Source organism: Pelmatolapia mariae, linkage group LG5, assembly GCF_036321145.2.
Source record: "Pelmatolapia mariae isolate MD_Pm_ZW linkage group LG5, Pm_UMD_F_2, whole genome shotgun sequence".
In the NCBI taxonomy this organism is placed as follows: domain Eukaryota; kingdom Metazoa; phylum Chordata; class Actinopteri; order Cichliformes; family Cichlidae; genus Pelmatolapia; species Pelmatolapia mariae.
Window position 1 is genome coordinate 28,054,957 of NC_086231.1, and position 72,089 is coordinate 28,127,045.

General features: G+C 41.1%; 2 protein-coding genes and 1 non-coding gene across 3 annotated transcripts; 2 read left to right on the forward strand and 1 right to left on the reverse strand.

The window, feature by feature from the left end:
• Positions 1-10,338: 10,338 nt before the first annotated feature.
• On the reverse strand, positions 10,339-10,411 carry trnar-acg (transfer RNA arginine (anticodon ACG)). Its single transcript has one exon. It is a non-coding gene; the product is annotated as a tRNA-Arg (tRNA).
• A 16,338-nt stretch (positions 10,412-26,749) lies between these two features.
• On the forward strand, positions 26,750-36,593 carry kbtbd8 (kelch repeat and BTB (POZ) domain containing 8). The gene is made up of 5 exons (XM_063474595.1): positions 26,750-26,791; positions 31,245-31,452; positions 31,665-31,971; positions 32,460-33,279; positions 33,451-36,593. The coding sequence occupies exons 1-5, from the start codon at positions 26,776-26,778 to the stop codon at positions 33,912-33,914; spliced, it is 1,815 nt and encodes a 604-aa protein (XP_063330665.1). The 5' UTR covers positions 26,750-26,775; the 3' UTR covers positions 33,915-36,593.
• A 1,670-nt stretch (positions 36,594-38,263) lies between these two features.
• Positions 38,264-51,608, forward strand: LOC134627218 (monocarboxylate transporter 2-like). Its single transcript, XM_063473167.1, has 5 exons — positions 38,264-38,336; positions 38,837-39,057; positions 42,655-42,798; positions 46,113-46,916; positions 50,721-51,608. The coding sequence occupies exons 2-5, from the start codon at positions 38,841-38,843 to the stop codon at positions 50,993-50,995; spliced, it is 1,440 nt and encodes a 479-aa protein (XP_063329237.1). The 5' UTR covers positions 38,264-38,336; positions 38,837-38,840; the 3' UTR covers positions 50,996-51,608.
• Positions 51,609-72,089: the final 20,481 nt, after the last annotated feature.

Here is a 72,089-nt window from a genome sequence, read left to right on the forward strand (position 1 = left end):
TAATATTGTAAGCACACACACACACACACACATGCTAACATTCTGTTCACGGATGCATGAAAGCAGGTTTAACTATGAACTAAAAACATTCACTGCTTGTGTCACAGTGTTCATTTTGATCTGATAGGCTGAGAGCACGGGGAGAAAGAGAGAGGGAGAGAGATTGTATATGAGCTTTGTGTCATGTCATCCCTGCAGTGTTCATGTCTAATGCGATCGGGACACACAAGTGGTAAAGGGAGGCAATAAAAGGCATTTGGTTGCCATCTGCCTATGTGGCCTCAGTGTCAAACAGTTGGCTGTCAGGCTCATGCCATAGACACACAACCAGGATAACCATTAGTCCATAAACAGGCGCCCCTTCTAAAGACAAATGGTTTGGGATTTCTATGGTCATGTCGGTGGCGGGCTAATGGCTGTGAAGCTTTGACATGTGAAATACAGGCTAAATTTAACCAGAAAAGAACGAAGATCTTTACAGAGAGGGGTTTGTTTATGTGTGGAGGAATAACTGGGTTACTTACAGAGGATCATGTGGGATAATGTGATGCGGTTTTTAGCATGACGACAAGTCATGTGGAGTCTTGTGTTTGAGGTGTATTTTTCAGGGCTTTTTTTTTTTTTTTTACCAACTACCCAGTCGCTAATGCGTGTATGAATTATCCAGTTATTGGTTCAAAAATATTTTCTTTTAGATTAAGTCTCTCTTATCTCTCAGATCTTTTGCAATAGCAAAAGCTAGCTTAAACCATAAATTGCGCTGCTATCCCATTTGGGCCCCACAAGGCGCAGCTTGCAGCCATTCCAGTCATAACTGAAGTCAGCATTTGGATACATTTCACCTTTGATCTGATATTCATGCTGTTTGTTTTGGGAGCTGCGCGCTTTAAACCCTGTACTGTTTACAGGTTTTGGTATAGTGCTAGTGATTTACCAGAAGTGTATTGCGTGTCCTTTACCTCTATTTGACCGTCTATTATTTGCTTCTGGACAAGGCATCGGCTTCTCTCAATTACTGGCTAACAGTAAGTACTTTATTGGAGCTTGATAATCTGCAAAATTAATCTTTTTCTTATGAGGAAAACAGAGTGGGCGATAGGAGAGGCACTGACAGACATGCTGAGGACACAGACACTGCCAGCTCCCACAACCAGCCTTCTCTAAGGCAGACTTCCCAATCGTCTCCGGCTTCACATAAGCCAGTCGTGGGGATTTAGAGGTTATTACTTTGTGTTCCCTTCTTTGTCTGAGGGGTCGTCTTTCCGAGTTGAGTTGAAATCAGGGCGGGAGCACAAGAGAAATGCATTGTAACTGTAATGCAGTACTGATGCTAAACACACAATCCTGAATGCTCATCAGTGCCGATGGGTGTAATCTTTGATGACACATACGGGAGTGTTTGTGTGTGTGTTTGTGCAGGTTTGCCTTATATTTGTCAGTATAAAAGGCGAAGGATGAGAGGGAGAATGGTGAAGGAGCTTATGGAGCACTCCCGGTTGTGAGGCCCATAGTGTCTGAGCACCGAAGGTCATGGGTGACACCTGTTTCCCGTCTCATCTCCCAACATCAAGTTGGGACTCTGGGAGTGATGGTGGGGAGTCTCAACCTCCACCACAGCGAAGCACAAAACCTCCTGTGTTTCTTTCCTGTCTTGTGAAAGAAGAAGAAGTATATTTAAAAAAAGCTAAAGCAGACATTCAATGTGGGAATATTAATTCTGAGGTGAAAGTCAGATGTAAGAAACCAAAAGAAAAAAGGAATCAATCTGCTTTAAAGCCATGTTTGAATGTCTTGCTTTGAAAGCTGTGCACAAACTTGAACCCTTGAGCTAAAGAGTTATGATAAATGGACTGGTTCTGGTTCACTGCAGGTACTTTATACAGTATGTCTCTTTGAAGCATTTACACACATGCAAGCAATTCTTTGTATGTTGAACCTAACAGAGTAATAATGAGAAGTCAGTTTTCTGTAACTTTGTGTTGAACCCCGAAGCAACTCGGGGTTCAGTGTGTTGCTCAAGGACACTTTGACACACGGACAGGAGCAGCCAGGGATCAAGCCACCAATCTTCTGCTCAGTAGACCTGCTCTACCTCCTGAGCCACAGCCATCCCAGTTACTCCTAAATTATATCATACTTCTAAGACAAGTGTGTTGTACTGAGTAGTAAGCCTATTGTGTTCATGGTTCCACATGCAAATATTACAGAGAGAGTTTGCCCTCTTGTGGAGAAAGATAGCACTTCATTCTGCATCTGATAAGTGAAGGTGGTATGTATGCTGAACCTAACAGAGTAATAATGAAAAGTCAGTTTTCTGTAACTTTATAGTTCACATACAGTGAACAGAGAACACAGTCAAAGAGTTCTATAGATTCATACAGTGCAGATCGAGCCAAAACCCTTTAAACAGGCCTGTGTATGGGAAGAACTTTCCAAAATCACAAAATCACCCGATTCGAGTCTCTTCATTTGCCGTCTGTTTCCCAGTTGACTTCACTGCAGCTGAAGCATGAAACCGCTCCATGTTTAGGCCCAGTCTGGCCTAAGCACTCAACTGTGCAGTTGTATCCTGATTGAGAAGGTTCAAACGCAGCTGGTTCTCCTTCGCTCCACCTCCTCTTCCACCATTTCTCTCCTGTACCCCCGCCTCCCCGCATCCGCATGACAAAGCACTTAGAACTCAGGCTTTCTTGCACTGGACTGCCCAACTGTCAAACAATGGATTCTGCAGCCAGATGTATGCAGTGCTTGCTGAAAAGAATAGCTGAATTAACGCTTTCATGACTTACAAAACACTGCAATTTTAAGTATGGTGTGGTGGTTAGCACTGTTGCCTCAAAGCAAGTAGGCCATGAGTTTGATTCCACTGGATGTCTTGGGCCTTTCATTGTGGAGTTTGCATGTTCCCACTGGTCACGCTGGCTTGCTCTTGCAGTCCAAAGACAGTAATGTTAGGTTTATTGCTGTTTCTCAATTGGTTGATGTGTAAATGTCAGCTTGAATAGTTGTCTGTCTCTCGGTGCTAGCCCTGGGATAGGCTCCAGCCAACTGTGACCCTGAATTGGACATGTGGAAATACACTGGAAAAATATCTAATTCTTAGTCCCTGACTGATTGTTTACGGACAGGAAATACTGTTATGTATGGAACTACAATTTGACCTTCTGGTCATAACATCCAGCTTTCTAACAGACAGCAGATGGCATCCATGTGCCAGCTCAGTGTGTTTTCATCTGCGCTCCGATCTGCCCAGGTTGCTCTTAAAAGGGCATTATAGGGACTGAATGTATATCTGATTGTGACCCTTGTCTGCCCTTTGTTTGTGGATGTCAGTAAAAAAGGAACATTTTGGAGGTGACGCTGGACTTTTAACTCATTCTAGGGGACTATATCCTGGAGCGTACTCAGCAAAAGCAAACACTGTTATAAAATTGATAAAATGGAATCACGCACACACAGTTAATATTTTCAAACCTACAGCAATAATTTTTTTTCTAAACTTGAGGCGGTAATGACTGTAACGACAGTCTCTTCACTTCGCCACTTATTGGATCCAGGTGTTGTCATGGGAGCACGGGGTAGATAAGAACTGACAGCTGTCTGGGTCTGCAGGAATTATTCAGCCAATCTGGCGACCCCGCCTCCTGGACAGATGGAGAGGTTGGCAAGGTAGTGATCACATTTAGCAACATCACACATCACTCTGGATTTGTCATCAGCCAAACTAATCCTCATCATTTTATTTCCTCCGTCCGTGCAGGTGGATTGGCAGCATTTCTAGACAATAGGATCCAAGAGAAATGAAGACTTAGACACAGGATTCAACTGAAGGCCATCTGGTTAGTGTAAAGATCAGCAACTGATGCATTGCACTGCAAAAAAAACTGCTCATAATATAACGTCTTAGGCATTAGAATTAGCTAGTGGTCCAAGTGAGTTTTCTCTCACTTTGATGATCCAAAAACACTGCACAGGAAGTTCTCTGGAAAAGCCTTACCCCGGACTGTTTGGAGGATTACTTCAAAGCAGAAGCGGCACTCACTAAATTTGGCTCATCAGAGGAACTTATCGATTTGGCCACCAAAGGCCTCATTTGTCTCCCACGTGGTGAAGTCTCAGATGACAGAGTGCTTGCATTTTACCCCTTGCGAGTGGCAGCCAACCTTAGACAGAGAGACAGAGGATTAATCAGGCCTTGCTCTCTCTGCCACCACCACTAGCTCGCCCTCGCCTCCCTGGACGCTCCAGCAGAATGGGCATCTGTTGCCAGCACTGGAAATGAGCCTTGAAAGTGTAATTAATGAGTGCAACGGTGAGATAATTATAGAGAACAAAATTATTGATCAGGCCAGCAAACTCCTGAGTCTTAAAAATGTCTGACCTGGAAAGTCTTACCTCATACTGGTGTCAGAAAATATGGTGACTGAGGTAATGTTATACAGTAGATTCTATGTGGTCTTTTTTTATCCCCCCTGTTGGATTATTAAAATGTACAAATGTCATTTTGAGAAAATGTCTTGAACTCTGACTGATTTAAGTTCATTGGGGATGGATATCTATCCTAAGCACAATGATTGCTCTTTCATTAAAGGGGGAAGTACCCCTATCACATCAAGAAAAGAGGAAAACCGATGCTGAGCACAGAACAGAAAAAAAAAAAAACAGACATGAAAACAGCACGAACAGGAGGAGCTAAATGGAAGGGGGGCTGCAAAGCAGCGTGCACAGGCAGCAGCAGCAATTTAAGCACAGTTTAAGTAGTGTGCCTTATATCAGATTGGACCAATATGTGCTGTTATTTTGGTCAGCTGTTATCAGCTCACATTATGGGCAGGTTTCATCAAAATGCAGTGATTATGGGATAGACAATGAAAAAGACGATGCACTGATCAGGGCTTGCACCTAAACATAGATTCAACACAAGCAGGTAACTGTAAGACAACATTAAATAAGTTACTGTGTCATTTTTGAGCATCGGTCTAAGCTGATGTTAATGCTAATGTTAGTTCTTAAGGTTCTTAATTTTGCTTTAATGGGGAAAAGACATTAATCCACCAGGAATAATAATTTAAAGTTAATGAGAGATTATTAAATATTCAAAAAGTAGAATTTTACTGTATTAACCTGTATTGCGTATGTGAATATTAGTTAGATAGACTTTAGGTAACATTTTCAAGATTTTCATACTTCTTCTATTCACATTGAACCACTGCTTTTATATTTAAATGATATTTCTTTCTACATTGTGTAATATAGACTTTCCTTCCTGCTTCATTTAGTGTATATTTCATATAGGTTACTTTTTATTGCTGCATCTGTTTGTTTTGTTCCTTTTCATTTTTGCTGCTGTGATAATGTGAATTTCTCAACTGTGGGACTAATAAAAGCTATATCATCTTACACACTATGTCAGTGTATGTGACGACAAACAGAAAGTCTCCTTCTGTGGAAAAAATCCATGTTTAATTTCAGTCAAAGCCAAAGTAAAATAGATTTTCTCAAGTCAAGCTTACATATTTAAAAGTAATATAAGCATATCCCTCTCTGTTTTTTCTGGACAGCGCTTCATTGCAGAGGTGCAGGGGTGGAGTAATATGAGGAAAAACCTGTAAGAGAGTAAATCAAATGCATTTTTCAGGATGTTCCCTTAAAAAGTCAAAGTTGATATGAGTAACTGTCATAAATTAACCAAACAAAACACTGTCTTCAGCGCATTATAAAAGTCTTTGGCATGCATCACGACTGCGCTTTAAAGTGAGAGCAAAAATGTAACTGAAATATTGATTATAGGACCGAGAGGAAAGATGATGATATTGCCTGAAATGAGATCAAATGATTGTCTGACATAGTGCAGCAGACCTGTTAAACAGCGTGTGCTGAACAAGGGATGAGGAATGTATGTCAACTTCTCTTCTCTTTCCTTTCCTTTCCTTTCCTTTCCTTTCCTTTCCTTTCCTTTCCTTTCCTTTCCTTTCCTCCTTCAACTGTGCTGTGCAGCTAATGAGGCTGCAAGCCGATGGCCAGATGAAAGATGGAAAGTGGGAGTGACAGATTTATTTTTGGTCTTGTGGAATAACAGCGAGCATGAAAAATGACGTGCCAGCTTGAATAATTAAAGAGCTTCAGAGCTCCACTGATCAACCTGTCCACAGATCAATAGACAACATTCAGACGGAGCGTGCCATATGCTCTAAAGTAGTCCGCACCGCCACACACCTGAGAGAGGACGCCAGTGTTATTTCCGGCGAGGATCTGTGTAGTATGAAATGCTTTAAAGACACACAGGTTATTGCTTTCAACAAGGCGAGAGCGACTGCCTTGCAGAGCATAATCTTGTTTGACCAGCTGAGGTTATGAATTTTTTTGATCTAAACACAACATCAAGTATAATAAGAACAATTCTATAATGCCCTGCCTATCCTGTTCACTCAGCGGCTGATGCGAAATAACCTCTTAATGTCTTTGGTCTTTTCTCAGGGCTCAATTTTTCATTCTATTTCTGTGCATTGAACATCAAATGCTTTGCAGGGCCCTTGTGTGGGATTAGAGGGCTTGTTCCTTCCTAATAGGCCCTTGACCTTCGCGGCTCCCTGACAGGGCTCTGGCATTACCCCTTTTTGCGGTAACGTCCGCTGCCAGGGCTCCCATGATGCAAATTTTATGTCACAACATCAAACAGCACGCTGATCAAAGGTCAGCCCTCCTTTGTGTAGGTGTTTGATATCAAAATTTCTATTTCATCTCCAGCTGTCAGGGGCTGTTAGAGCTGAAGAGCAAAGGATGGAGGGAGGGGAAAGTAGACCAGAAGGTAGCCAAAGCTGAAAAAAAAAGCTCCCCCAAAGAAAACCTGGCAAACTAAGCTTGAAAAATAGGCGACCGAGACCTGCTGGAACTTCTGATTGGCAGATGTGCATTTACAGACACGCACTTGAACTCCTCCTGCATAGTTTTAGCATTTTCGAATTCTTCTCTGCAGATTTTTAAGCACAGGCGGGGTAATCAAATGCTACATCTGATAAAGTCGTATCCTTTTTTTCTCTGGGTAGTTCCACTGCTTTGATTGTGTTTCCATTTCCTCACGCGCTCCTCACAAGCCCTTTAAAATTGTCGGAAGAGGGAAGTTGGAATCGATGCATCATTCCGATTAATTAAGGGCACGATTTGCAGAGGCGTCTCAGAAATAAAGCGATCTGAATGTGGAATTAGGATTCACGGGAGAGCGGTTGGGCGGCGCGGCATCCAGATCTGTGACATTATGCATGAAATTATGGTTAGGAAAGAAACTATCTCTGCCAGTGGTGATGACAGTTCCTTTGTACATGCATGTGCTTTATACATTTGCATGCTAAAAGAAAGAAGAAAGAAAAAAAGTCGCACATCACACAATGATGCCACCACTGCAAACACAGCACCAAATAAAAGCACTCTGGCCATCTTCATTTGTGATCTCTCACACTGGCAGGCCACTAAATAACCCGAACCCTTCAGTGAATTGGATAAATGAAATCACATCCACACAAGCCGTTGGTGGGACTTTTAGGACAGGACCAATGTGCAGCATCACCTCATCCCATGAAAATAAAACTCCTGGAAGTAAATGGGATGAATAAATCTCACACTGAAGGTGGAGTATTCCCATCTGAGGCCACAGTAGCAGAACTGCACACAGAGGGATAGGAGATTTGTGTAGATGAACCCCTTTGTTGTTGTTGTCTGTTCATTATTTTTGACTTATCTAGCTTCCTCGTGCTGTTGTAACAGTGATGTTTAAGGTTTTTGCGCAATAGAATACAGACAGGTGAGATAAAAACAGTGTCGTTTGTGCAGGAGAAATATTAAAAGGTTAGTTGGATGCTTTGAGGTTTTCATAGACATCAGATTTTAACAGCTTACATGCAACTCTTTTTTTTCTGTGTGTGTGCTGCATTACTGTTTCTCAGTGATAGATGGCAATGTTGCTCTTCCACAAAAAATAGGCAGCATTTGGACTTTGGATATTATCTTGGAAACTGTTGTACTCAGTAGTTGTTCAATTTAAACCTTCTAAAAAGCATTTTTTGGGGAACAATGTTATACAGACACACAAATTCAGGAGGCACTCGATGTTGTGAAGATAGGAATCGCGTGATAGGAGGGGAAAAAAGAGATGCACCGACATATAATAATGTGTTTTAATTTTACACTTGAGCAGCGTGTGTGAAGCATTGCACTGTTGTTCAGTTCTTTTTGTGCGGATTTACCTTTTTCTGTAAAATTTCAAAAGTTTTCCGACTTAAAAAAGTTTCACCCCTCATTTCTTCTCACGGCTGCTTTTATCTATAATCTGCTTCAATGTTAATTTGTGTTTTATGATTAATATTTATACCTTGTTGCATTAATGCATGAATCACTGCGCATGGATTATTACCAAGTGGTTGAGGTACGGTAAGGATTAAAGCCCGGGCTTCAGCTAAACTCTTAGAGCGGCTGAAATTCATGTTGGAAATCAAAGATTTTGCAATCAGTGATTTTAAAAAAACTGAATAAAAAGTGACTTTTGAAAAAAAAAAAAAAGATTAAATATGCGGGACCACCTCAAACAGATTGAGAAGATGCAGAAGATGAATCAGTAGCTGCAGAAATAGATTAGCTGCACGGGGGGTAATTACTCTAACCCGGAGTGTGTGTGTGTGTGTGTGTGTGTGTGTGGGGGGGGGGGGTTATCCTCCAATCCATGAATGAATTGGCTTTGTTTTTAATGGAGAGGCTCCTTGTAGCCATGTGCAGGTACATTAATTGCCTGACAAGTCTAACCCTCGCCTTGTTCGTGGAAAGGCATGAGGGGCATAAAAGAAACATAGCTGCCTTTCTTTCGTTTTTTCTTTCAGGTTTTTTTTTTCCTTCCAAGCCTCCCCACCTGCGGAGAGGCAGGGCGATAGAGAGAGAGGGAAGAGGGTGGAACAGAATTAAAATGAAGCTGGAAAAGTTGGGAGATGATGGGCAGAGAAAATGGGAGAAATGGGCTGACAGAAACATGGTTAGTTCCAAAATGAAACAAACAAAAACATAACAAGAGAAAAGAGGGCAGGTGAACAATGGGATGATTGAAACCGGTGTGAAGAAGTAAAAAAAAAAAAAACAACAACCAAAAAACCCAGACACACTGCTTCCAGAGGCTGTTCAGGTGCTCCTTCTTTGCCAATCCACTAAACAGAGCTTCTTCTGGAGTCCAACACTAACTACAGCATGCCTTTCAGACATGTTTCCAACAGGGGAGAAAGAATGCAAAACATTTTCCACGTCTGCACTGACTGCCGAGATTCCCCCCGTCATCATCCACCCTTAATCCATACAGCAGGATGAATAGGGAATGAGTGGAGTTCGCTATCAGCCACAACCTGTGGAGTGCAATCCACACCAGAGGTAATAAACTATGACATTTCCAGTCTTATTATGGCTGAGCTTCAGCTCCACCACTCCTTGCTCTGTGCTCTATCTCGGCACCTCAGGTCAGTAACTTTGACTCGCTAACCACTCTCATTAGTATTCTAGAAAGCTCCATGGCAGACATCCAGTTTCTGTGCAGGGAAAACAAAAGCTGGCGGTGTAGTTGTACTACAGGATCCAGCTTCTTCCAAACTGCTGAAATATGACCATGGCAGGGCTGCATGGAGTTATTGGGATTTTTTTTTAGCAAGACAGGAAGTAGTTTGTTGAACAGTACATTGATTATTTTTTTATACAGTAGCTATATTAGCTCTAAGGTAATGTAAGGTAAAGTTAAGGTAGGTCTACAGTGCAGATGCTTATAAAATAACTTGTGGTATGTCACTAATCACATCTTGCAAGTTGTAATGTGAACATTTAAAATGCCACTTACAAACTGATGTACTGATGACAACAGTCTCGCTCTGTCCCTCCCTGTCCTGCACCCACCTCCTGCTTCTATGCAGTACCACAGTTCCTCTTCTGCCTCCTTATCATATCCTTTTTCTAGAAACACGAAGAAACAGTGAAGCTCTTTCTGACCTTCTTCATCAGCACAAAACAAGTGTGCTCTCTTTTTTTTTTGCATGATGCCTTAATGATGCTCACTCTTTTCCATATCTGCATGGTATGGTTCCTCAACTGTATCCTCTGTAGTTTCTACAGTTCTGGAAATAACCCTTGTTATTGAAATTTTCACTCTTCATAGCCGTCTTCATCTATCTTTTCTCCATCACTGTTGTCAGCTTGAAGTAGTGCTCTCCACTTGTTAGCTCATTTTAATCTCTATCCCTAACCTAAACTCACCTCTTTCTTTCTTCATATCCTGATTATTCCACCTCCTCCTTCAAATCAAGTGTTAAAAGCACACTTCGAGCCAGCCAGGAGTCGAACCTAGAATCTTCTGATCCGTAGTCAGATGCGTTATCCATTGCGCCACTGGCCCTGTCAATAAGCAGGTCATGCATTTAAATCAGAAACAACCTAGATTGAGACTGGTTAAAGCAAGAGTTTGTACAAGAGTTCGCTTTTAGCCTTTGACTAGCTTCTTTTCCTTCCTTAGATGGAGATTGAAATGTTACAGTATCCCTTGCAAAATGCTATCCTTTGACTAAACAACTTCTTTTTTGCATCTGAGGCCTTTATTTGTTTGTGCAAGCATCTTTTCTATGAAGTTAAGCAAAGAATAATCTTATTCTGTAAGTAAAAGGATCTGAATGTGTATTAAGCTCCTGATATGAACATAAAATCAAATTGGTTCAAATAAATTATGTGCGGAGGGAAAAGAAACAAAACTCTCAGAGGCAAGAAGCTGCTAAAAGCGCTATAAGCCTGGACTAATGCTCACAAAGTATCATGCTTGACACATGTTCATAAGGCACTGAGAGGGATTTGGCTAAATTCAAAAACAACACAGGCATAAAACAGTCACTACAGAGGCTCCGTTGTAAGTTCTATTAGCAGAAAAGGAAAATGGGTTCGAACTTGGCCAGAGATTTGGAGTTGTTGTACGTTCTCCCGTTTGAGTGCAGAATCCCTCTGGGAGCTCCGGTTCCTCCCACCATCAATAACACCGTAGGTTAATATTCCTCTTCCGATCAAGGCACTCACTTATATATAGACTTATATATACTCACTCTAAGTAAATACATGGAGAGAGTTTCCTTAATGGATCAATAAAGCTTTCATTCTCTTCCTTATTATTTGTACATTTAACAGACCCCCAAACATCATGTTCTTATATACAGACATAAGAGTGTGAGGTTTTTTTAATTATCTTTTTATAGCCCAAAATAAAAGAAACTCGTCACTGTGAGTTCTATGAGATGACACGAGTTAGTCATTAAAATATTGCCATACGGTTGCTGGTGTTGGCAATAGTTTAATAAAAATAACCACGTGCTGGCAGATATGTGTATTCTTTGGTTTTATGTTGTACATAAAACACAGAGGGGAAGGGAAATAAATGAGCACACAGATGGTAAACAAACTGCTACAGGTAATATACAGTGCACGGGCATAACTGTGATTTATTCCAAAGCATAAAAACACGTGTTCTTTTTAAACACTGTACGTCCTAAAAAGAACACTAGCTAATGCCGCCAGACGTATTCATCAAAAAAGAGCTTTTGGAAATAGCTCCTAGTTAAACAACCTTGCCCCTGCAGTTTAAATGGCACTGTTATGCCTTGCCCACTAATTCAGTGACTTGGCCTGCAGTCATGGGATTAAAAGAGATAAGCACTGGTGTGAATATTCCATAGCTTAGAATGGAGGCCTCCCATTTATCACCCAGTGAGACCAGTGAATAATACATGGGCTTGTCCAGCTCGTGCACAGCAAAACAAGGGCACTTGTGGTAAAAAAGTATTGCCCTTGTCTAACCAGTTAGGCCTCCCCGAGGCTCATTCCGACAGGTCTATTTGGAACAGTCTTGTTTGACCTCTCCCTATGTCTTCCCTTGGAGCCATGCGTGTAGCCGATCAATCACTTGATAATACACACACTGCTCTGTTCATTTCTATGCATGTACACACATACGCTTTTTTCCCCTTCCTGTCATTGGCCTTCCCAACCAGTGTGACCAGCACATTAAGGCAGTATCGCATCCACTTCCTACCAAATGTGATACGTGCAGCTCTAAAACACCAATGTGTGGTATGCATGCAAGGCAATATCAATAAAGCCTCACATCACTGCTTCAGCATGCATGGTCTTCCTCAGCGGTGTGGCATTGATCACACTAGAATGACTCTGATTGCAGTGCGCTCCTCAGTGAGGAGACGGGAGTCATGAATCCAAATGTTTCAGCAGGTGTCTGCATGTAACACTGGCGCCCAGCTGTGGTGTTTTTCCGCGTGGTTTGGACTGACATAAGCATAGGTCTGAGTATTCACTGATATTCAACTATGTGTGTGTGTGTGTGTGTGTGGGGGGGGGGGGGGGGGGTGTGTGTGTCAATGGAGAAGCCCCTTAACCATTGGGGACTACGCAACAACACAGCTACTATCAACGATCTGCTTTCATATTGTGTGGAAAACCTTCTCATAGACTGGTGCACCAGGTACTGGTGAGATGATTAAGTGCTAAAGCTGCATTTTCTCCTCTGAGCAGGCAGCCTCGAGGCCAGAGAGGCTGCATGATTGCCTCTGTGTGCTACATTACATTGACATGATGGAGAATACTCTCCTGGGGCCTGAAATAATGTAAAAGGAAAGTGGGAGAGAGGAGGGGAAAAAAGCCCATCCCAGCCTTTTCTGCCAGGACCTAAGAATTTTCTCCATGCAAGTCGGATTTGCTGATAGATCCACCCATGCCACTGCCTTACTGCTGATGACAGACAGAGTATTCACACATGGGCGCATGGCAGTACACACCAGGGAGCCCCGCCTAATCTGTTACCGCTCATAGACCCTCCTACTGGGTGACTAGAGCCTCCAGGCCACTCAGGCTCTGCCTAATTCATAGACCGAGTGCAACCATGCTGTGGATGCACAGTCTGTGAAGATGATCACAGGAGGGCGATTTAGAAGGAGGAAAAAAAAGAGGCTAGTCAAATTGGACGAAATGTGTGGAGTGCGTGTTTTTTCCCTTAACTAATTAGCAGGAGGCTAAAAAAAGCCAAATTTTATAAAACCAAATCCATCAGCCGGACAAGTGGAACAAATGAGTCGACCTCACAGCGGGAGGCAGCATAGCCTTATTTGTTTGCTTTTCCAACTTGAAGGGCAGACAATGCACGGTCACCCAGGAGCAGCCTATTGAAACCGTCCCCAAAGTTGGAGCAGCGCAAACCTCGGCTGCCTACTAGGCCCCGTGGCTTTTGGCAACTAGATCAGAATGCTTTTGATCCGGCGTTATTAGCTCCGTTACATTTCCGCCACAGCAGCAACACACGCACACAAAAAAAGACCTATCCTTCTAGGGCTCGTCTCTGCTAAACTGAGGATTTTCTTTCCATCTTATAGCTATGAAAGCATGAATGGTTAATATCACCACAGGATAAGGCCGCCCACTGTGTTTGCAACAGACTGGATAATATTCAGGCAGCTTCCAAAAGACTTTGATATTTGTACAATCTGATCTCTCCTCAAATGAACTCAATTTTGAGGAATTCAGTGTCTATGTTGTTTTGAATTATATAAAATACTTCTCTTGGACCTTTAAACTCTGTGCTGCAAATAAAGTAGACCAAACAATCTTGAGCCAAACAAGAGAAAAGTCTGACATTTTGGGGAATAAGCATATTTGCTTTATTGTTGACAGTTAGATGAAAAAGACTGATACCAGACTGATTTCTGTCTGCAAAACAAGGTATTAGAAGAAAGTACAGAGTCTGGGAACAAAATGAAACAAGTTATCTCTCATAGCTATATACTGTACAGAAGCTTAAGTGTAAAAAAATCTAATAACACTAAGAATAATAACAACAATAATACTTTCTTAGTCCAGGACCAAGTGGACACACAGCCTCATTCAACTTGAGGATTCACAGATTTTAATGCTTAAGGGAAATACATTGTCTGATGCTTTACCTGCTTGAAACTGGTATATGACGCTTGAGTTGATTTGACCAAGGACTGCATATAGTAAATAGATCCACCAGCCAGTTTAATACATTACTTGTTCAAATGCTCATTAGAATAACTATCTAATCAGGAAATCATATGGTAGAAACTCAGTGCATTTAGGCATGTAGACATGATCTAAACGACTTGCTGAAGTTCAAACTAAAGTGAGTTTAAACATAGCAGTGGTTGATGGTGCCAGATGGGGCGGTCTTAGTATTTCATAAAATTGCTGATCTGGTGGGATGTGGGATTTCCCCACACAACCATCTCTGGTGTTTACAGAAAATGTTCCAACAAAGAGAAACTATCCAGCAGCAGTTCTCTGGGTGAAAGTGCCTACTTGATGCCAGAGGTCAGAGGAGAATGACCAAAATGACTGCTTTGAGCTGATAGTAAAACAACAATAACTTAAATAACCACTCATTACAAGCAACAAGCAACATGAAAGCATGGATCCATCCATCCATCAACAGTTCAGGCCAGTGGTGGTGTACATTTTTGGCACATTTTGAGCCCCTTGGTACCATCATTTAAACACCACAGCCTACCCAAGTATTGTTGCTGTCTATCTCCACCACTTTATGATCACAATGTACCCATCTTCTGATGGCTGCTTCCAGCGGGCACCATGCCATCAACCTCAGATCATCTCAAAATAGTTTCTTAAAGATGATGCACTCAAATAGCCTCCAGAGTCACCAGATCTTAATCCAATAGAAAACCTTTTTGGGAGATTTACAGCATGGATGTGCAGCCAAATCTACAATAACTGTGTGCCGTTATCATTTAACTATGGACCAAAGTCTGAGGATTATTTCCAGCACCTTGTTGAATCCATGCAATGAAGAATTAAGGAAGTTCTGAATGCAAAACTGGGTCCAATCCAGTACTAGCTACATGTAATTAACAAAGTGGTTGGTGAGTGTAAAGACACAGTGATTGCTTGAGCTGAGCATTTTGTATTTTCTAACTGTTATGAAGGTGGTATAGACTCAACTGAACAAACGAGGTTCATGCTACCATGCTAGCAACTTCTCAATCGCACGGTAGTCCTACTGCACACCCTGCTGGGCACCATAATTAAGAAAATGTAGTGAAAAACATTTAAAATTAGCGTCTGATTAGGGCATTAGGAAAATATTTAAGATAAGATAAGATAAGATGACCTTTATTAGTCCCACACGTGGGAAATTTGTTTTGTCACAGCAGGAAGTGGACAGTGCAAAAGTTATGAAGGACAATTAGAATAAAATAAAATAAGAATAAATACAGTACACAACTGTACAGAATAGAATAAAAATAGAATACTATATACAGTAGAATAAAATAGAATAAAATATACAATAGGATAAAAATAGAATACAAATGCTATATACAACAGAGTGAAAAATACAACGGTGCCAGAAAGATTATTGCACATTTGTGTTATTGCACATTTGTGGATGTGTGTGTATGATCAGTTAAAGTCTTTGTTGTGGAGTCTGACAGCAGTGGGGAGGAAAGACCTGCGAAATCTCTCCGTCCCACACCGCGGGTGCCGCAGTCTCCCACTGAAGGAGCTGCTCAGTGCTGTCACAGTCTCATGCATGGGGTGGGAGATGTTGTCCAGCAGGGATGACAGCTTAGCCACCATTCTCCTGTCACTCACCACCTCCACTGGGTCCAGAGGGCATCCTAGAACAGAGCTGGCCCTTCGGATCAGCCTGTTCAGTCTCTTCCTGTCCCCAGCAGAGATGCTGCCACCCCAGCAGACCACACCATAAAAGATGGCTGAGGCCACCACAGAGTCATAGAAGGTCTTCAGGAGTGGGCCCTCCACTCCAAACGACCTGAGTCTCCGCAGCAGGTACAGCCTGCTCTGCCCTTTCCTGTAGAGGGCGTCTGAGTTATGAGTCCAGTCCAGTTTGTTGTTCAGATGAACACCAAGGTACCTGTAGCTGTCCACAGTCTCAATGTCCATACCTTGGATGTTCAGTGGTTGCAGTGGAGGATGCTTGTGCCTGCGGAAGTCTACCACCAGCTCCTTGGTTTTACTGGCATTGATCTGGAGGTAGTTCAGCTGGCACCAGTCCACAAAGTCCTGAGTCAGTCCTCTGTACTCCTTGTCGTCCCCATCAGTGATGAGGCCGACTATAGCAGAGTCATCAGAGAACTTCTGCAGGAAGCACTGGGTGGAGTTGTGGGAGAAGTCTGCAGTGTAGATGGTGAAGAGGAACGGAGCCAGAACCGTTCCCTGTGGGGCCCCCGTACTGCAGACGACCCTGTCCGACACACAGCCCTGAGTCCTCACATACTGTGGTCGGTCGGTGAGGTAGTCCAAAATCCAGGTAGTGAGGTGATGGTCCACTCCAGAGTTCTCCAGCTTGTCCTTCAGAACCGAGGGAAGAATAGTGTTGAAGGCACTGGAGAAATCAAAGAACATGATTCTCACAGTGCTCCCAGCGGTCTCCAGGTGAGCGAGGGAGCGATGTAGGAGGTGAATGACAGGATCATCCGCTCCAATGCCAGGCTGGTAGGCAAACTGAAGTGGGTCCAGTGATGAGCTCACAAGGCGCCGAAGCTGAGCCAGGACCAGCCGCTCCAGGGTCTTCATCAGGTGGGATGTCAGAGCCACCAACCTGTAGCTGTTGAGGTCCTTGGGGCGTGAAGTCTTTGGCACTGGTACAACACAGGAGGTTTTCCAGAGCTGTGGGACTCTTCCCAGCCTCAGGCTCAGGTTGAAGAGGTGCTCCATCACACCACACAGTTGGTCCGCGCAGGACCTGACGACCCTCGAGCTGATGCCATCTGGACCCGCTGCCTTCTTGCCATTAATCCTCCTCAGTTCCCTCCTAACCTGGGTGGTTGAGAGAGACAGGCTGGAGCCTTGTGTTGAGTGTGTATTGGATGCTGTTGTTGGGGGTGGGGAGGAGTGAGCAGGGTGAATAGAGGAGGTGTGAAGTGTCTGAGGTGTCAGAGGTGGAACAGCAGCAGTGGGGGTGGGTGAGTCTGCAGCCGATGTTGGAGACTGAATCAAATCTGTTGAAGAAATGATTCAGTTCATTTGCCCACCTCACATCCCTCCCAGGCAGAGAGTTCTGATGTTTGTGGCCCGAGATGGTTCTGAGGCCTCTCCAGACTTCACCAACGTTATTTTGCTGAAGCTGGTTCTCCATCTTCTGCCTGTAGCTATCCTTCCCATTCCTTATCAGTCCCCTCAACTCTCTCTGCACCCTTTTCAACTCCTCTTTGTCTTTGGATTTGAAGGCCCTCCTCTTCTGCTTGAGGACAGCTTTAATTTCCGGGGTAATCCAAGGTTTGTTGTTGGAGAAACACCGTACAGTCCTGGTAGGTACGGTGTTATCCACACAGAAATTAATATAGTCCGTAATGCATGTAGTAAGGCTGTCGATGTCCTCTCCGTGGTCGTCACAGATCACCTCCCACATAGTCGACTCAAAACAATCCTTAAGAGCCTCCTCGCTCTCCTGCGACCATCTCTGTACTGTGCGGGTGGCTGGTGGCTCCCTGCGCACTAAGGGCTCATACACAGGGACAAGGTGCACCAGGTTGTGATCAGATCTGCCCAGGGGAGGGAGAGGTGATGAACTGTATGCCTCTTCAGCATTGGCATACAGTAAGTCCAGTGTTTTATTGTCTCTGGTTGGGCAGGTCACATACTGGGTGAAGGTGGGCAGTGTGGAGTCCAGTGAGGCATGATTGAAGTCCCCTGATATTATGAGGAGGGCTCTCGGAGATTGTGTTTGCAGTCTGCTGACCACTGAGTGGAGAGTGTCACAGGCTGCATCCGCGTTGGCCGAGGGGGGGACATACGCTGTTATCGCGATAACATGCGAGAATTCCCGGGGCAGGTAGTACGGACGCATGCTAACGGCTAACAGCTCAATGTCTCTGCTGCAGAGTTGTTCTTTTACAGTGATGTGCCCAGGGTTACACCATCTGTCATTCACAAACACTGCCAGTCCCCCTCCTTTCCTCTTACCGCTGTCTCTTGTCCTGTCCGCTCGAAGCAGCTGGAATCCTGGTAGTGTCACACTCGTGTCCGGAGTTAGCGGTGTTAGCCACGACTCCGTTAGTTTACTGCTGACCATTAAATTGAATGCTGAATTGGCTTCATTTTGTCAGATAAAGAGGCTACGTATATCGTTTATATACAGTTTATGTTTGGGACGCTAAAGTGTTACTAACAGTCATCTTCTACTGCATTACTGTGCTATAATAAAAGGTCTGAAAAACATCTAAGCTAGAAGTTACACCGCTAAACAACAACCATTAACAAAGATCTCTGTCAGCACTTTGAGTTGCTATAGTGGGATTGTTTGGAAATTAAGGTGCTTTTGGGGAAACTCAGACCATCTGCTCATCAGCTACTCAGGTGGGGATTGCTGAGAAAGAAAGTCTGAGAAAAAGAGGAAGAAAGGGACTTTATAAAGATGGAAACGGACCTCCAACTCAGTATTTACAGCAGCCTCCCATTGTGCTCCTATTTGTCTCCTCCTGAGTGGCATGGTGGGGGAGCCCATGGCCCTTCACAACATCTGCAGGCATTTTTCCACTGCAGGCCTCCAGAGGGATATAATAACCCATTACCTCCATTTCTGACAAAAACACACATTTAAACTGCAATTACACCCCCTGCCTCATCTTCCTCATGCATTCCATCTTGTCTCCTTTTTGTTTGTTCTGCAATTTAATCCTCCCCAAATTGTTGACAAATTCTATAGACACTTGCTAACATGATTAACTGCTGATATAATGTAGATAAACTCAGATATGTGCATTTACCTCACTTAGAACCAGCAGATGGTTGATAAACATGAGAAAGAACAGTTTTAACCCTGTGTATTCCCTTGAAACACTTCCTTTACTGTCATTTGCTGGGCATAACCTATGTTGTGTTGTAAATGCACACTATAATAATATAGTGTGCATTGTTAAGAGTGCTGTTACCAGAAAATGCTGCACAAGATGGGGAGAAAGTCGAAAGAGTAGCGGGTGAACAGTTTCAATGTATCCAAAAAGGACATCTATGGGCGGGCGGTGGAGGTAATCAGAAATGAGAGCTATCATCAAATAACTGCAAACCCAGGAAGCCTTTTTCCTCTGATTCAACAGTAGCCGGGCCCAATTTCACAAGCTGCACTGTGGCTGAATGGAAAGAAATTGGAAAAAAAATGTGAAATCGATTGCTAAGATTGCAGTTGTACTTTTATTTGTCTCCTCTTCTGTCATTTTACAGTGTTACGCAGCATTAGGGTGCATTTCCAGCCTGCACAGCACTGATGACGGCACTGGAACAAAGTCCCACCTACCAATCATAAGCTGTATGAAAAGAATGCTCGGAGGTTAATCCATGCAGGAGTACTGTTAACTAGTGTTTAATAATGTCGGTTTTGACTGCATGGTTTCTGTGTAGAACTATTTTTATCAAAAAAATTATACACATCAAAGGTCTGATATCAAAATCACATCCATAGTGGATATGAATAATGATTCAGGTCAGCAGTTTTGGTTTGTAATGACTGTAAGATTCATGTGTTTCCCCTTCTTTTAAATTCCCTGAATATTTGATTTATACTGCATGGCAAATATAGGGCAATCTTACCTACATGCCACCCATGGAAATTCTCAAAGTTAAGCTAAGAGACGGCAGCTCACCTTCTCGTTGCTCAAATTCAGGGATGATCGAAAATGTGTGACTGTACAAATACTCTGCATTGCCTAGAAAATGCTAAACTCTCTGGAAAACAAATTCAGTTTTAATGCTAAACGTTACAACTGAAAGAGAAACACGCTACACTCAAACTTTATTTGGTACATCTGTTCAACTGCTCTTTAACACAAATGTCTAATAGCAACAGTTCAGTGCATTTAGGTATGTAGACAAAATCAAGATGACATGCTGGAATTCAGCCGAGCATCAGAATGGGAAAGAAAGATGATTTAAGTGGCTTTGAACAGGGTTTACAAGAGAAAATATTCAGTGAGCATTGAGCATCCGCTATCTGTGTGAAACTGCCCTGTTGATGTCAGAGATCAGAACAGAACAGCAACCTTAATTCAAATACTTTTTACAACCAAGCAATCCAGAATGCACAATATGCTGAACCTTCAATCAGATCGGCTACAGCAGCAGAAGACCGCACCAGGTGCTCCCCTTGTCAGCTAAGAACAGAAAACCATGGCTGGAATTTGCATGTGGCCACAAAAACCAGACCATGAAGGAGTAGAGAAACAAGGCCTGGTCTAAGTGTTGTTGCTGACCATATCCATTCCATTATGGCCACAGTGTACAATCTTCTGATGGCTGTTTCTACCAGGATAACACACCATGTCACAAAGGTAAAGTCATCTGAAACTGGTTTCTTCAGCATCGCCATGAGTTCACTGGACTCAAATTCCAATAGAGGATCGATCAATGCGATGTAGTGGAACAAAAGATTCAAAACATGCGTGTGTAGCAGACTACTCTACTGTAACTGTGTGATGCTATCATGTCATCATGGACTAAAATCTCTGAGAATGTTTAGAGGAACCTGATTGAATGAATGCCATAATGGTTTAAAGCGGTTCTGAAGGCAAAAAGGGATCAAACCCAGGGATGTCATCATTAACGTGTCAAGTCTTCTTCTTATAAGAGGGCCTTTAGCATCCGTGCCATGGTTTACAGTTAGTTTCCAAACTAATTTCTGTTAGTCAACAACATTAATTATCATTTAATTGCAGGTTAACTGCAGGTTCATAAATGACCAGTTTGTCATTTATTAACAGGGATTAATGAAACTTTTCATGAAAATATGAAAAAAGTTGTAAATAAAATAAAATAAAATAAGTTGGCAAGGCCAACAGTAATAGGAGTACTAACACAGTACTTCCATATGAGCTGACACTTCATATAAGCTGAAGTGTCAGCTTATATGGAAATGCTGAGTGAAGCTATAGTATCACTTAAAGTTGCTTAAGATAGCAAAATGTTTCGAAGAGAGGTTTTTGGGGTCTTTTTATTCAAAGGTTAAAACCAGAGAATGGAAGGATTTGAAATGTCACTTCCCACAGACTGAAGGTTAATTATTTGCTTTAATTAACTGATACAATTTCTGTTGAACTTTCAGCAATAATAATAAAAGAGAAATTTTCTTATAAATTTACTAGTAAAGGTTACTTTCAACTCCTCCCTTGCCACAACCGGTCGTTCTTCATGTTTGATTTGTCAGCATTTTGCACTGGCACAACCCCAAATAGGATTTGTATCTCTGACTGGAATCAAACCAGTGACTGTTCGCTTGTGTTAACCACTACGCTATTGGGGGCGTAAATCCATTCATAAAAGCAGTAGTGATTAAAAGACAGTATGTCAATTATGGGGATTACATGGCAATCACAGTTTTCAGTACAGAGTAATTACTCTATTTCTTTTGAGGTTGCAGGTGCTGTCACATGAATGCCAAATGACCCACTGCAGCAAAGTCCCATCTCAGCTCAGACAGACAGCAAATTATCAACTGCCACGGCCACCCAGGGCTTTGCCTCATTATTGCTGACAGCATGAGAAGAGCATGAAAGATGTAATCAACATAATAATAGAGAAGTGCAATGAAATAGTCAAGTTTGACTTTATTTGCAGGAGAAAAATGGTTGTTTCCCCAAGAACATATTTATGTTGGTTTATGTTAACACAGCACCCTTAGCCATAAATCAGTAAGTAATGCCACAGTATAGATCTGAACCCTTTAACACAATGTCGGAATTAAAAGGCTTAAAAATTGGCCAACATTATAAATTAACAGAGACTTAAATCTTAGCGTGAGACTGAACGTTTGTCTTATTTTCTGCCATCAAGCCTCATTTATCTGATTAAAAAATGAGGTGGAAAGTGGGTGGGGGGTGTTGGTGTGTGTGTGTGTGCGTGTGTGGGGTGAATACAAACAGAGAAGGATAGGATTGTGGCAACAAATATACCTATCTTTCTCATAAAAAAAGCACTATTTTAAAGTGATTTAATAATAAAAAACATGCCAATTAGACAAGAAAAGTATAGATAAACACATATTAAATAAAATTCAAGTGTATATATATATATAGAGAGAGATATCTATATATCTATATATATCTATATCTATATATATATATCTATATATATATATATTAGCTTGCTATGGCACGAACACATTTTTACATCTACTGTCATTGCTAATCAAACCTTCACCTGGTTTTTCAAGGATAAGCGTAAACATGCCAGACTGGATTAAAAACTCAATTTACCCCACTTTAAAAACATCAACCACAGTATACATAGTTTGCCAAGCCATTCAAGCAACACAGTCCTGTTGCTCTAACACGTGTGTCCTGCAGAAATGAAGCGCTGCGATAAGGCTCGTTTGATGTGTTAAACTGCGAAATGTGAATTTCAATAAGGAGATATTATTTGGATGAAAGCAGAACAAATGTATTACAGGTATACGAATGAGGAGAACTGAACTATTTTGATAGCAATAGGTGAAGGGCTCCCCCGGAGTCTAGCCACTGATGCTGGTGAAGAAGAGAAAGCAGATGTCTGATGGAGACTGTGATTGTGATCCTCTCTACAACCTTAATGAGGTGGAGATGGGAAGGAGGGGCGAACTGAAAAAAAAGGGACACAGACAGAACAGGCTGATAGACGACTGGACAAGAGTAGTAAGAAAGCGAAAAAGGCCTTCTTTTCCTCAATGTTAGGCTCAGTGACCACATCTAAAAGGAGACAATGTACAGAATCTGACAATGACAATGTATTTTTCAATGTGTCAAAGTGCTTGAAATGTATGTCTTGAACTCAAGTGGCATTCAGATGTGAATGTGTACTGCATGCAGACTAGGAAATGGTAAGATAACTTATCCATGAATTTGTATGTAGTTTTCTTCCAGCCTTTCACAGCCTTTCAGCACTCAAAGTTATGGGAGTGAAGATGAGATGGAGAGTGGGAACAAAGTACATGTGACCATGTGTGAGCAGGAAATATCAAAGGGTAAAAATGGGTCAGCGAGTGGGGGGTGCGATGCATTCCTACAGGTACGAAGAGCAGGCTGCTGAGGTATGGGTTTGTGTATCTGGCCTTAGAGCAATGAGAGGTGGACCCACTGAAGGACCTTTTGCTCTCAGAACGCAAATGAGAAGAAAGTAAAATGAGCAAAGATGTAGCTTTATGTCAGTGGTTGAGTGTTGGGAGAGTCCTGCCTGCACCTCAGAGTGTAGGGGAGGAGCCTTCATTAGCTGGTTGGATGTCTACAGGGCAGTGGTGGTGTTTTTTGGAGGAGATGAAGCTCCTGAACCTCAACCTAACAATTACCTGCTCCCAAGGTTTGATGTAGTAACTGACCGACAGCACATTTCCACTGTTTGACATACAGTTAGCTTTCCTGCAAGTTCTTCAGCACCTGGCAACCATGAAGGACATGCTCAAAAAAATAGCTGGAGAACATTTTCAGGACAGATAAAGATCTTGAAGAAGCTCCTAGAGCATCATTTACAAGGTGTTGGGACTCTGCAGTTACTGACTGAGTGCGGTGTATGAGGACAACTGTGGCAATAACCTGAAGCCATTTCATCATCATGTTTTTGTGACATCGTGAGCACCTGTTTCTCTGACCCGGCAGCCATGTTTCTTGGCTATTTAAATACATGAGAAATACTGAGCACTGAGCTCTAAACTGTGCTTAGAACACGTACACACAGTATCAAGAATGGTCAGCATCATTTCACTGAGGCCAAGAGACAGCACATAAGGCAAAGGCAGGTTAACCATAAATAGAAGTCATTATTTTAGAAGGTTTCACACATGGAAGCATATGGTCTTGGCGTGAACCAGGGATTTCACAGAGGATACAATCAGTCTTTGGCTCAATCCAGGCCAGCAGCAGGAGCACATTCCCAAAACTGGTAAAATAAGATAATTTAACATTGCTGAATGTTAACTTACGTACAGAGGTAGCAAAAGTACAAATATTTGTCACTTCAGTAAAGTACAGACACTGAAATGTACTCGGAATGTAAAAGTAAAAAGTAGCTCTTTGAGGACATTTCAACCAGATGTTTTTCTCTGCAAAGCAGACTAAACCTTGTGTCATATTAATAAAATAATATTAATACATGGGAAGTATTTCAACTAAAATTCTAATTCTAATGAATCAAATCAATGTATGCTGAACATAAGCAGAGAAAAACCAAGAGAATTTTTTAAAAATGCATTGAACAGAAAAATTAGTACAGTCACAGGTTAAAGTGAATCAGCAGGTTCCTAAGATTGGCATCGTGAGCGCCTGTACAGTTTGTGTACAGGCTGTGACTTGTGATGCTGACTTATGTTGTTGCTGCTCTGAGATTCACTACTTTTGTCAATTTAACCAGACATAAAAATATGTTATGTTGCCGCAGCTACCAGCAGTATAAAGCTGGTATAATCAGCATCATCACCTTAAATTTAATTGGATTTCTGCTACTCTTGGATAAGGTACACTTCACTTTGTTTTGCAAGGTGTTTCACAATATGAAACAGAAATCCAGCAGCACATCAGGTATAGCTCCAACATCCAAAAAATGGCACATTACAGAACCTTTAACCTTCTAGACTATCAAATGTCACTGAGCAGTCTTACCCTTTAATAACAATCTCTTCTTCTTCTCCTGTCGTGTCTTTCTTTCATCCCCATCTCCATCTGTGAGTGAAGTTACAGCAACTATACATTTAGTTAGAAACTGCACAGAAAGACAGTTTGTGTGTTTTTTTATGTTTGTTTACCTGTTTGAAATCTGCATTTGAAATCAACTGCCACTTAAAAAACACTCAATTTGTGCTAGCTCCTCTTTTGCAACACTAGCTAGATGCTGAATTACTGCAACCACAGTTTATATGTACCCAAAACATAGTTTCAGCGTGCCAAAAATTGGTTTCCAGTATTTGGTAAAAAACAAACAAATAAACACAAACATACACAAAACAAAACAAAAATGTATTTAAACTGCTGTAAATGACTTGTTGACCTATGATCTGTCAAACATATCTATCATGAAAGATTATTCGTATCACAAAGTAGAATTTGCAATAAATTTTTGACTTTTAAATATCCTTTATGTATCCAGGTAGAAAGTCTTATTTATATCAAAAATGTGTTTATAAAGACAAAGAGGGCAGCAGAAACGGCAACAAATATAACATCACAGCTCTATAAACATATTTTAAGGGGCCACAAAGGACTGGATTAGATTGATTAGGTATCAAACACAGAGTAGGTGCTATGATGCAGATCATAAGGGAACTTGCAAAACAGGACATTTCTTTATTTTATAGTTACCATATCACAAATCCTGATAACTGGTGATAGATACACCAGAAATTGTCTTCTGTGTGTTATTGTTCCCTCTGTTCGTGTTATTGTTCCCTCTGTTCACATTCAAATCAATTTGAAGGTGTGCAGTGACATGAAATAATAATTGCCCACAAATGTCTTTAACCTACAGTAATAAACATGTAATGAAAATGTAAGGAGTAGAAAGTAGATATTTGTGTAAAATGAAGGAAGTAAAAAGCTGGTCAGAAACAAACCTTATGTTAAGTACAGATACCGCTACTTAAGTACAGTAACAAAGTATTTGTACTTTTAACTGTAATTGTAAGGTACAGTTAAAAGGTGTACTGTAAGGTAAGATAATGTATTTTACATAGGGTTGCATGTGAGGTGCATGGGATTATCTACTAACAAAGTCGTGTGGCCCCCATCACTGACATGCAATTTAACAGCAGATTTACTGTTTATTAAGACAATAACAGTAATGCAACACTGGATTGTAGGGTGTTTCATTGGTGTTTAGACTTTTTCCCCAGGATATTGAAGTACTAGAAACAGATCATATGTCTAGAATTAGGCATGCAGTCACAATGCATGTTGATTAACCTTCAAAATATACGCTGTCACGCTGATTTGAACATTTGCCTCCTATGGCATATGTTACTACAAAATCTGCATTGGAACATAACATAAATGTGTCCATCCTGCTGGCTAAATGCAAGGATGCCACAATCCACAAAACATCTTGGTTATGGCTCTTAACATGTGTCACCACATGGTTGTCAAGAATGTGGAGTCTTTTGGCTACACTTGTTATAGTAAAATGCATTATTATCTTTGCTATTTAAAAAAATATTTTCCAGCAATATTAATCTATGTCGATATAATATAATTGATGCGTACAATATTTTTATATGGCATGCAATGTTTTTTCTTATTATATTACACTGAAAAAATACTAATCTACTTTTTCAGCGTTCGTGTTGCACTATTTATGTAAAGTCTAAATAGCTTTCATTTCAGTGCTATAAATCAATAACGGCACTCTTCTGCAAACCAAAAAAGCATGTTGTACATTGTAGAATAAGACGCTACTGTAATGTGTTTATCCCCATGTGCAGTTAGCCTTTTGCCTGCAGGTGAACTTCCAGTGTTCCCACCAAGATATGAAACCAACCTCTGCTTTGGATGCACCTGTTTAGATACTGCTGATTTGACTTCTTTTGGTTGGCTCTAACCGAGTGCCCTGTGTGTAATTTATCCATGCAGTATTAACTTTTTCCTATTTCAGAAAAAAGGAAAATGATTGGCTCTGAGATCCGTTCTCCTCTTGCGATTGGCTGTTCCTTGTTTCCGGGGCTCCGCTCTGCACTCATTTGACGTTTCTGTCGGTCTGCTCTGAGACAGACTGGAGAGAATGGCTGCCAGTGGAGGTTAGCAAAATCTTCATTGTTTTGTGTACTTAAATATTGCTTTTTAAAGTTAGAATATGTAAGTTTATGTGTTCACCAGGCGTAGCTTTACAGATTAAACGAAGAGGTCTTGACATGTTGCAGTTTCATTAAATAAGGTCAGGTTCTAAACGACTCCTCAAAACTGTTGGCTGTCGTTAGCCCGGCTATGTAGCTAACGTTAGCTGTGTGGCTAACTTTCGGCCGGTTAGCTCGCTGCCACAGCTGACTGTGTAAACACTTGTTTATGACAAGAGACAAAGGTTAGATAAGTTGTAGTAATGGCTATAGTCACCAAACGAATACACTAGACATTTCGTTACACACTCTTATGCTTCTATAAGGTGAAGACGTCAACACTTAAAACACTTCAGATTTTTATCGCCATTTATATCTCGTAATGTTGTGTCAAAGAAAGCTTTGCTAGCATTAGCTTGGTGTCTAGCTGTCTGCTAAAAGTTAAGCTTGCTCCTCAACTAGCTAAGCCAACCGCGAACATTACTGTATTTTGTGAAACACAAGCATTCAGGCGAAGTTGTGTACAGCGTCGCTCTTCATTAGTGTCTATTCTTCAAGTTTGTTTTCAGTCTTATTAGCTAACCAGACCGTTACTGCAGGCACAGGGCAGCGATGAGAGATGTTAGCAAGCTAGCTACCACCTGGCGTGATAGTACTTTTCTATTTACCCACTGAGAGTCTTTGTCCTGTCAGCATTGCACAACCCGAGACATTTGTTGTAAGTTTATATACCGTATAAGTCAAAGTGAAGCTTTACAGCAGTCATAAAGTTGGGGTGCCACTTTTATAACTTGATATAACACATGTGATAAGAAAGACGTTCACTTTGTGGACGCTTATAAGGGCAGCACTGCTGTACTCACGAGTTTCTAGGCTCATGTATTGTCCTGCTGCTTTAATTCAGTATAAGAGAAAGGGAACAATCTCTCGGTACAAATTTAGAAACAAGCAAATATAGCGCAGGAAATAGTTATATTTATACAGCTGTATCAGTCATTATATCTGGACCTTTAACCCAGGTGGCATGCATCCTTAAAATTTGGTCATCAGGTTTTCACACACTCCACACTTTATTTATGTTATTACACTATAAAAAGAATATGTGTGGCTCTATAGTATAGTGGTTTACAGATTTACCTAACAAAAACTATCCCACAGTTTTGCTGTTTTTTGTATTTTCATTTATGGAACAACTGCAATGTTCAAGCTTTATTCAGTTGACATTTTTTTTAAAAATAATATGTAATTAATATTTGTATAAAGATGTATTGGTTCATATTTATGCTAATATGAATGTGGGTCAAGTATATGCATGCATATGAGGGTACCACAATGATGATCCTGTTAAATTGGCAGTGTTGAACATGGGGTATGCATAAGCATGTGCATACTTCTTTGTACTCCAGTTTGGGCTTTGATTAGTTTTTATTTCATGTAATGCACATTTGTTTGTCATTTGAGTTTATTTCCTTATATATTTGAATGTGTTTAAAATCCAAAATAAAACTGTATATCATATCATGCATATCATATCACAAGTAAAAGATCCTCAGTTTAATGCCAGAAGGAGGCATAAGTCCCCTTAGGGGCTGGAAGGGCATCCAGCGTAGAAACATGCGACGCTACCCACTGTAGTGTCCCCTTGTGACAAGGGAGCAGCTGGAAATTGCTTTATAATATAAAATAATTAGAAGGTTTAGTATTTCTTTTGAAGATTTTTATGAGAGAAAAGTAACAATATTTACCTACAATGTCTAAAATAATCTCCAAGTGTTGCTTCAAAGTTTGTGAAACATAAGGATTGAGTAAGATCACGAAAACTCTAGTATTTATACTGTAGTCATGTACGCTAAGGAAATTCAGATATTTTGAAATCTCTTAGGCAGTGGGTTAGAGGCTGTGTACTTTATAGAGTAGTTATGATACTAGAAATTCAAACTCAATAGCACTATCTAAGAAAATCCCATCTTCAATACCAGTGGAGAAAGAAAATGACAAAAAATGTGTTTAAAAAAACTGACAACAATACAAACTGTAACACCAATGATAACACTGTTTCTATATTATTGGACTTAGTGCAAAAAACCCACATTAAAATATGACAGATATTTTAAGATTGTCTGAAATTGTGCTTTGCTTCTTTTGGCTTGGCCCTATATTTTTGTTGCTGATCAAGTAGATTTAGTCTGCTAGGTTGTAACTGCTGCTGTTGCTGTCTAGCTGCAGGTTCAGTTCAAATACTTCACACTGCCTATATATGTCATCTTTTTATTATTAGTCATATCGGCTAGCCACTACCTTAATGATAACTTAACACACAGCTAGTGCTTTTCTTATGTAAATGCTAATAGTTAATGGTGATGTGTGTGGCTACAAGGTTAATGTTCACGATAAATGTTTAATACTTTGATGTTGTTGATGGGAACTTAAATTACCTCTTAACATTTCTCTTAAGAGATGTTCAGTGTTGTGAAGATTAAACTACTGTTCATGTTAGGGATGTCCCGATCATGTTTTTTTGCCATCGAGTCAGAGTCCGAGTCATTTGATTTTGCATATCTACCTATACCGAGTCCCGATCCGATACTTCTATAATACATAAAAAAAGAATAAAGAAGAGCGAAGAAACAGATCCTGGATGTTCCTCATTTTTTAAATTTAATTCACCTTATTCAACAACTCTGTTAACAAACAAAGCTTGAACAATCAAGTAATAAATAAAATAAATTCTTCACTTATGGACTTTAGTGCAACAGTAAATATAAAAAAATCTAATATAAAAACAAATAGCACCTCAACTTAAAATATCCGGCAGGCATGTAAACACATAAAAAAATAAAAGATCCACAGTGTTTGCAAAGCCAGTAATGTGCTTTTAGGAACTGCACTCCTAACTCTTACTGTCATCACAGTAGTAAGTTTCACAGAAAAAAAAAAGTATGTTTCTCTTAATGAAAACTAACATCTCTACCTTGTCAGGTCTGAGCCTGTTTTTGTTCTCATCAAGGACGTTTGCAACGGCACTAAAAAGTCTCTCACTGTCCACAGAGCTAAAGGGGGCACTGAGATACTGGGTTGCAACTGGGTCGATACTGGGAAACTGATTAGCATGTTCTTTCCAGTACTGAAGTGGGTCGCTTTTCCAAGTTTACATATCTCACAGTTTGCTGTGGCAATGTTGTTGTCATCAACTTTATAATACCTCCAGACCGCAGACATACTCGCGATTTCCGCTTAAAGCTGCTTCCGTCTTCTAATTTGCCAGCAGGCGTCTCTGCAACAAAGTGATGTCATGCCTCACGCATTGCTGTTTCTGTATGGAGTCAAGAGGTCTAACTCTGTGCCCCTGCATAACTATAGATGTGTTAAAAAATAATGAGAATATATATAAAACCGAGTCCTGATCGGGAGGTAATGTCAGATTCCGATCGAGTCTGAAACCACGTGATCGGGCCCGGTTTCCGATCATGTGATCAGATCTGGACATCCTCAGTTCATGTGTTCAGCCGCTAGTGAGGGAAGCATGGCTGCTTGTCTGCAGCTGGTCTGTAAAATTGTGTGTCAGCTGGATGGGCTGAAGACTCTACTGTTGGTATTGATGCTCCTCCAAATGACTATATAGCAGTTAAGTATTAAAAATGCACATTGTATAAACTGAATAGGCAAACGGTACAGAGCTCTACACTGGCAGCTAAACAAAAACATCAGAAGAATTGGTAGCTCCAGATCAGAAGCTGTGGCTGCTATTGTCAGGTATGTTAACATCGTATTTAAGTCCTTTCTTCTGTAATAATCTATTAAATTTTATTTTTAAAAAAATGTTTCTACATAAATGAGTGTTTAAACCAGAGCGCTGTTGACTATTTACACTGTATTACTGTTTAAAGAATTTAGTAATTATCATTATTATGTTATTATGTGTGGTTTTGCAACCTGTTTACAACTCTCCTGATCTTGTGTCCCCAGGTAACCTCAGGTACCGAAACCTAGACATCCTCTGGACCTGACCTGACCTATGTCTAATGCTAACTCAGTCAAAGGGATCTGTTTTTTTTTTTTTTTTTTCTTTTCTGATTCATTCTCAAAATTGACACTTTGCATTCGTCAAAACAACTAAAGATACTGAGATTAAAGTGCTTTAAATACTCATACCTCGTGCACTGTCTTTATTCTTCTCTTACAGTATATTTTGTTGGCATACTGCATGTGATATTCTCTTGTAGCAAACTAGAGCTTGCATATCTGAAGTGTCTGTGAGGCAGTTTTTTTTCTGCAGCATTTTCTGAACTTTTGGGGCTGTTTGGTATATACATAAAGCATTTTGTGTTTTCATGTCAGTTATACATGTGTTTAGAGTTGACTGAAAAATTAAAGTGAGATGATAATAATAATTTTTTCTGTTTTTGCTCTTGTTCAGAGGTAGGGAAGCTGTTACAAGTACAAAATGGGACGCTTCCAATCACCAACTACAATGGGGTAGATGCTGTTCATGCTTGTAACATCCTGCAGCAGCTCAAAGCCTTGTACGATGAAGCACAGCTCACAGACATCGTTGTAGAAGTGGACCATGGCAAGACTTTCTCATGCCACAGAAATGTTCTTGCTGCAATCAGCCCATATTTTAGGTAGGAAATTCAGCACTGCATATGTGCCTATGACCTGCATTTGTACGTGTTTGTTTACAAATATTTATTAGTTGCTTTCTTTCTTGGTTTCACTGTCATTTTGACTAGAGGTTGTCTAGAAAATACGATTTTCTGATAAACTTTCTCAGTTTTTAAGATGAGAATTTATAATAATATTAAAAGAATTTGTGTTTTTTCAAATGTTCCTCTAGGTCCATGTTCACCAGTGGCCTTACAGAGAGCAGTCAGCGTGAGGTTCGAATCGTTGGCGTGGAATCTGAATCCATGCACCTTGTCTTAGATTATGCCTACACGTCCAGGGTCTCGCTCTCTGAGTCTAATGTCCAGGCCCTATTCACTGCAGCCAGCATTTTCCAGATTCCTGCCCTGCAGGACCAGTGTGCCCAGTTCATGATCAGCCGACTTGACCCTCAGAACTGTATAGGAGTCTTTATGTTTGCTGATGCATATGGGCACCAGGAACTGAGGGAACGCTCACAGGATTATATCCGCAAGAAGGTCAGTTGAACATAAGCCTAAATTGGTTATTAACAGTTACTTTTGGACTGTGATGTAATGAATGCCTTCAGCTGTTTTATACCACAATTTTTAGACATGTTGTGGTATCTGCTTTCTTTATGACCAGGACATTTGGCTGCCAAAAAACTAAGGATGTACTGAGTGTTAAATTTCTTGGTTGGTACTCATATGTAATGATAATTTGGTAGACAGCTGATATAATTTTTTAATTCCTTTTTTATGTTTATGGCTTTTTCTACTTTTATGTATTCCTTGTTTAGTGGCCAGGGGAATTGATAAATAATTTAGAGTACTGTTTTATAGTCTTTCAGGTCTTCATCAAGAGCTTAAAAACTTTTAAGAATTAATGTGACACAGATCCTGCTTTTGGCAAATGTCTTATTTTTGTTGGAACAGTGGCAGTCAACAACATTGACATCAAACTTCGTAATGTCTGAACTGATACTCTAAAACTTCTTTTGTTTTAGTTCTTGTGTGTATCACGGGAGCAAGAGTTCCTCCAGATGACCAAGGAGCAGTTGGTCAGCATTTTGAATAATGATGACCTCAATGTGGAAAAGGAAGAGCATGTCTATGAGAGCATTGTCCGCTGGCTAGAGCATGATCTGCCTGGCCGTGAAGCTCATCTAGCTGAGGTTTTTTCCCAGTGTATCCGTCTGCCCTTGCTGGATGAGGCCTTTCTCAATCGGATACCTCCCCCTTTTGCTTGCGCCCTCTCCCTGTCAACAGACCCTGCTGAGGCCAAAGCTCGCCTCACTGGTACAAATGGTTGTCCACAGCGCCTGGGTATGACTGCTTCTGAGATGGTCATCTGCTTTGATGCTGCTCATAAACACTCAGGTAAGAAGCAGACGGTGCCTTGTCTGGACACGGCCACAGGAAGGGTGTTCAAACTCTGCAAACCACCTAATGATCTCCGGGAGGTTGGCATCTTGGTGTCCCCAGAAAATGACATCTACATTGCTGGTGGGTACCGTCCGAGCAACAGTGAGGTGTCCATAGACCATCGAGCAGAGAGTGACTTCTGGCAGTACGAGCATGCAGGCAACCGATGGCTTCCACGTGCACCTCTTCTGAGAGCCCGAATTGGATGCAGGCTTGTGCACTGCTGCGGGAAGCTGTATGCACTGGGAGGCCGTGTTTATGAAGGTGATGGGAGAAATGCACTAAAATCAGTAGAGTGCTATGACGCCAGAGACAACTGTTGGACTGCAGTCAGTCCAATGCCAGTGGCCATGGAGTTTCACAGTGCTGTGGAGTACAAAGACCGTATCTACGTCCTCCAAGGTGAGTCTTTCTGTGCTCAGGGGAACTTATGCAATTATGTTTTTTTGTTTGTTTGTTTTTATCTATACAAAATATGTAAATAAAGTGATATTAATACAACAGACATACTGCATATGAAAACCATTTTAATGCATCTGATCATAACTCTAAATGTCTCTTTGTTTCGCACAGGTGAATATTTCTTCTGCTATGATCCCCGTAAGGACTATTGGAGTCATCTGGCGCCAATGAGTGTCCCTCGGAGTCAGGGTCTGGCTGCCTTGTATAAAAACTGCATCTACTACATAGCTGGGATCTGCAGAAACCACCAGCGTACTTTTACTGTGGAGGTCTACGACATTGAGAAGAACACATGGAGCCGCAAGAAAGATCTACCCTTTGACCAAGCCACAAGCCCGTATATCAAGGCCATGCTGCTGCAAGGCAAGCTACACCTGTTTGTACGAGCTACACAAGTCATGGTGGAGGAGCATGTGTTTCGCACTAGCAGGAAGAACTCCCTTTACCAGTATGATGATGAGGCAGACGTATGGACCAAAGTCTATGAGACACCCGATCGCCTCTGGGATTTGGGCCGCCATTTTGAATGCGTGGTGGCCAAACTTTATCCACAGTGTCTCCAGAAAGTGCTTTGAGGTATCTGAATTTTGCGGACCCCATCTCTGAGGCAGAGGGGGGGATAGTGTGGTCCTGCCTGCCTTGTGCCTGGTGTTACCTTGGGTTTGCACCACATGCACCATTTTTGGTTAAGTCTTAAGTTCTTCAACTTCTGGTTTAACATGATCAAAATGGGGGTGCTTTTAAAGATTGCAGTATTTTTTTTTTCTTTCAAGAAAGCACCAACTACCCACACTGAGGCTTGTTTAACAAAACCGTACAATGACTCATAAGTGCAATTATACTATTTTTTTGCTTGTTGTCGAGCCATGTTGTTCTATTTTTGTGTTAGGTGCATAAATACACCAGTCAGCCACAACGTTAAAACCCCTGAGTTGCAGGGTGGGGCCTCTGTGGATTGGGTTGTATTAGTGCTATCTGTAAATGGTTTTACTGTTGTGGCTGATTAATGTGTGTATGAATTTTTACAAATGATAAGCATGCGACTGAGGGTGTTGCCTCTGGAGATATGGATGCTATGTGTCAGCATAAAGTGAAACTCTATATAGATATAGAAATATACAAATAGTCATATAAACTATATATTCATACGGGTAAGATGAGTACCTTAGGTCATTAGTAGATTGCTGGCTCTGAGGTTTGTGTGGATTTTTTTCCTGTTCTGCGTTTATGCCTCTCTTCAGTTTATTTCATATGCAAGTTTTAATTTGAAGTGTGCTTGTGATTGACATTAGTGTTTTTAAAGGTTGAAAGTGAAATGGTAACTTTTTATTGCCCACTCTTCCTCCACAGGTGTCAGTGTGTCAAACATACACTATGTGCGGCTTCCAAACATTTTTTTTTTCCTGCTTTGAGTCAGCATCCATTAAGTGAAATGTTAGAATATTCACTCTCCACATTGGAGAAACAAGGACGGAGTCAAATTTGTTGCAACACTAAGTGGCTCATTCAGACCAACTAACAGGTTTACCTCAGAAACTTCAGAGATTTTTGATTAGGAGCAAAGGGACATTTCAGGCCGTTGTGTTGATATAAACAAGTGTTTGCTCTGAGTTTGAGCTCTGAGTTTGTTCTTTGACACCGGGTGATTAAACGCTTGAAAAAAAGGGTTCCAATAGCCTTCCTCTTAATGCCAAAAGAGCATTTGAGGTCTTACTATAGTTGTCGTGGAAGTTGGAAACGAATTTTGTGGTAGCAATAAATCATGGAACTGTGATTAGGCTATATTACATTGTATTACCTTATTAAAAGTGCATTAATTGTTTTGTGTGCTCGTCTCTGCTAGTGAAGATCAGTAGTACCCATAACGATTGTTTGGCTGTTGGCTGAAGTGATGCGGATTTTTCGTGGAGATCTTTTGTGATGCCAATGTGCCTGCAGCTAGAAAAAAAGGGGCATCAGAATCAAAAACTGTTCCTCCTGATGAAGAATATCTGAAAAGTCTTACTCAGCGTTGCACTGAATAACTCGCCACTTCAGCGGTCCTTAACTGCAAACTTTACGAAGCACCCTCGAACAAACAGACTATTTAAACAAGTGGGGGTGAGCCCGAGTTGTGTGCTACTTCATATAAAAGCTATGAATCCGTCTTTACACGCCATCACAGAGAGGATACAAACTGTTGGTGCTGGTGCTTTTTTCTGTTTGTTTTTTTTTGTTGTTTTTTTTGACAATCTTGTACAGAAGAACACCACCACTGGAGGGCATTTGCTGTCAAAGTGTGACATTTTTAGTGCCGTCAGTTTCCTCACGCAGGTTCCTGTTTCATCGTTGCACTACACATTTCTTGTGCATTTTATCTAAGCAAGGAGTGCCCTTCTATTAAGTGAAAACATTTTAGCAACCATATAGCAATCATCTTAAGAGATTTACATCGGCATTTAATACAGGAAAAGTCGCATTCATTAAGGACTTGAGGATATAATTAACTTCTCCAAGAGAAGATTCACTGTTGACTGACTTTAACCTGATTTCTAGTTGACCCAGCTTGAACAATGTTTCCCACGAAAAAGGGTCAGAGTGGGTCTGGGCTTCACTCACCTGTCCACAGACGGCCATCTGCGAACCAGGAACGGAGAACTCTCAGGATTTCTACTGATACCCAGTACTGTATTTAAGTTGTTTTTGTTATGTGTAATATACTGTACTATAGGTTTGCTGTACTTGCACAGTTTTTTAAAGTTATCTTCAGTTTCTTTTATAACTTGAAAAATAGATGTGATTTCTTTTTGTTGTCTCTAGTGGCTGTTTTGTTTTTCCTTTACATAATTATCTGTTTAGTTATAATAGAGTAATCCTGTTCTGTTGAGGGAAAAAAAAAATTACCCGCACGAGTGATATATTTTGATTTGCTCCCCCCCCCCCCCCTCCACCCCGTAGTACAGTAGTATCTTTGTAACATCTCACCGAAACTAAGCATTACAGATGAAGTAACTACATTGTTACAACATATTTCAAACACCAGTCATGTAATACACAAAGCTATAAAACCTGCTTTCTCCTAAGAGTTGGCTGCCCTGTGCGGCCAAACACAGCTCGTTCTGGTCATCTTCATGCATCACTTATGGGTGCTATTCCATTGTGTCTTTTTAATCCATTTATTTTTCTGTTGTTTTGTTTTGTTTGGTTTTTTTGGGTTTCAGGTTATAGTGGTTGTTGAGCTCAACTGTGAAATTCACCTTGCACATAATTTGAAAATAAAACTATTAAAAGTGAAATGTTTTATTTTTATTCTGTTTATTTTTAACTTCCAAGTGACTGAGGCCTTTGGACCTCAACTGTATATTGTTGTGTTCCACTGTGATATTTTTGATCCTAAAAATGTTTCCTACCTTGAACTTCTCTGATACTTATACTGTAGCTGCTGTGTCACAGATAGTGGAAAGCTATGCCAGGTCATTTACATTCACTGGACACTTAGTGAGCAGTTGAACAGATGTAACTGTTATCTGCTCAGCTAATCACATGGCAGTAGTTTAACACTTTGAGACTTGCAAACATGGTCCAGAAGACCTGGTGGACTTTAAACTGAGCATAAGAATGGGGAAGAAGGGCGGGTTTAATGGCTTAGAGTGTGCAATGGTTGGTGCGAGATAGGCTTGTTTCAGTGTTCCAAACTACTGAAATACTGGGATTTTCCTACATAACCATCTCTAGGATTTACAGAAAATGGCCTAACAAAGAGAAACTGTCCACTATTGGACGATGCCAGAGGTCAGAGGAGAATGCCTAGTGTTCTTGGAGTTGATAGGATTATAAAAGTAGCTTAAATGATCAGTTGTTAGACCCAAAGTATGCAGAAGAGCATCTCTGAATGCACAGCATGTCAAACCTTGAGGCAGATAGGTTAGAAAAGCAGAAGTACACTCCTGTCAGCTAAGAACAGGAAGATTATGCTTTGTGCTGTGACATTTGGTAGGGTTAGAGTTTGTTCATGGTCTATGCATGGATCCTTCTTGCCCCGTATCAACAGTTCAGGCAGCTGTTTGTAGTGTAATGGTGTCAGGGTTATTTTTTTGGCTTATTCTGGGCCCCTTATTGCCAAATGAGCATAATTTAAACACCAACAGCCTCCATGAGTATTATTGCCGACCACATCCATCCCTTTATGGCTATAATGTACCCATCTTCAGATGGCTGCTCCCATCAGGATAATATGCCACGCCACAAAGCTCAGATCATCTTGAACTGGTTTCTTCTTCACTGTACTCAAATGACCTCCACAGTTAGCAGATCTCAGTTCAGTAAAGCACATTTGAGACGTGGATGAAAGCGACATTCACATCATTTTTGTTAATGTGGACCAAAATCTCTCAGAAATATTTCCAGCACCTTGTTGAATCTGTGCAATGAAGTTTTAAAGCAGTTCTGAAGGCAGGAGTGGGTCCAATCCAGTACTAGAAAGCTATACCTAATAAAGTGTCCCGTGTGTGTGTATTTCACAAGGTAGAAGAGGCAGATCTTGAGTAGTTAGGTTATGAGCTCAATTAATAATGGGGATGGGTCAGATCAACTCATTTTGGCTTGGAAAACGCCTGAAAACCATCATAAAGTACATGAAAACATTTTGTCTGCCAAAGGTAAAGGACACAGCCATAACAGCTTTCTTCCTGTTGTAATAGCTTAGTAGTTGTGGGTTTCTGTGTAGAATTTAGTTTTTCCTTCGGCTGTCATACTGAATGCAGCCGCAGACAGCAGTGTGGCTGAAAAACGCAGAGGAGACAAAGCTCATGTCCCATTGATTTAGTGAATCGGATCACCTCGGGCCCATGTGTGCGACATGTGACCAGCAGTCAAATAAAGCAGTAGGCTGATGAAACTTTGGTCAGGAACTTCGTAAAGAGAGGCTGCGCAGACGCTCAGTGAACGGTAAGATGCAGTCAGGCTTTCTGCAGTATATCCACACACACTGGTTAACCGGTTTCTTTGTCCACGTGGTGGTGAGTAGCATTCCTGCCCCACTCTGCGCGGAACGGTTTAACGAGGCGGAGTGATCGGAAAAGTTATCTTGGCTTTTAAAAAACTCTAGTGTGGAATTGCAGTGTCAGACCTTTGGGTCTTGCTCTATTTTCATACGTCTAGGGTAGAAATCACACACTTCCCATTATGATGACCACCACCAACAGCAGCAGCAGTATATTACACAAGAGCTTGCTTTGTTGCGTAGTTTTGCAGGTTATTTCCCCCGCTTCTGTTTACAAACATGGCCGGTGTGGTCTAACGTGTCGTAGAATCTGAAAACAGCCCAAACTTTAAGTTCGGTGTGAGTCCATCTCTCAACTACCTGTTAGCAAGTTTAGAATGATGTTGAGACTTTTATTTTGAAATCCGACTCCTCGTTTTTAATATGCGCTTGTGTGTTTTACTTAGATTGTACTGCTTTGTTCATGTATGCAGCGACTGTAACACTGTGTCCCCCTACACTGTACACTCTGAACAGGAACATGCCTCCTGCTCCAGCAGATGTTTTGGGCTCCAAGCCCCTGGATGGCGGTTGGGGCTGGATGGTGGTGATTGGGGCCCATATTTCCATTGGGTTTGCCTACTCCACACCCAAAGCCCTTTCCATTTTCTTTAAAGACATTCAAGAAGACTTGCAGGCTGGCTACAGTGAAATAGCATGGATTTCCTCTATTATGCTAGCTGCCATGTATGCAGGAGGTGAGTTGACTCTGTGTATGCTTTATTGGTTAAACTGTTTCTAAGCTTTCCTATCCACATAGTTAGCATTACTGTATGCTTTATTGTTTAGGGACTTTACCTTACAATATAGAGCGCCTTAAGGCAACTGTTGTTGTGATTTGGCGCTGTATAAATAAAACCGAATTGAATTTGAATAGTCTTCTGCAGTCTGTTTTTGTCAGCTGTGATATGTGATGCTACATCAATAAACCACTTGGTTAGCATAAATATGATAATCTCAAACCCAGAGCTGCTTGGAATGCAGTGTAGTGTGGCCTCGTACCTTTAGGCCATCACACTTTTTGTAGTCAGCACCTCTAAATCAGTACTCTTATCACTACTAGAGAACACATTTGTATTGGCTGGTAAATAATAGCCTGCAGGTTAACCAGGCTGAGTTTTTTTTTTTTGTCTCTTGTTCTTTTGTGTTTTATTTAGTTGTCCTAGGGCTCTGACATACCACGTACACCCCATACTAGCACTGATCATGGTCTGTTGATCAGACTTTCTCTACACCTTCTGTAAGAAGTTGCAACAAGCATTACTAAAGCACAGCTTCAAACCAGCCCACAGCAGACAGATGAGTATTTTGAGAAGTCTGCTCTGTGCATTTGTACTTGGCGATAAGCATCATAAACACAAAAATTCCAGTTTCATAAAGATCGTTTGTGTGGTGTCTGTGTCCGCTGCAAAGGCACGACTATTGTGTACGGTTGTAATTTAGACAGAGAAATACAGTAACGAGTAAAATTGGCTTCACATGAGCGACTGCACCCGCTGCCTAATAAAGTGAACGTTGCTACCGTGTAAGTCACATGACCTAAATTTAAGTCTCTTCACTGAGGTCCAAAAGGAATTTATGGAAGTAAGCACCACTGCATGTGACATCTACATTTGGGTTTGTAGAAGTGAAGTCAGATGTCACAAATCAGACCCTACTTAGATATATTATATGCTGTCTTCAAAATACTAAAGTTGAGAATAAATAAAGGTAACAAAAACTGTATTCTCTAAGATTTTGTGAAGACATAAATATTTTATTCACTGCTGAAAGAAAAAAGTAGAATCTTGAGTTTTTATTTAGTGTGATTTTCTTCATCTTGTCTTTTTTTTTTCTTTACCCGAGTTTGTTAGTATCTGCTTTCAAGGTTACAGGACAGCACGCAATGTTACTCACCTGCACTCAACTCAGAGCGGCCTAACTAGTGAAATATTCCCCTCCAATGTGGCTCAGGCACAGGACTTTATCATATTGTCCTTGGCAAGGATTCAACAATGTCACCTAGCGGAGGAGAAGGAAAGAGGGGAATATATCAGAGGAAGGTTCAGCACAGTGGGGTCTGACACCAGGGCCCCCATGGGAGAGACATGACAGCCTTTTCAGGAAACCTCTGACTCAACGAGTCACAATGATAAACTTATAATGGAAATGGATACGGTGGTAGAACAAGAGATGCCCTATTGTGACACGGCTACAACGAAAACGATGATCTATCTTTGACCCTGCTTGGAACCTGTGTAACTGTATAAACAGCTGGGTGGATATTTGATTTCCCATACAGTGTTGTGCAGAAGTCTTGAGTCACCCTTCATTCCTTTATATTTTGCTAGGAAAATGGGACACAGGTGCAGCAATTTATTAAAACATGTCAAATCATACATGGAAATAGAGTATATAAGGTGAAAAGAATAAATATTGTATAATTCTAACAAGCATGAAAGTCAGTATTTGGTATGACCCCCTCTGCTCTTCACACAGCCTGATCTGTCTTAGGCATGCTTTCTTGTCATTTCTTTAAGTAGTCTTCAGGAATAGTTCTCCAGGCTTCTTGAAGCTGTTGTTTGGATCTTGGCTGCCTTTTGTTGTTTTCTGTCGAAAGTTTGTATTTTTATTTTTTAAATCCTGGTATGTTTTTACTGCTTTGGAGGTGTGTTTTGGATCATTATTATGCTGAAAAATGAAGTTTTCGCCAATCAGACACTTTCCAGATGGCATTGTGTGGTGGACCAAAATCTGTTGGTGCTTTTCTGCATTTGTTATTCCATCAGTTTTGATAAGATGCCCAACACAACTGGCTGATATACAGCCCCAAACCATAACAGAGCCTCCACTGGTTGTAGACACTCACTTTTGTATCGTCTTCCTAACCTCCTCCGTAAATATTAACAATGATCTGAACCAAAAGTTTTACATCTGGATTAATCACTCCATAAGACCTGTTGCCACTAATTTTAAGTCCAGTTCTTGTGTAACTGGGAATACCTCAGCCTTTTTTCCCTACGGCCTCCCTTAAGAATGCTTTTTTCCTATTTCCCAAGGACATGAATTCTACTTGTCCAGTTTTCCTAGATTTCTTTATGGACACACTGCACCATTTTGAGATATGCAAGGTCTTCAGCTAATGGCTCTTTAAGAATCACATTGCTAGTGCAAAAACGAAAGAAATTGGAACAAATTATTCGTTTTTGTCACATGCAAAAAGATTGAATCTATCACTGCTACCACCACTGAACTACACTGCTAAAAACAATTAAAGGAACAGCTTTTAATCAGAGTATAGCATCAGTTCAGTTAAACTGCTGGGATATTGATTAGGTAAGTTAAGTAGCAGAGGGGGCTGTTAATCAGTTTCACCCACTTTGGTGTTAATGAAATTAACAACAGCTGCACTAGAGGACAATGAGACAACTGCTAAAACAGGAACAGGAAGTCAGTGATGCCCGGGTCCAGATCTGGGAGGAGATCACCCGGTGTTTCATTAGGAGCACACCCCAACGTTGTCACACATGCATACAGGGATGTGGGGGACATACAACTGAGCATCGTTGCTGCATCATTTTTTTTTCCACTTTGATTTTTGGGGGGCGGGTTGATCATTTTTATTGCCTTCAAATGATGTGTGAACTTTTCATTCCTAACACAGTCCACATCAGTATACGTATCTTTTTTCCCCATTGAGATCTGATGCGTTTTCAAAGCGTTCCTTTAATTTTTTTTTCGAGAAGTGCGTGTAGGTTCACGGAGTTTGTCTTTTAGCAATAAGAATATAGAGGTTTTCATTATTCTGGAGAATGACTGGTGGTTCAATGTCACTCTTTCAGGCAAGGTTATGAATGAAGGAAAGAGTGACAGCATATAAAAGGCTTTTTAATTGCTGATTGATCACTGGGTGTAGTGTTTTACATTATCAGGGGAATGTTTAATGAGTTGCCAGGTTGCTTTGCTGTGGAGGTCTTCTGTCACCCTCTGTGGTGTCCTTTTGCCCTTGGTTTAGATCAGGGATGCTCAACAGCTAATGCGCAAATAATAATGCTTTTCAGATAAAATGAACACACATTTAAAAAAAAAACATGAAACTCATCTTTTAAGTTATTTATTTTTTTTAATGAGCTATTCATTACAAAATTGTGTGGCAGAATTTAGCCCTATGATCACATGATGAATTTCACTGGTTTAGACCCATCAGTTTACCTTGAAGTAGTAGGTACCCGGATTGCTAAAACTTTGGCGACATTAAGAAGTAACATAATACAAGAATGTACTGCTCTTTCTCAGTGTTCATCTGTTTTTTGCAGGACCGGTGAGCAGCATGTTGGTCAATCGTTTTGGGAGCCGACCAATTGTCATCATGGGTGGACTGATGTGTGGAGTGTCTATGGTAACCGCATCTTTTGGGAGCTCCATCGCTTATCTCTACTTCTGCATTGGCGTCATTGGAGGTACAGTACTTTTATTTCTAAGCAGTATGTGTTACTGCTGCTTGAACAGTTTTTACTTTTTGTGGTCTCACTTTGGGAATTCATAATTGATCACAGACTAAAACCAAGATATCATGCCATACTTGTTTACCATTCAGTTTGCATTCCCATCAATCCTGGTCCCAGTGGGATTGGGATGTTGGCAGTCTGCATCTTTTCACATCCCTTTTAGAATCTCTTGGTTCAGATCTGCTCCCCATAACTAGACTGCCATGCCTTTCCTGAAGGCCCTGGGCATCTGCCCCGGCTCCTAGGGTGCAGTTAGAGCACCGAGGGGACCAGGACCAGGACAGTAATTAAGACAGAACTGTCTCTGATCCCAGAGAGCATGATCTTCCATGGCCCTCTGTACTCTTCCGTAAGCTCCAATCAGGTTCGTCACATGGGGGCTCTCTGCCATCCTAAGAGGCTCATTACCCAGCCAAGGGCCCCTGTGAAGGATTAATAGGCACAGCGAGTGGCTGGGCCATGTGTGGTGCCTGGGGCATGTGTGGGCTCTACACTGTTCCCCTGTGCCTAGTGCACTGACACACAGGCATTAGGCAGTTTTGCCTAGAAGTCATGCAGACATATGCTTACACATACACAAATACCCGCACATTAATAAAAAAGCACCCCACACACAGTGAAATACATCTCAGAATTACTCTTTATTCAGTCTCTCACTGGTGTTTATGATGCTGAGAAGCTGGTGAGGTATGCTGTCCTTGTCACTGGAATAAAGAATCCTTCTGATTGGTTGGAGCACCTGCCTGGCACCGTTAAAGCACAACACAAGATCACATGAACAGTTTCATGGTTTGTCTCTCTGCACATACCTCAGCTTTAACAATCTGTGTTGCTAAGATTGACTGCATTGGCAATACACACAGTGGACTTTTGTTAAATACCCCAACTCTTTAATCTTTGGGCTGAACAACACTCGGTGTGTTAATGCTCAATCAACAGTCTCTTTAATCAATACAATTCTCTTTATTCCATACAACACTTTGAGCATTACAAACGTCCGGATGGGAGATGTGCACAGGAGGTATGTCCGGCAAATCTCGAAGTGTCCGTTTCTCACATTCTTATACCTTCGGCCCCCCTCCAAACTAAGCATTCACATTCTTTCTCTTTCTCAGTGAGCCTAAGTTATGACCTTGGCTTCCTGTGCAGTATGTTTTGTTCTTTCTAATCAGAAAAATAAGGCCATGATTCTCTGGAAACAGTATTTCTTATAAATCAGCAGTATAATGCATCATAAAACAGTGTAATATCCCATTCCTGTTTTTCTCAGAATAAACAATCAACTACAATCAAACAATCAATCTGCTGGTCCCTCTCTAGTCTAAACAACAGTGTTTCAGTAACTTTCCACTAGAAGATGGTCCCCTGTTATCTACTTTCTCCCAGGCAAGCGTGAGCGAGAGTCTACAGCATTCTACCCCCCAAGGACATGTAATCTAATGCCTTTATTTTCAGGGCCGTGTCCACTTAATACTACACTATATGGTTACATGGTATTTTAGTTAATATAAAGCATAGAATTGAGGCACTTCAAATAGTAATTTAATCTCAACACTTTCTAGGACATTTTGATGATAGTACATATTTATAATTGAACTAAGAGCGTCATTTTAAATATTTCCATTAGTTTATATAGTGCTTTTCACAGACAAAATGATGACAAGATGTATAGTTTGGATCTTGTCCATTTAGTATTCTGTATGTAATACAAGAAATTTTAAACAAATTCTAAAGTCAACTGGGAGCCAAATTAAAAATGATAAAGCAGGGTTAATGTGAGCTCATTTACTAGAATGTGTTAGTGTGGTTGCAGCATTTTGCATTGCTTGGAGGCGTTAAAGATGCTTTATCTAAGCCTGTAAAAAGAAGGCAATACAATAATCCAGGTGTGACAGCACAAATGCATGGAAAATTCCTCTATTGCTATTTTTGGTACGTCATGATTTGGGGTTCCATGATCATTTAAAACACACTGCTATGCATTAAAATGCATTAAAAATAAGTTAAATAGAACACTTAATAGAACCTAAAGAGGTGTCAGTCTGTGCAGTCAGAAAGCATGAACCATTGTGAATCCATTTCACCTGCTTCGGTGCAAATGAACATGGCAACAGGTGCACTGGACAGGCAACAGAAATGTAGAAATTGTTTTGCATGTGGTGGCCACAGACCACAGGTTTGCCATGGCATCTCCAGACTCTTTCAGATCTGTCAGATGAGCTCTTGGCGAACCTGCCAGTTCTGATGTTCTCTGGCGAATGCCATTGGAGCTGCACGGTGCTGGTTATGAACACTTCATGGAGTCTGTTTATGAGACTTTGGTCAGAAACATGCACATGAGCAGCCAGCTGGAGGTCATTTTGCTGGGTCCTGTTCCTTCCCATACAAAGGAGCAGACACCACTCCTGCTGGGTTGGCACCCCTTTACAGCTCTGTCTCCTTGTGTAATGGCCTCCACACTCTTGAGACTGTGCTGGGAGATACAGCAAACCATTTTGAGAAGGTGATGTGCCATCCTGGAGGAGCTGGATTACAACTAAATGGTGCCATGTGGCTTTTTGGAGATTGCCTTTCCAATGAAGACAACCTGTTGTCACTTTCACTTGCACCAAAACAAGTCTGGCAGCAGCTTTAACTTATGTTATTGTACTGTGATGATTAAGTGTTCCTCTTAAGTTTTAGGGGACAGTGTAGTAATTCGGTGACTTGTAGATGTCACATTTATTGTGATTACAGTCAGTCTTTTAAATTTAAAGTCAAAATAACGTGAAATTCCTCATTAGGAAAGAAAAAATTGCTAAATTACACTTTTTATGTCCCCCTAAAAGCCTAATATAGTTAATCCCAATTTAAATGCATTAAAAAAAACCCTCAAACAACAAAAACTTTATGCATCGTAAGAATACCCTGACATTAGAGGGAGACATTTTAAACACCGTAGCTATCTAACTGTAACTCTTCATCTTCTTCAAAATAAGGTGCAATTAGATTAAAATTTTCTGCATAGAAAGGCAAGTGAGTAAATGTATTACCCAGGCTCTCCAATTTATTTCTACTTGAATGGAGAAATTATTTCTGAAATAATTCCAGAGTCCTGTAATGAGATTTTAGATGGCAAAAGTGAAATGAGATGGAACCTTAATGAGCAGCCGGCAGATTTAGTCTTAATTTAATTAAGTACCCTTTGGAGCTTAGGTTCAGTAGGGTTTTTCTTCCTGAGGGTTTTTGGAATGTGACTGAGATGTTTTCAATCTTTCTACATGCAGGTTGTGGACTCGCCTTTAACCTGAATGCATCTCTCACCATCATCAGTAAATATTTTCTGGCCAGGCGTCCTTTAGCCAATGGACTTGCTATGGCTGGCAGTCCAGTGTTCCTGTGTTTCCTGGCTCCTCTTAACCAATATCTACTGGGCACATATGGCTGGAGAGGAAGCCTCCTTATCCTAGGGGGTCTGATGCTCAACTGTTGTGTTGCTGGAGCCCTCATGCGACCTGTTTGTAAGCCACTCTCTTGTGCACCGCAGCAAAACGTGGATCGGCCAAATAAGTGCAAGACTAAGATAAAAGGAAGCTGTGTGAAGAACACAAAGAAGTTTGTGGATCTGTCCTTTTTCAGGGACAGGGGCTTTGTCATTTACCTAATAGGAAATGTCATGTTCATCTTTGGAGCGTATGCACCCATTGTGTTCCTGTCTACCTATGCTGTTAGCCAAGGTGTTGAGAGGTACTCTGCAGCCTACCTGCTCTCCATTATGGGCTTTGTTGACATGTTTGTTCGACCTGGCACCGGCCTGGTAGCCAACAGCAAGTGGATCAGGCCTAGAATTCAGTACTTCTTCAGCTTTGCCATGGTTTTTAATGGAACGTGCCATTTGCTGTGCCCTCTGATGAAGAGCTATACCCTCCTGGTGGTCTACGCAGTATTTTTTGGTGTGGGGTTTGGGATGGTTTTCGCCCTGATATTTGAATGCCTTATGGATCTGATGGGAAATCAGCGCTTCCCCAGCGCCGTTGGACTTGTCACAATCATGGAGTGCTTCCCCATGCTGCTGGGACCACCTGCTGCAGGTAACACATCCTTCATTCATACATAATCCTTTTTCTGTCTTTCTCTTACACAAGTACACATATTTACTCTGAGATCACTTAAGATTGCTTTACGCTGCTTCTTTCTACAACTGAGGCAAAGAGCAAGGTAATATATACTTACCTTGCAGAAACACTTGGGGAAAAGAGAAATTTCCACCGTTACAGAGGAAATAACCGCTTTCAAGCGAGAGCAGCCTTGCAAACAATATTTGTTTGTTTATCTCTTTCATTCGCAGGCTGTGCATTATGTTGCAGTAAAGCTTGGTAACAGTATCATTTCTGTAAGACAGAGCCGCATTATCACTGAGTATGGATGTTTTGTATTGTATGAGACGCCCACACAAAGATGCAGTTCGTCATGGTGATTTCCTGCTGGAAAGAAGCCATCTATGCTCATGGGCACAGGCTGTCATGACATAATGGAGCATCTAGGGCAAATCCAGGCTTCATTTAAAGATGAGAAAAAAAGCTGCATTTTATTTACAGTCTGACTTTAACCGCAGCTGGAAGAACATTTGCAATAGCAACAGGTTGGGTATAAAGAGCATCTTAGTGAGGCACTCGGAAATACAGATGGGCAGTTTACCAGTAAGAAGCAAACTGTGTCTATATTGTGGAACAATTTCAGATTAATGTTTCTCAACATCAAATTGTGAAGACTTTGAATATCTTATCATTTACAGTACATACTATCATCAACAGATTCAGAGAATCTCTGTGCACATGAGACGAGGCCGAAAATCAGTATATAATGCCCATGATGCTCAGGCCGTCAGGCAGCACTGAATTAAAAACGGGCACGATTCTATTGTGACAGCTTTTTACTGCAGGTGCCAGAAATGTATCTATAAACGCAGCCCACTGTAACATCCACAGATATTTCATGGTTGAGGCTTTATGAGGTAAAGTTAGGGTGGTATTGTTTGTATTGTGGTATTGTTGGTTTTCATTGCAGTTATAAAATATTTTCATGTTGCAAAACTGATGGGGAAAAAACAATGCCAAACTTTAAGATTGATTCACTTATGCATGAATCTACATCATAGTGTGTAAAAGTCACATTAGGAAGCACACAGTAAGGTTGGGCGATTGGACCCACCGCTCTTGTAAAAGCCTTTGATCGTTTTTACAAGAGCGATTTATTTATTTGCCCATGAGTAAGTTTGCTAATAATGTTGGTTGAAGCTAACAAAAGCAGTCAATGGAAAAAATAATAGCGCTGTTTTAGCAGCTGCGAACAAATCCACCCTCCTCAGAGTCACCCAAATGCAGCGATTCATTTACTTAAACTCATAATAGAAAGAAAGAACGGCAGTAGCCTATGTTCAGAAAAAACAAAAACATTTTATTTAAATTAAAAAAACCCAAAAACCACAATGGTGGGGAGGGAAACAAAGAGAAACTGGATTCTTTTTTCCACTATAACCGTGTTTACAGGCCGGTCAAGTGTTTGTCTGTCTTACACACTTACAAAATTAAACAAAAAGTAAGTTAAAAATCAAAATATCTCTTCGAGCGAACATAAAAAAACCCCAAACCCTCAGATGTAAAGTCTTTTGTGCAATTCAGTGCATCTCAAATAAATAAATAAATGATTCAATAATCCAAAAAGTAGCTATATTAATACTGAAACAAACAAGAAAAGAAGGTAAAGTATTCCCTCCAAACAAAACTTACGAATAAATTCTAAATGCGTAAATCAGTCGGTGCGTGATTACAATCCCCCGCCCATCAAAAAGTCACCTGCACGAATATATCGCCTGTTGTCATTTATTGGATTGACGAATGTCGGCTGGAAATTTTTACATATCCCCCAATCTTAGCACACAATACTACACTGACCACCTGTTCAGCATTTTGGCTCATTGTCCCTGTAAAACAAAAAGAAAAAAGCTACTAACATTACTATGAGATATAGTGTAATAGCCATTTTAGCCTAGAGTTGATTTTGCAATATCAGTCAAAGTATTTCCTCCTTTTCATCATTTGCATGTTGCTTTTTTTTTAAATCATTTATTCCCCGACTCTTACTGCTTTTCTTAACAAGTCGAGGCGGACCTATTTTGTCCGATAAACTAGTTACCATCTTCTACATGTAACTTTTTTCTTAACTTGTGGCCATCTTTCTTCATGCATGTAAGGATAGACTAGAATACTTGTAGGTGTACGCTCCCTAGTGTTTTCAGAAATTTGGTTTTGAAAGGTATTTATCATTTTTGGTGATGTCTGTCAATAACACATTCTGTATTGCAGTAAGCAAGCCATTCACTCTGTTGTTGCTCAACTTGTTCACCAGTGTTCATACAGGCCTAATGTCCTAAATAAACAAGGTGAGGATGTACAGTAGTTTAGCTGAACATGACTTAATCAGCTGTGAATATCATCCTGCTGACAAACGCGTCCTTTGCCTCCAACCTGACTTTTAATGAGGTGAAAAGTTACAGGCCCCCCAGTTTGTCTAGAGCGACCGTGTTCCGAGGCGCTCATTTAATAGGGTAAATAAGTGCCTCCCTGCACGTCTAACAATCTCCTCCAGAGGGCTCAATCGTTATGTCTCCCCTATTCTGCTTGTTACTGCTCCCCCAAACCTTCGGGTCAATCCAATTAGGAGGAAGTGAGGTAAGCGGGTGTAATTACCCTTTTGCTTTGGGTGTTTAATGACGCTCAGTTCAAACTCTCGTCATTAAAGTCCTGTACCTGGGCCATAATTAAGCTGTGAATACATTAAAAAAAGAGGTGACTATGCCAGATGGACTTAATTACTGCTTAGCCAATCAAGGGCTGTCTTAATGAGGGTGATGGTCATTGGAGTACAGGCACCAGATGAGTGCTATCAATCAGATAATACAGCCAGCATTGAGATCCAAATGCAAAGTGACCCCCTCCTAGTATAGTACAGTACATTGCATTCAGTCACACAAACATTATTTTAACACAATCTTCCATTGCAAAGATGGCAGGTGGTATCTGCTAAGGGAATCCGTTTAATTTCCTTATAGTTTAACATCGTCTTTAATTGGTTTCAAAAGGAGACTGTAGCATGTTTGTACTAAATGTGCTTCCTAATATGTTTGACAAACATCAAATTTAAATGTCTTTTGAAAGTTGGGTGTTTGGTTCAAGCAGAATTTTATAAAACTGACCTGATGATAAACACAGTCATCTTTACTAACTAGATGTTTAATAGTGGAAAGAGAAGGGAAGACTCTAGGAGTAAGAGAAAATAAAGAGAAACTAATCCTGCTCAAAATACTTCAGCTTCTGAGGCGAGCTGCCATGATTCCATACGGCTTTAAGGGGGATTGTAATGCAGTGAGGTGGACAGTCCTAGATGCCGAGACTGAGAGAGATAGCGACATTCGCCTATCGATCCGTGTCTGGAGGGGAAAACAGGGGTCGGGGCGACTTGTGCACTTAGGACTCAGAAAAGCCACAGGCTCAAATCTGATCTAAACCACATTTGTCACTTTTCTGCAGACTTGAGCTGGATATTTATGGTTCTGAGAATATGCCTCTCTTCTGATTCGTTTTGGTAGCAGCCATCCAAATTGCCTTCCCGGCGATTCAGGAGAGCCAAGAAGGGTGTAATGGCCCCGTCATTTCCGAGATGGCTCTTCTCAAATTGGCCTATGCTCACTCTCGCTCTCTTGCACGCACTCATAAGCAATATCTGAGTCTGATCTTCCTCTTCACCTTCAAACTTGCTGTCTAGACGCTATACTCTCACTGTGCTGTGTTTTCTTTGATTAGTTTTAAATATTCTTTCTGGCCTCCTCCACACAGGGTTACTGGTAGACATCTTTGGCGACTACAAGTACCTTTTCCTCATGTGTGGCTCAGTCATCACGACTGGCGGGCTTTTTCTCTTCGTCATGAACATCTACAACTACCACATGCTGGAGAAAGAAAAGAGAGCTAAAGACCGAGAGCGTAACCAAACTAACATAGAGAACCAGGAGCAGATGAGGATCTCAGCGGCAGAGATGGAGCAGCCTGAAGCTGAGGAGACGGAGATGAGCACAGCCCAGCAGGACCCAGAGAGCGCCGAAACAAAATGAAATGTGATTGCTTTATTTAGCGTGAATGCAGCGGGATGATAGTTGTAGCTGTACAGGTTGATCTTAGCACAGATTGCTTTCTGCTTGCCCACACTCATTTTTAACAGACTGATTTATTCGTTCAGTCAGTCGGCAATTACTTTGACATTTGATGAACTGTAAAGTCTTTCAACCAGCAGACAACACAGAGACTACAGCCATGCTAACAGGTTGTATAGCAATTTGAGCTAATTGCTAATATCGGCGCGCAAAGCTGCTTAACGTAGTTAAACGTGGAGATTTCTCACTGGTATAAATTTGACTATATTCACCATGTTAGCTTAGTGTGTTTACTTTTATTTTTTTTTCTTATTACTTTTGCTTATTAGCACAAAGTAGAGCTAAAGTTGATGGAAGTTTTGCTGTACAAGCCATACATGAACAACTTTGACCTGGTTATGGCTCTTGATGAAGAATTGAAGATGGTTAACCAATTTTTTGAAAGTTTAAAAAAGGTTAGCTACCTTTCCTGTGCATGTGAGTTTGTGCAGCCTGTAAGTAAATATCAGTATTGGGTCAAGTTTTTTTAAGATGAGAAATGCATCCTGTTGGAATACCTTTTGTGTTACCAAAAACAAAAACCTTTTTGCAATTCATTCTTGATCCTGCCAGTTATTTTGTTCTGAAGGCACAAAATAACCTTATGTATAATCTTATTATACATTAACCTTTTGATTTGTATTGATCTACCTCATTGCAAACTGATATGAGCGCCTTTTACTCTGTAAACAACAAAAAGCTGTTTGTTTTTCCACATAGTAGGATGGGGAACTAAAACTAGAAATTATTATTTCTGAGTTGATTCACTGGCATCATCCTCTTTATCAGTGGACCTTGCCATCAGCTGTGTTGTGAAGCTGTTGTGCTTTTTCACATTTCAAGCAGAGCTGTTTGTAGCTGAGGGACATTGTTTTCTCAGACACAGTCTGTGATTTCTTGTATTGTTGTTCTTTTTTCTGCACAATTGAAAAGTGATGCGAATATTTACTGTACAAACTGTAAATTCTGGAATTTACATTTTGTTGATTATGTCATGTTGTCAAAATGATATGATGCCTAACCTGTGCATCAAGTTTGGTTGAACTCTTGATGGTTCAGGAGGGGTTTGTGGACAGACAGAGATTTCTGTTTTTATATTAAGTTACAGCAAATTTCATGTTTTTATTATTTTCCTCAGTATGCTTCAAGGTTACATGACACTTTCTAGAAAATTTGTAAATTATCCCAGAGCACTAAGGCCACACAGAGGAAGAAAAACTGTGACAGTGATTCTTAAAATGAAAGAGAATCGTATTTTCTATCTATTTATATAATGCACTAGTAATGCAGATGTGTCTGGGATTTTCTTTTTTGTTTACTGGGTTAAAAAAAAGTTGCATTTGAGTAGTAATGGATGGAATAGATGCCATGAATTGCAAATGTGTTATGTTACCCGTGACAACAAAGAAATAAAAGAGTACTGTCACAAAGTACAAAGCTAAGACCTTTAGCTATATGTCAAACTTTAGCTGCTCTAAACAGCAGCTTTTAGCTAAATTTCTCTTTTTTTAAAATATCAGTCATCTCTTTAATATTCATGGGGAAATTATGACCAGCATGTTTTACTAATTTACAGTCATCTGTCCACTCTGTCAGCTCTCTAGAGGTATGACATTTGTACAACTGTACCTGCCTTGACTCTGAAGCAATGCTGAATTGCGTACTTTCCTTTAAACCTGTGATGTTTTTCCATTGTTGTTTTCACCGTACTGAAAACACTGCTAACATATTTTGTTGTAGTATACTGTGAGATCTCTTGCAGATGCAGTGTTTACATTTTATAACTTCTACTTTCTGTATGTGAAATACTGTATATGCTGGTCCATATTTTTCCATTTTTTTTGGTTGGTCTTTGTAAAGTCTGTAAAGTTTAAACATACACTAACAAAGCCTGTTGTTGGAGTCTTAAACTGACTTTAATTCTGTAATCAACAGCACATGATAACACCTTTTTAACCCTTTTAACCGTTTGTCAGCATTTATTAATTTCAAGCTGAAACACAAACTAACGAGTGCCCCAAAATGATGCGATAATTTTGTGTTGACATTTAGCAGTCACATTTATTTTATGGAGAAGATGGATTTGTATAAACTGTTAATTGATTTAATGCTGTGTATTTGCTTTTCTTATTTGATTTCTTTATCTGAGTAACAATTTTAAGGTTTACTTTTCGATACTGTTCTGATTCTTTTGAAATTTACAGACCAGATCTGACATATTTTTAACATGTGCGCATTGTACCAATAATGGTAGATGACACTTTGTGGTTTATCTATGTAGATGATTATTTAGGTCTTCAAATGAGAAGGATGAATAGCCCTGTTTAATTTCCCTCCTCACTTTTTGCACTATCCAGCGTGCTTTTTTTTGCATTTCCCTTTCATCCAGCGATGCTCAAGAAATGCCATCAAATCAAGATGTAGCGTGCAGCTTTTTCAATGTTGGCGCCTGTGTCCAATTTTTCACGACAATTAGAAAACTGGGGAACAAGTTTGGAAATGTCAGCAGCTTAAGGGTGTGAGCGCCTAATGAAGCAAAGCCCGGCTGTTCCAGCCTAGTGCTCTTGTGTGCGGCCTCACACGCATCAGCAAATCAGTGGGCCAATAAATTAGAAATGCACAGGCGAGTACACATACACACGTGTTTGCTATCTCCGGTCCCTTTGCTGAGTATTATACAAGGTCTTTGGACATGACAAGGTGGAAAGATACCCGAGAGACGAGGCTGCGGTTGCAGCGGCCAGGAATCTGTTTGTCATTATTATATTCACTCTCACCTCGTGCTCCCCTCTGGCCTCCTGACCCTCCTCTACAGGCTGCCCTTCTCATAATGTTTGTTCCTGTGGAGTTCCATAAATGTTGTCCTCCATGCCCAATGGTAAAACCCCCCCCAAAAAACAAGACTTCTGGATCTCCAGAGGGTCTTGGAGGTGGTCCAATGACTAGGCAATGCTGGGTGAAAAGTGCTGTGGAGCAAAAAATAAACAGCCGTGAATAAAATGGCTTGAGGGTAGTTTACACTTCTGCATTGCTGTTTAGTAATTTCACAGTTAATGCAATGTTATGTGATCATGATCTCAATAAACACGGGCTACGTCCTTACTAAAGGGTTCGTTTGGTGTTCTTTCTCCTTGCATCATGGGCTTTAGTGTCTTGCCCAGTAGAGCTCTGTCTGCTGCGGTCTGCTGAGGTCACAGCAAAATGTAATATAATTGCAAAATAGCTGGAAACACTAAGTAGCATCTGTGGCTGTAAATGTAAACAGGAAGAGTAGTGCTAGTGTTAGAGTGCTTCTTCCTTATCTGTTTATGACGACTACAATTAGAATGCATCCGCTTGTTCTAAGTGTAACTGGCAGCTCTCAGTTACAGTAACTGTCAGTCGTTGTTAAAGAGGTAGCGAGCTCAGGAGTGCGTGAATCTAAGTGGGTATCACTCTTCATAAAGCATCCTACGTACGCCACGATACATTCTTAGACTGGCGTGTGGATGTTGACTGTCAGCCATTCTCTTGACCTTTGGATCTGTGCAAATCAGATCCTAGTTGTTTACAATAGGGGGGGCTGACCTGATGAATCTAGAGTGGTCTTACACAAGCGAAAAGTTGGAGACGAGCAGGAGAGAAAGAATGTACTCCCAAAGGGCTCAAAGAGCACTGGCATCTATCAACAGAAGAAATTGAATGGGATGTTTCGGAGCAGCAGAGATTAGATAGACCCGAGGTTGTTGAGCAAGCAGAGGCACCCGATGTAATGGTTTCCTCGCTGCAGTGAGATCAAACTTATAGAACGCAGCGAAGGAGGACAAGTGTGCACACACATAAATACACAGACACACTGCGAAGCCTACAGTGGCCTTTAGGGTTAAAGAAGAGATGTGGTGCATGGTTATTTGCTCAGGGACTGCACTGTATGGGATGAGAGAAGATGACACTGGAGAGGTGCTATTTTCACATTAGCCACATTTTCATTAGCACATGCAGACGCTAGGTTTCTTGTGATTGATTTCAAAAGTTAATCAAATCAGAGAGATTATAGATCAAGTTTAATTGAGTACAACTGGAAATACAGTGCTGTGCAAAAGTCTTGAGCCACAGTTGACAGTTCTCCAGGTCTCTAAAGGTTTTCTTTGGATATTAGCTTCTTTTCCCACTTATTTTCAGTCCAGTTCCTGCATCTGACTTTTTTTAGAGTAATGTTTTTTTAACCACTTTACACTAAATCATTCAAAGATAAAAAAGGCACCTAACACAAGGGTTGAGGCAGTGTTGTGCTGACACATACCAAAGAACAAATTTTAAATGGCATCTTTAGGCACTTTGTTACCTCTGTTATCTCTTGAATTAAATCTACAAAAACTGTCAAGTATAACATACCCAGATTTTCAAAAATAGTATTTTTGCACCAACAATGTGATTCCCAAAGAGCTGTTAGCTCAAACATTATATTGGCATTGTGGACAAACTGGACAAGTGGAGGACAAAAGAAAAAGTAGCAGGCCTACAGCAGATGAACAGCATCTGAAAGTGATGTCAGCAAGAAATAAATACCAGAAAAAATACCAGACACAGGAACTGAGAGATGCATCTGATCCTTGTGTTGATCCATCGACTGTCTGCTTAAGCCTCTTTGGAAATGGTTTTATTAGAAGGGGAAACGGGGAAAAAAGGCTGAGGTATACATCAGAAAATCAGTGGTCTGTCGGAGCGATGAAGCCAAATGTGAAAATTTGGTTCACATTGCAGGAGGTTATTAGAGAGGTACAACTGTCAATGTTTTGGCTGTACTTCAGTCAGTGCTGTTGGACACATGAGCAAATATGAACAGAGAAAAGTAGGGTCAGATTTTATTCACGTTTCAACTGGAAAGTGTCTGATTGATAACAACTTCAGCTACACAATACTGTATTATAACATACCAACGACAAACCTGGGTTTTGTTTCCTATGGTTCATATTCAGTATAAAGAAAATTAAGCGTACCTATTGGGTCCAGAAAGTACCACAGTTAGTCATTAATTCATTCAGCTGATCCAAACAACGGTCTGATGGGGGCAATTTTCCCCTACGGCACATTTTGCTCTCTTCCATGTGACAGAGAACAGACATTCCCATTGTCTAGTTGTCACAAAAAAAAATTGGGGGAAAGATGCAAAAGACAAATAGGGAAATGCAAGTCACAGGATAACTGGTGCAAAATAAAGAATGAACACGCCAGAAAAGGGCGAGAGAAGGTAAAAGAAGGGGCGTTTGCTACTTCGGGAAGTAAAGCAAACCCCTTTCCATCCATCATCCCTGTCTCTGTCCCGTCGACTGAGCAGGGGAGGTAATGAAAGTAATTTAATGTGTATCTATAATTAATATGCTCTCTTTGGGCGGTGTGGTTGGGCCGAACGGGTGATAGAGTGTGTTTATTATGCGTGTGAGGGAGCTGGAGTGACGGGGCACTGGGCCACTGACATGGTAATTCACTAGCCATCACTCCTGCAGCGCCGAGGTCAGATCGGTGCAGCTATATGTGGCACCACTGGCTCAAGCGTTCCCATAGGTCCATGTAGAAAGTGGGTTTTTGTTCTTTTCATCTCGTGTCTATTCCGTCTCTCTGAGAGCCTCCTGAAGAAAGGGGAGAAAGAAGGCAAAGCACGTAGCAGCGCCCCGGGCCAGTGTTCTCCCTCTATGTGTCCCTTTTTTCCATCCCTTTCTTACCCTCCATGTATTTCTCTCACTTGCCTTCCAGTCCACAACCTCCCTCCTCTCCCTGCTCCCTGCTCGGTTAGTAAAACCCCTGTCTTCACATCTGTCTAGCTCCACCACTACTTCTTTATATCCCCTAAAATTTGCTCCCTTTCTAAGAAAACTCAGTGAATGCACTTCAGGAATTAATTCTTTGCTTGTCTTTTTTTTAAAAGGCAGACTGCTTTGCACAAACACAGTTCAAACTCGGCTGCCCTCAGTGCTGTCTCCTTTTGAAAGTGCCTGCTCTTTGAATACCACCCGTTTGAAGAGAATGCCCTCTGCATTTCTTTTACAGTCACTCAGGCATGCTCTCAGAATCTTTTTATTACACACATTAGACTTTTTGCAACCACGCCTGCATACATACTCAGATTCGTACACTTATTACACCAAATTAAACACGCGTGCACACCTAGTGCATAGAATTCCATCCGTGTAATCTCTACAGAGACTCTCTTTGCTTTCAACTCCAAGTCCCTCATTTGATTTCTCTGCTTCTCTCTCAGACCGCACTTATATGCATGTCCTTACCTCGGCTACTGGCTATTCTCCAGTAAAGGTCTAATTCAGGTTAAACTGCTTACATGCAGCTTTTAAACCGTACAGCTGATTATTCCTGTTGCAAAGCAGTCATATGGCTGATTCTATTAAAAAACAATCACTAAACTTTAGCTAGAACCATATCAAGGCATGCAGATATAATTTGGTTTACTGCTTGAAAACTTACATTTTTAGAAGCAGTAAGATGAAAGTAAGAAATTTATATCTTCACTAACATTGAATAAACAGTAATTCTCAAGTGCAGTACAACAAAATAGCTATGGATTGAGTGTACTGTGCACAAAGGTTGACCGCAATGAACAGAATCAGGTAAAGGTTTGAGATCTGATCACACAAAATACAAAGCTGTTAGAAATGCATTTTTCATGCTGCTATCACTACAACCGATAATTTTCAAAGGTAAGTTAAGCTATTCATGTTTGAAATAATTGATAACCACAGTAGAATGTGGTTAGAGTCTGCTGTCTAACATTCAAGCTCAGTCAGTAATGAGCAAAAATCCCTGCAGAGCCTACAGGTGGGCACTTCGGCAGTGGAGTGGCTGTAACAGCAGGGAGTGTTGCAGAGCAGAGCAGCACCTCAAAGGGAGAGGTTGGAAGTTTTTGTGACTTCATTTCAACATTTTTCATTCTTTATGTTGAAAATTAAGGTTAGTTGCAGGCCGTTCTCACTCCCGAGGCATAACATGCCGACGTTTTGTCACGTCCCACAGCGTTCCTGAGGAACGCGAAAGGTGACCGTCCGCGTTCTTATGGTACGCCCCGGGTTATGGATGAAATCCAGTGGAATGATGGTCCTGCGGTAATAGACATTCCAGGCCTGTATTCCAGCCCTAAACCTAACCTTATCCCTAACCCTAACCATAACCATATTCCTAAGGTTAAGCAGCACTTTAATGACATGAAATAGTGTTTTCCCAAGCAATTTTAAGAGAAAGAGCAAACATATGTAGATTGAGTCCAAACAGTTCTCATATTTCCTCATTTTTCCGATGTCGTCATTTAGGAACGTGTTGGGTGGCCGAAAACGTAATATGTTGACGATTTGTCACCTAGCATAAAATGTTACGCTTTGGGAGTGAGAACGTGTTGTTAATTACGTATAACTAAGGTTAGGGTTAGATAACATGTCACTATCTGTGATGCAGCCTGATCTTTGCTGATGGATTGCAAAGATGGGATAGAACCCTATTTGGATGTCCACTGAACTCACCAAATGTTTTTTTTTTTAACCCAATAAATGGTTAAATAGGCCACCAAAGTCTGAGGGTGTGTTTGGCATCTAATGCGAGGAGACTGAGGCATGTTATGTGCATGTGGAGCAGTCAAAATGGAGTGAAATGCCTTAACTAGCTTGCAGTCTTCAGACTCCAGATCATTCACCTCAGTTATTGGTTTGGTATAACTGTGTGGCTATTCTGTACTTTACCTACTGCTATTCTCAGGCATCTGTTTAATATACAGTAATTTAAGTCAATTCATTTGTATTTGGTGCCAGCTCACAACAACAGTCACCTTAAGGCACTTAGTAAGGTAATATAAAGTGCACACTACAAAGAAACTCACAACCCCTATAAGCAAGCACTTGGCGACTTTGGGAAGGAAAAACTCCCTTTTAAGAGGAAGAAACCTCCAGAAGAACGAGGCTCAGGGAGGGGCGCCCATCTGCCATGACTAGTTGGGGGTGAAAGGAAAGAGCAGAGAGACAGAATAAAAGAAACATTATGGGAAAGCCAGGGATTAATAATTACTATTTATTAAATACAGTAGTCGTGTATAAAAACACAGGTAATGAAGTGATGAGTGAAGAAGAAATGCTCAGTGCATCATGGGAATTACCCCAGCAGCCTGAGTCTATTGCAGTATAACTAAGGGAGGGTTCAGGGTCACCTGTTCCAGCCCTAATTATAAGCTTTATCAAACTGTTTTAGGCCTAATCTTAAAAGTAGAGAGTGTGTTTGTCTCCCAAATCCAAAGTGAGAGCTGGTTCCACAGGAGAGGGGCCTGAAAGCTGAAGGCTCTGCCTCCCATTCATACTTTAGGAACTACAAGTAATCCAGCAGTCTGAGAGTGAAGTGCTCTGTTAGGATAATATGGTACTATGAGGTCTTTAATACATGATGGGGGCTGATTAATCAAGATGTGAGGAGAAGGATTATCAATTCAGTTCTGGATTTAACACAGAGCCAAAGAATAGAAGGTAATGTGGGACAAAAATGATCTCTCTTTCTAATCTCAGTCAGTACTCTCGCTGCATCAGTTGAAGGCTTTATTGTGCTCCGTTGCTGTGAATGTCCAAAAACAAACCAGATCAGATGTTGTAATAAACACGAGGCTTTTAGTTTATTCTGTGTTTACGTTACAGGTAAAAAAAAGAAAAGAAAAAAAAGCATGGTGTGGAAATTAGTGGGCCTGAGGCTTCGTGCCACAGGCGATTTAGAAAGTATTGACTCTAAAAAAAAATAAAATAACATTTTATCATTTAAGATTTGGATTAAAATTGCCACTAAAAGCAATACAACATGAGGGGTTTTCTGGCTGTTATCATTGTTTTTTGAATAAATTAACTCTTTTCACTGAGAAACTGTAAATGACTAATTTTAAGGGAAGAGAGGCTCAGCAACACATCCACCACAGACTAATTCCTCTCCATCCCTCTGGCAACCTCAGGCAAGCAAATCGTGAAACCCTTTAGGGGATTGTGCATTTGCATCCAGTATCTGCTACTTTTATAGCGCAACCATTTCGCTGTGCCCATTGTTTCCACATGGACACATTTTAACACAGCAACTGCACACTGAAGTTGTATCTTATAACCCTATTCAATGATTAAAAGGTTTGGCATCTGTCCCGATTTCTTTAATCAGTTTAGGGTTGCATAAAAAGCTTATTATAGATGAATCCTCGTGGAGGTCATGTCTGCATAAACGAATTATGAATGAGTGACTCAAAATATGAGTATTTGATCAACAATGATTTGCCACTAACACACACATACACACACAAAAAGTAGTTTCTCTGTTTGTTATAAGTAATGGCCTCAGCCTGGTGAGCCCCCTATAAAAAGTGTCAAGCTCGGACATGCTGTCTGACGCAAGATGACGTGAGTGATAAGAGCACATCTGTCACGCAGTTTACTTCGCTGTGCGTTCGGACGAGTGAATTTTTAGCATGTAAACGTTTCCCTTTGTTCTGCCTCCCCTGCCGACTGTCCTTTCCCCCTTCTCCATGCTGCATGTGTTTAAGAATTTGTCAACAGATGTGAGGAGGGTCACTGGGTGTGCGGACTTTGCCAGCCGAGTGCCCGCATGTCTGATTTTAATGGGCAGCATATGGAGGGGGTGAGTGATGAGTGGGACTCGACCGGTGACAGGTGCTGAGTCGTCTGTTGCGCTGACCCTCGCACCACAATGGACCAAATCAGAGGACACCTTCATTCAGCGGGCTTGACCCTAGCAGACACACAGACGCACACTAGCACACACAGACACACACCTACGGATCTCTCCAACTATTACATTCATTTGCTGGCAGAATAGCATTAATAAAAGCTTTTGGGGATCCCTCAGTCCTTAGTGCGCATGTGGTATCCTCATTCTTGACTTTCATTGGTTATTACATGGTTCAAAAGATTAAACATTCGGTTCCTTGTTTGATTCTGTTAGTTCTCATTTGTCAGTCTCTCTGTTTTGCCTGTCTCCTGTATGAAGCATGTCTTGTCTCATTGTTTGTTTCCCTTTTTTGTCTTTGCATCAAGTCTGTGTTCCTGTTTCCATGTTCAGTTACTTCCTGTCTTATTTTGGTAGTCTCTTGTCTTGTCTGTTTTATGTTTAATTTTCCTTCCCCTGCCTCAGTAGTTAGATTCTGTTCAGCTGTGTTCCCCAGGTCTCCTCTTGTGTATTTCAACCCTCAGTTTGCTTGTGTTTGTTTTTTTCCTGCCCTCCTTTTTGCTGCGTTCACGGTGTGTTCTGTCTTACATTAGCAGTTTCCCAGTTAGTAAGCTAGCAATAAAACATATCACTGTAACACAGACAGAGAGGGGCATGCATGCAGTCAGATTTAGAGATTTGTCCAAAAAAAAGATGACCAGAGGGGAAAATCAGACAAGTCACAACAAGTTCTTACAGTACATCTAATGACTAAAGATGCAATGTTGTCAGGAGTAAGCCTGAATGGCCAAATGAGACTGTGCAAATGAGTCCCTGGTTATCCAATTCAGGAAGACGTTGGTAGTAACATTTCCCCTCGAGCCTTGATGTTTGTGTTTCTATTTTTTTTTTTCCATGCATTATAATATGTAGTGTCACCAGCACTAATTCACAAGAGCTCTGCTAATGCTGCTGCTTTTTAATGTTATCAAAAGCATTATAAAGTTGATCCTAGATTCATAAAACCAATTTCATCTTTGGCAAACCTGAATTTTTTCCTTTTTTACATATTTGAGCTGCATTCTTTGAGTCACCGTCTGTGAGATAAACATAATCTTGTGTACAGAGTAAGCTGCCTAAGAACATACGCCGTTAAAAAGCTATTAAATAGCTTCACATTGTGCAAGCTGACAAAGACTGAAACACACGGCTGTTTACACATTATGCAATTTACATGAACAGATCATGGACAAATTGTTCTCAAATTGCCACCTTAAAAGTATTCACAGAGCTGCGGAAGCAAGTCTGTCTTGCAAGCCAATATCTCTGCTCTGTGTAAGCTTATTTTGTTTAGTAATTGAGGGTTGTTTTTTTTTTTTTTTGAGGTAATGACCTTGCAGCTTCCTGCCCTTCCTCTCCTTCCCCCTCTTTCCTGTGATTCAGAGATGGAGGAGATGCAGTTTGACGCAGGGCCCAGAAGATGTAGCTCGATTCTATGGCAACTGGCGCCTGCAATAAGGTCGCATAGGAGGTGTTTAATTAGTGGGCCACAGCCGTCCCCGCGGAGGAGCTTTTTATTTCCTCAATATGTCATAGAGCGCATCAGCTAGCAGCAAAACACAGGCGGGTGAACAAGTACATGGAAACACACACACACACAAAACATACCAGTGCTGCCCAGTAAGAGGACAGTGGTGCAGAAAAATATTGAATTTTGCGTGATGGAGAAAGCAAATGGAAAAAGAGGACACTGATGCAGAAGAAGCATGGGAAACGATAGAGGGGCTGAGCGAGGGTCAGCAAAATATCAAATAAGCCAGGATCAGCCCCAAAACTGGCAAGAGCAGGAAAAGGACAAACAGAAAGTAGGAGAGCGAGAAAGGCGGTCACCGTGGCGGGGCGCCACGCTGCGTTGTCACACAGCAGAGACTTCATTTCTCTCATTACTAGCTCGCTGAGATTTTTTTTAGGTGCTTAGCCAGCTTATTGCTGGGTCACTTTGGCCAGCAGAAATGAGTGGCATCTGTTCGGTCCACGACTGCGTGTGCACCCGCTAAGCCAGTTGGACGGATCACTTTACTGGGGTGGCTTGGGGTGCCAGGACCATTAACAGGCGCCAGCCCTGTGAATGGCTATGTGGCTGCGATGCGCATGCCAACACATCATTAGTCGAGGAAGAGGACGACTGTGAGACAGAAACATACACAGATTTTTTTTTTTTGTTTGAATTTAGTGATTTCTGATAACTGTTTGCACAGAAGCTGCTGAATAAACTCAGTATGCGGATGGTCAAATTGAACTCAGAGTGGGACATGAAAGTGTGTGTCTCCATGCTTGTTTGGATCTTTCATCTTTGCTTATGAGCACAAATAAGCATCACAGGAGTTCATGGATGAATACCAGGTCACATGCTTTCACATCAGTGTACTTGCCTCCACTTTACGGCTTTTCACTTTTTGTTTGTTATCCATGCTCTCCTCACATATAGACGGAAATATTAATGGGAGCTCAGAGGCAACCATCATCTCCACCCTGTCTCCTCTCCAAACATGCTCAAGCTGCTGTGAGTTTCAGGTGGCATCCTCAGTGCCGGTCTGAAAACCCACTGCAGAGACCTGCTCGGGTTTCTCAGAGGCAAAACCTGCACATTCTTCCTGAATATGGATGAGAGTGAAATGCTGACTGTCATTGTGAGTGCTTCATTTTCTTTAACCATCATTTCTATATTTACTAAAAGTGTGGCTGTGTTATAAACTGAAATGCACTGTTACCTCTCACCCCCACTCCCCTGGGTGACCTTTCCCTGTTGCTGTGGCACGCAGAGTGTTAAACTTGGGGAGTGGGAGGGTTGCATTGTGTGTGGCCTACACTGGAGCGAGTGATTGATTACATTTTTATAAGAGCAATGTAGAACCCGAGTCAGTAATTGGCCGCGTGCTTTGTGTTTTTCCTCATTATTTCTACTCCTCAGCGTGCTCGATCTCTGTTCCCTTTCACTCACACGCTGGATGATTTAAGAAAGCAATTTTAAAGCCACTGCCGGGGACTTCGAGCGACAAAGTGACACCGACAGGAGAGGTGCGTTAGCCAGGAGAGGTCAGTGTTGCTCCACTGATGAAATTAAGGGCCGGCTTTCTTCCTCTGTCCATCATCTTCTCTCTTCGGTGTCTCATTCAGATTACTCTTTCTCACGTCGTCGTCCACTCCCCCCACCATTCATCTTTCTCTCCGGGTCATGCATTAGGAGAAGTGGGAGCATTGCGTGATTATCGCAGTATGGCATACATCTTCTCTCCCTATACTGCCCCCAAATGTGACACATAACCCCACTTTGCCCTCGCTGAACAACTGTGTGCCGTAATTGCATTTGACTCCACTTAATCTAATGTCTTTAGGAACAATGGAACATAAAAGACGTGCTTTAAATGAGGAAATCCAATGAGCATCCTGGGAGAGAAATTAATAGAGTTGTGTGTGTGCATGTGTGAGAGATACTAATGGCATATTGACACACACACACACACGAAAGGAAAAGAGATTAAAATTCCAGCATCAAAGGATCCCTCCCATCCTATATTGATTAGTGAATGTGTTGTTGTCAACGTTTAGATTTGATTACCGCTGACACGCAGGGCTGAGGGCTGAAACACAAGGCTGGTAATGACCGCCAATGCCTTGTGCATATCAAATACGGCGCGAATCCTACCGGAGTAATTAATATCGCACCGTGGTTATGAATTTCCTGGCATAAACGACCAATCGGATTTGCATGGCTTGCACGGCGGTAATTAAGATGAAGCATCAGGGAAAACCGGTACGCGAATCTTTCGGCTAATTCTCCCCTCTGTGTTCCTTTCCCCTCTCCGAGGACTTCTCCTTTAGTCACAGCTTTCTTAAATATTTGCGGGGAAAACAAGGTGTTGACATTTTGCCTTTTCATTGTCATGCAGCTCAGAGGAAACACGCTGGGATAATTTCACAGCTGTAACACAGACCACGCCGACTTATTTCTTGCAGTCATACTTATTCTTCCTTAGGAGAAAAAAAGAAAAGAAAAAGCGGGCCTTCGGCTTATCGAAGGCAGGCGCAAAATGGTTTTTCCGCAGGTCTTGATTTTCACATTTTTCTCTTTTAGTTTTGTTTGGATAGCTCCGAGTGTGGTGGTGGGTTGGATTTTCTGTTCTTCTTCTTTTAACCACCTCTGCTCCATTACTGGTTACACTAGATTGTATTTCCCATGTGGGGTTGGCCCCAAACCACTCAAAAGCCCAAAAGCTGTCAGCATGGATTGACATCAGCTGGTTGTCATCAGGTGCGGGCAGATATTGACCTTGTGGTAGGTAAGCAACACCGCACACTGCTATTTTCAGATGTGGTGGTCATTCGACGATGTTAACAGCGGATTTTGTTGCAGTCACAGTGTAACTGAAAGGAGTTATGAGTGCTCCATTATTTATAGAGAATCTTTAAATACTTAACATTATAATTTTTTTCTAAAGTTTTGTTTTATTATGTCTGCTTTTAATTAATAAACTCCTAAAAAAGATATAATTTTTGTTAAATTTACCCTTAAGCCGTGCTAATACAGGAAAAGAAAGCATCATTATATGCCTGTCATTTGAGTGAATAGGCTGTTTCAGTGTTAAATTAAATTAATGTTTTTGTTCCACCCTATTTTAAAATCAGTTTGCGGTATGAAAAAAAAATACACTCTTGCGTTGTGCCTCTCTAGAGAGCTCAAGCGCCCCCGATGTCCTGAAACCATAATCGGCCCGCATCATCTCCTGCATAATCCTTCTCTAAAGCCATATTTAAAAATCACACATAAAATATTATATTCCGGTGAGTGTGTCCGTGCATGTGTGAGTGTGTGTGAGAGTGCGTGCGTGCCTTTCCCACGAGTGTGCGTATGTGCCTTGCGGTGGGGCGATGCGTCTTTGTCCTTCCTCCTCTCCCCGTGCAGATGAGATGACTGATTCTGGAGTATGGGGGCTCTTCCCTCACTCCATGTCATTTCCAGGCCAGCAGACCCCCAGGGATCCTCTATAACGTTCCCTGCCCAACAGCCCCCAGAGCCCCTCGGGCCTATGACACACATAACACATTGACTCTGTCAGCGCCACAGCTTATTTTAGAGCGGCCTCCTTGGCTGCCAGGAGAACTTTAACTTTATGTAAATCATATTAATAAATTTGCGAGCGTTAGGGGAGGAGGGGTGAAGTTGCTCTGAGGATTTCAGCACATGTGCCAGCACCAGAAGGTGAGCGGGACAGTGACAGTAAGTCAACAGATGAAGGAAGAAGAGGAGGAGGAGGAGGAGAGATGGCATACAGTATGGTCCAGTAAGTACTGAGGTAGTGCTGGAAATACAGAGTGAAAGAAGGTCAGGATAAAAATTGATTTTGAATAACCTGAAGGTGGGTAACGTTACGGCTGGTAATCCTGTAGGTGAAAAAACAGAAGCCGTTGATGGATAACAGGACAGGAAGAACACATCGGCTGCAGTAAATAAGGGAAAATATGATGTAAAATCTGCTCAAAATGAAGAGTAGTTATTGTCAATAAATGTAAATGAAAATGGAGCAAAGACAATCAAATGTTGAAATAAAGAAGTTTGTATCTTTTACAGGCTTCCACTTAAGTTACCGGAGTTTTGAAAGTGAAATCTTCCATCCTACCTAAAGAGCTGCTGTGTGGGGAACATTCAGCCAATTTAGATCTAAAATGGAATATTTTGTATTTGAACGTACATCTCTGTGTGATTCCTGCGAGTTAGCCAGGGTAGTTATTGGATTACATCCAAACCCATATGTATGTGCACGTTTGCACATTCCTGTTTAGCCTCTGATAGGATTGCATTCAGCTGGCTACGGTGAAACCAAGATGACAAAAGTGTTTCTATTTGTTCAATTGAGCCCCCGCTGCTGGCATCTAATGGGTCTTTCCACTGAGCTCATTTTCTCTGTTTCATCTAACACCTGCCACCCTGTCAGAGATGGAGAGCGCACGAGAGTCACAGACACCAGCTCTCAGTTAGGGTCGAATTATACCGGTAATTTCTGTGTTTTCTTTCTACTGGATAATGAACGTGTGGTAACGGAAGAAAAAGAATTAGTGGAAAGACAAAATGGTGTAAAAAATACACCATTCTGACATTTAAAGAATGATTTAAAAACATATATATTTCTTTTGATTGAGACAGAACTGCTGTTTTTAAGGACATGTGCCTGTTTTGTCTCCATCAGTTGTGAGACAGCCAGTGAGACATGCGACGGTGTCAGGACGACACATAGAGTCATTGCTTGCTGCGGAGAAGATATTAGTGCAATCAATGCAACGCGCTGATGAGCACGTTTGCAGGAAGCGAAGCCCATCATCTCACTCTCTCACCTCACCTTTCGTCCATGTCAAGGAGGAAGAGGTGGGAGGGAAAATATGGAGCAAAGCTCCGGGGATAAATAGCTCTCAGCTTTCCTCTCACACACATTTAACCTTTATGTACTCCTGTTAATATACAGTGAACATGCATGGCCAACAAACTGTGGGATCTACGTCTCCTCCTGGGTTTGAAGCAGAGATCTTTTGCTTGTTAAGCCATTGTTAAAACCATCACACTGTGAAGCCAATGATGAGACACAAAATAGAAGCTACTGTATTTGTTTTCATGCAATAAATCACTTAAAAAAGATGGGCATAACTGTGGGTTAATCTTTCTGTCAGTGTATTGTGACTTTAGACCCTGTTCCCTGCACTTAACCCATAGCCCTGCTTTCCTCATAATATATAAAACCTAAAAACAAGTTTTACCACAATAACAGTCTGTCTTGTTCTCTTTCCTGATACCCAAATAAGATTAAACTCACAGCTAATACACATTCCCACTACTGTCTGAAGAAGCATGGAGGCAGGTGACGTGTGTTGATGTTGGGGAAATCTGAAGACCGAACTACTGCAGCACCGAAATACTGCTGAATTCATAGTAAACAGTTTCTATGCTATTGATCTTGAGTGTGGTTAAGTTAAGCCTACTCAAAGACTTAGTTAACAAAATGATGCGAGTCTTAACACCCTGACCTGAACACCTCAGCTTTTCAGTGCACAACTTAAAGAAGACACTACCTACAGTTCAGCACGGCATGACATATGCTAGCTTACAAATCAAGATTCCCTTTATTTACACAAACTGACTTTTCAGATGATTTTTACAGCATTTTAATCTGTCCCTGTTATCTTCTACAGCATGCTTTATTACCCCTGTTGATAATACTCACTCCATGATCGCTCCATAGATAAATGCACGCACGCGCTCCCCAGCGCGTAGCTCTTAATTACAGGGAGCCTTTGGCGGGACGGGAGTGACGGCAGGCGGCGTAAGGAGGCGCTGGGGCCTGCGTGCGCCCAGAGGGTCACTGTCACATCGCTCTCACAGTTTATCGACGACCAGCGACGAATACTCACCATGTTTTAACACCCTGGACTCTTACCGCAGGGAGAAAGAGAAAATGAAGCCGCCAATAAAATTAATTAGCCACTGTCAGCTTAATAACACTATTTAGGCCAGTGATATTACAATGACTACTGGGTTTTGCTGTATGTGTCTCTGTGGGCTATAAAAACTGATTGAATATTCCTATCTGTTCACACTCTGTAAATATAATTTTGCTTAGCACTTTCAGTTGAGAGGTTTTTGTTTTTTTATTGCTTCTTGGCTTCTACATCTGAGCGCACGTTTATTTTGGATTCACTCGTGTTGTGGCGGTTTACCTTATTTCCCTCAAAGCACAGAGGGAAGAAGCGCATTCATTCCTTGGCAGTAGCAAGCATCCTCTCAGCCCATGTGTTGATTAAAAGGCCCGGCACACATACATATGTTCCCTGTCTGTCTGGCTCAACAAGATGCAGGCTGGTTACATGCTTTACTAATCATTCCAACAGCTCATGCTCTCCAGGGACGCAAGCCAAACTCCGTAATTCAGCACACTCTTGTTGACATAATGGTATCAGCAGCCTTAGAAATATGATATTAAAGGAGAGGAAGAGAAACACTGTCTTGGCATGATTTCCTGCCTCCTCAAAGAAATGGAGAAACTTCAATTAGCCAGTCATGTAAAACGTTATTAACTCATGAAGGGCTGTCACAGTTGCTTTTACTAATGCTTAATCTGGTTATATTTTAACTTGTATTTCTTTTAGGCAATGCAATTTATAAAAATAATGTAAAATCAAATGTCCAAACCCCACAGACACTCAAGTCAACCAGCAAAGTGGAAATCTGAAATATACAGGGTTTGGCATCTTTGCTGTGAAAATAATGACCCTAATAACCAATCAAATGTTGAACTAGGGGCTCAACTGATTTCAGTTGATTACGTTTTTAAGAAGAAACAATCAACACTGTGGGTGAAGATCTTCTCACCTGCAATGTCCTGAAAAACAAAGATGTAACCAAGTTAAGGGCAAGTTTGGTTTGGTTATTATCGTTCTGCACAGTTATATTGGTGTTTGGCTCTGATATTTCTGCACTCAGAGTTTTCCCTTTGACTTTTATTTTTTCTTATATTACGCTAGATCAAATTTCATTTTGGCTTCATTTTTTCCCCTCTGATCTTGATGTTGACCATCTTTCTGGATGAGGAAGTGTGCAATTATTTTCATGACATGTCCTGGAAAAGGGTTCACTACTCATGAATGTTTGAACGAATACAGAGAATATGCATGACCTGAACTCTTTGCAGTTTATGTGGAGAGCAAAAGAGGAAAACACTGTCCATAAAGCCTCAGATATAAAAAAACAAAAAACAATTAAGTCTTCATGAGTCTAGCCTTATCATTTCAAATGATCATATCACTACTTCTTTCATTTCTGCCTACACACACATATCCCCTCGTGGTACTTTTTTCCCCTTTCCATTTTTAAACATTGTACTATTCAGGCTTATCGCAACAAAAAAGGGAGATTACATGTGAAGAATGAACCCTCTTAGACATATGGTTTTCATTTCTGAGAGCTTTATTCAATTTAGATAACTAATAATACTCTGATATTATAAAATCCCTCTGGACACACAGTTTAGTTTAATCTCATTTGAGAGAGGTACTTACCCAAATATCAAACATAGCTGACTTTTAGTTGTTAAAAAATCCAATGTTTTGGCACTTTACACTGAAACAAAGCAAAGCTCTAATATACTGTAAAACGTGTTCACTGCATAAACCACTCTGTCTCTTTGGCGTGAAACTGGAGGTACAGAGCAGTCGATCATCTTCACCCTGTCAGCACAAAGACAAAGAGCTGCCTCCGAGCAAGCAGAGCTGGTCATAGGTGAATCACACGTACACACACAGATATAGAGATAGCCTCATGTGCTGTGACACACACACACAGTCCCATATGCACACTGAGCTGCTAAAGACAGGGGGCTGGCTAGAAGAGTAGCTGGCTGGAGTGCCCTTGGCGTGATCTTCAGGCCACTGTCAGTGGACATAGTGGCTACACACTGCACTCTTTCCACACACACACACACGCTTTCATCATGCCCCTCTATTCACTAACCTCTGTTGTTCCTTTGACCACCCACCTAGGTGCTCCTGCTGTCCTGTCACACTGCTGTGACATCAACCTGAGTCTCCTGCTGGGCAGCCGGGAGGTGGTGATTGGAGTGAGGGGCACACTGTGAGTGTGTGTTTAGGTGGAAAAAAAGCGTATGTGGCACACCAGCGTTTGACCGCCAGCTGACGGTTATCAGTTGCTCATTATTTCCACTTCTCCCCCTTTCATTTGTTTATCTGTTCTTTTTTCCAAAGGTTAAACAGAAGCCAGTGGCTTGTTTGTTTTCGTTTGGGGTGCATAACGCACATAGCTGCTAGGGTGAATCATGTGATCACTTGCCACCCATTGGTAGTAGTTGAATGAAAGTGAGGGGAAAAGCTGCCGCAGGCACTCAAAATCCTCATCATTCTTCTCTTGTGTTTGATCATAACTGACGGGGGGATATGGTAAGACTGGACTAGAGACCAGTTGGCAACCATCTGGCAACCACTGTTTGCTAGGGAAAAATGTGTATTCCCCGACTGTTTGTGGAGTGGTTGCTGGCAGTTGTTGGGAAATCAACTGTTAAAGCCCAATTTATGCAGACTGAGAGAGCAGTCACTGACCTCCTGGCAACTGAGGGAACTGTGTGTATTCTACAACCGATAAGCAAGTGGTTGCTGGAGGTTGCCAGCAGTTGCTAGATATAAAACCAGCATATTAGGCTCATAGCTATTTTGCACATAAATCTATTTAATACTTCAATTTTTTTGTCTCAGTTGATTTATTGATGCTATTTGTATTTTATCTATTTGTACATATTAACCGGCATCTGTGTGTGGACAGCATAGAAAGAATTTCATTGTACAGAGAAATGCTTTTCTTGGTACACATGACAATAAATGCTTTGAATCTTTGATTCTAGATAGAAACTAGTTGCAAAGAAGCTTATGAGGCATACATACCAAAAAAACCTCCCTATAATTTCTTTGGTCAGTAGAAGAGTGCCACGGTTGCCAGCAGGTTCCATGGAAGATGCCATTGTGTCTGCAAAGCTGCTCACCAAGCAGTAGTGAAACTGTGAAAGAGGAGAAAGAGCATAGGAAACATGGTCACTATGGTTTTTGGTCACTCACAGGCAGTGAGAACATTGGTAACATGTTACAAAGTAACACATTACTGTAATCACATTAAATGTTTTCAGTAACACTGGTATTTCATTTAAGTTTAAATTATGTTTTAATTGTGGATATAAAGACAAAGCAGTCAAATATGCTTTTTTCTTACTGCACATTTGTGCTACAGTCAGCTGATTTCAGTGTGTATGAGGAAGAGAAAAATGGTGGTGTACAGCTTTTGAAGAGTGGAGATCTGGATGTTGCAGTTATTTTTATTGCACAAATGAGCAACAGTGCTCATGGTTAAGTGTATTGTGACTATGACAGAAACAACCACATGCTACTTGCACAATTTCAGCTCTTTGCAGGAACAGACAGAAGGCACAGACAGCATGCTAATGCAAAGCTAGCCAAGAACCCAGAGTGACAAAAAAGCTGAGTGAATGCCAACCCCAGACCCTGAACTTCAACAGGTAACAAACAGATGAGCAGTCAGGCTGCAGCCTCCATTTCTACCGGTTAATGTTACTAAAGGTGTTTATGTTCTAGCTTCTGTGAAGCACTTTGTGGTTTTATCTTGAAAGGTGCTATATAAATAAAATTTTACTTTTACTTTAAAGTAGAATCATTGTGGTGACCACTTTAAAATCTCTTTAGGCTAGATTTCATCTTTGCTTTGTATTGTCAGCTTCGTATTTACACATATTCA

Excerpts from the sequence above, each read along its gene's own strand:
- kbtbd8 (XM_063474595.1), top strand. Across the intron at positions 31,453-31,664 it reads GCAATCAGCCCATATTTTAG|GTCCATGTTCACCAGTGGCC; the intron begins GTAGGAAATTCA and ends ATGTTCCTCTAG. Across the intron at positions 33,280-33,450 it reads CCGTATCTACGTCCTCCAAG|GTGAATATTTCTTCTGCTAT; the intron begins GTGAGTCTTTCT and ends TGTTTCGCACAG.
- LOC134627218 (XM_063473167.1), top strand. The coding sequence starts at position 38,841 with ATGCCTCCTGCTCCAGCAGATGTTTTGGGCTCCAAGCCCCTGGATGGC. Across the intron at positions 42,799-46,112 it reads CTGCATTGGCGTCATTGGAG|GTTGTGGACTCGCCTTTAAC; the intron begins GTACAGTACTTT and ends TTCTACATGCAG. Across the intron at positions 46,917-50,720 it reads GCTGGGACCACCTGCTGCAG|GGTTACTGGTAGACATCTTT; the intron begins GTAACACATCCT and ends TCCTCCACACAG.